General features: G+C 45.5%; 1 protein-coding gene and 1 long non-coding RNA gene across 4 annotated transcripts; one reads left to right on the plus strand and one right to left on the minus strand.

Moving 5' to 3' along the window:
* Positions 1-31532: 31532 nt before the first annotated feature.
* On the minus strand, positions 31533-36614 carry LOC120799675 (homeobox protein OTX1 B-like). Of its 2 annotated transcripts, XM_040144941.1 has the most exons (4): positions 36518-36614; positions 35718-35869; positions 32895-33058; positions 31533-32813 (listed from the first exon to the last, which is right to left on the minus strand). In XM_040144941.1, the coding sequence occupies exons 1-4, from the start codon at positions 36612-36614 to the stop codon at positions 32255-32257; spliced, it is 972 nt and encodes a 323-aa protein (XP_040000875.1). In that variant the 3' UTR covers positions 31533-32254. The 2 variants fall into 2 exon arrangements, with proteins under 2 accessions (XP_040000875.1, XP_040000874.1); XM_040144940.1 differs by having other exon boundaries at positions 31533-33058.
* A 2718-nt stretch (positions 36615-39332) lies between these two features.
* Positions 39333-58993, plus strand: LOC120800391. Of its 2 annotated transcripts, none has more exons than XR_005708975.1 (3): positions 39333-39423; positions 40613-40886; positions 58302-58993. It is a non-coding gene; the product is annotated as an uncharacterized LOC120800391 (long non-coding RNA). The 2 variants fall into 2 exon arrangements; XR_005708976.1 differs by having other exon boundaries at positions 39364-39423; positions 40715-40886; positions 58302-58992.
* Positions 58994-72089: the final 13096 nt, after the last annotated feature.

Here is a 72089-nt window from a genome sequence, read left to right on the forward strand (position 1 = left end):
CAAAGTGCTGTGGCGTGGAGCTGACATGTCACGATAGCTGCGGAGGCATGGCCGAGCCTGTTTACCACATCTCTCATTACTCCGCATTGTCTGTCCTCCCTGCCCTCCGCTTTAGCTGTCAGTCACAGACAAACGCCCGAGGAAGGGGATGACTGCGCCGCGGAATAGCTCGCACGCACGCACACACGCGTGTACAACACACGCAAGCATGTCGAGGAGTTTATGATTACTTCCTCCTCTGACGGGCACTTTGAGGACGTGATGAGCAAACCGAATTATTTTTGCAATTGACACAATTTGCGGCTACAGGAAAAAGACCCTGATGAAAATAACAGTAACGTAACCAGCAGCAAAAGCCAGCTGTGGTATTTGAAAACACGATGTTCTGCTGGTGTGTGTGTCTCCCCCAGTCAGATGATTTGACCCCTATCGAAATACACAATCCACAAGCCAACACAAAAATGCAACGGACGACTTTGTAAGGATATATATCTACTGAATATTGAATCAGAAATGCCCCAGAAGGTCGTGTCGCCTGCCACGTGAGCCACGGTAAACGCAGGCAGCGAATAACTGCTTGACGAGTCACTGAAAAGGGCAAAATGCTGCTGACTGGGTATTTTTTCACCACAGCTCCTCTACAGTTGGTATTTTCAGTGACATTACTGAAGCCAGGCGCTGTTTTGTTTAGAGGGACATGCAGCGCGGTTTCTCCTAGACAATCGAACATACGCGGCACGTTTACTCACCGAAACGCAGAGCGTATCCTTGACGCCTAACAAACGTGTTAGGCGGATTTTCCCTCCTCATAAAACACATTCCTGTGCCTCCTGATTCTTATTAAAAGTTAATAGCTCGCATTGCTACGTGTCTGGGTGCATTGCAGCCACTTGTCGATCAGTGGCATAGTGTGAAACAATGCAAGATAAACAAAACGGGGACCCACTCATAAAAACCACTCCATACTGCTTCTACGGCTCATAGACTCCACATGGCTTCCTTAACTTATCTTACGTTGATAAGCGTAGCTTTTCAGTAACTTTTCTATCAGCATTCGCACACGCGCTAAGAGCTGCGGGAGCTGAGAGGGAGAAGGTTGCTTCGTCTTCATTTGTGTCGCATCGGTAGGTGCGTATCGACACGGCCGAATCTCCGATTTTCACTTTTGCAATACAAGAGTCGGAGATTGACCCTCGTCCTATTGCGCTCACTAAGGCAAGGAAACTTGTTACATGAGAATTCAGATAACGCAGAAGTATTTTATAGTTGATGTTTTCAACTACACAAAAAAAGGGAAAAAAGGTATCGTCAGTTAAAAGGCAGCAAAACCTCTGCTATCCTACCGGCCCCCTTCAAGAGTAAAACTCAACCTCCACATTGGTTGTTTCTCATCTTATCACAGTCACTGGCAATAGACGTTTATAGAAAAATAAAATTGCAATATTTAGTCGGCGCTTTTACTGTTCTGTTCCCATTAGATTTCAAGAGTGAGACATAACCTCTAAACTATATCTACTTGCATGCCGCAGTGGGACAAAAGACATGTTCAGCAGCTGCATGTAGCCGGTCACCGCACTCATTATTGCTGTGTGGATCTGCTGCATACACACACACCTGATTTGGGGAAGTAGTTTGTTGATGAGAATATTTCCCATGATTCTGCATTGGCAGTAATTTCAGCTCTCCGTGAAGCTGTCTCTCAGCGGCTCAGGTTGTCAGGACAGAGGAGGAATGTGGGGAATGCAGTTTTCTGACCGCTGAGCTGTACATGAGCTCCGGCTTTCATCGCTCCTTCGCTGAACTTATAAGGACAAACAAGTCCTTTCGGCCGTCTGAGACGACTGTGACCATTTTCGGGCTGGGCTGGCGTCAGCGGCGTAGCTTGACGTTTGTTTGTTTTGTCTTGCGAACGAACAATGTGGGGATTATGAATATTTTCGGGACCTTGTAGCGCCACAACAACAACACAGACAGCAGAGAGGAAATGCGATTGCATCGGAGACGGTTTTTATTGGTGGCTTGGCCAATGGTGGTGTGATCCGTGGAAACAAGGGGAATTGTGGGAGCTTCTCCTGACCTCGGTATGAACCCGGTGCTGGTGATCTCACCTGCGATGGCCGGTTATCTCCTCCTCCTTGCGTGACTCTGATAGTAGAGGCAGGGGAGGGACAGGCGGCCTGATGTCTCCATGCTGCCGCCGTCTTCCTGGTCGCCCCTATAAACCCAACACCCGTCTGCCATTTTGGTGCCTCTCCAGGCAGTTACGCTGCACCTGCAGTATGTCGACCTGGAGGCGGTTGGCTTTGTTCATCTGCTCCATGACGCTGCTTTCTGCAGACCGCATCAGTCAATCTGTATCTCTGGGAGGGCGACATGCGCACGGTCGCATTCCAGCGGGGATTTGCAGAGGGGATCGGGGAAACTCATCTAAACCAAGGATTAAAACTCTGAAGCAGTTCAGATGTCCTGATAGCAACCGCTGGCTGCTTCCCTTTACTGTTGGTTTTTGTTTCATGGGAACGGCTGTCAGGGCAGCTGATGGTAACAAACACAGTCACAGTCGCTTACGTTTTCGGTATCGGGAACCTCCGCCTTAAACGCAACTCATTCATGAACTCCTCAGTGAAGCTCTGAATCCTTGTCAGAGTGCCAACACTTGGCAGCCCTTTGGGATAATTAAGACTGGTCACGCCCCAATACCCCCCCCCCACATTCACAGCACCCTCTTATCCCCATCCCCACGCTCCCTGGCAACTGTATCCGCTCCATCGCTGCTTCTTCCACTTCTCCTGCCAATCACACTTACTCCACCATCTGCCTGGAATGGCACTGATAGAAAACGCCCTAAAGTGCTGGTTCAGGGCCAGAGCCGGCTGTCTATACGCCGATTAATGGTTAATGGCGGAGACGCAGGAGCGAAAGCGTCGAGTCCTCCTCTCTCTGGAGGCCGGAGCGATGCTTCCCCTCCTCAGATTCTGACACAAAGGCTGTTTGACCTCAGATGAACACAACAATGCGAAGAATTCTCGGTCTGCCAACTCAAATCACGTCGCTGTGTCAGTCCGGGTCAGAGCACTGGAGCTCAACACCTTGACTCGAACCTTACATAAACAAAAAAACATTATTGTCTTATCCCCCTCTCTCTGCACAGATCTGTCTTAAATTATGCCTCTACATGTTCTGCCTCTGAGTCTTTTATCTGTGTTCGGTGACATGGATCACCAAGAGGACACCTTGGATCAATCAAATCCTAGCCTTCAGCGTTACAGAGTTGAGCTACACATGCAACTTGGGTGCACTTATTAGTTGCAAGTTGCGTGAAGTCCATACAGGCTTACCGTTACGTGCCGCTGATATATTGATCTACAATGCATCACGATAAAATGTACGCAAGAAATAGGGGTTGGGCAATGTGACGACGCACAGGATACGTGGTGCGAAGAGATTCGCGTTTCTCAACTGTGGGAGATTTTATTGAACCGTTTGTCCCGGCGTGTCAGATTTTGCGTGTGATGAAGCGCCTTGATTTGTCAGGTGTTTAATCTGCTGGATTTGACGAAAACATATGACTTTATCCAAAATCAGTTGCTCTACAGAAACAAAATCAGTATATCATGATGAATCTCTATACTGAGATACTGAATTACACATAACACGATGCTGCTCATCCCTACAAGACATCCTCTATAAAATAAACTAGTATTGAATGTACGGGCAGAACGATATTTCCGCCGCGTACTCGTGCACATCTTGGCTGTTCAGTATCGAGAACATGTCAGTACAGAAATGCCAAAGACGCGTCTGAGCTCATTTAGAAAGAGTGTCTCAACAGTTTGTCCACAAGGACAATACAGCATCCTGGTCTCATATCTGTTGAATAAGAAATTTAAGGCATTCTTATCCAAAATGTTGGGTAGTAACTAAGTACATTTACTCAAGTACTGTACTTTAGTACAGTCTTGAAGTACTTGTATTTTACTTGAGTCTTTCCATTTTATGCCGCTTTATATTTCAGCAGGACTCCGCTACGTTTCAGGGGGAAATATTCTACTTTCTGTTACTTTTTTTGTGACAGTTGTAGCCGCTCTTTACTTTCAGATTCAGATTTTACCAACAAAACATATCAGTTTATACAATTTTGACGCACTGCTATAGATTTAACCACACAAACAGTAGGCAACAGTAACCGTGAAGCGGTTAGAGTTGTCCCCACCTCCACCAGTTAATGTTAATGCATCAACAATAATGATCCAATGATATAAAAATATAACACTAACAGGGACCATTCTGCATAATGAGTAGATTAACTTTTGATCTTTAAGTACATTTGTTGCTAATAGTTCTGTACTTTACTGCATCTACTGTTTTTTTAGTTAACAATTACAACTTGCTCAGAAGACTTAAGACTTTCTGGTTTGAAGGACCTGCACCCAGTAGTCAGATCTAACTCTGTAGGTAAACATGTCATTGCATATTCTTGTTGCCCATTGTGTTTTGCAGCGGGTCAGTGGGAAACACCACGATGCTTCTAACAGTGTTGCCCGTCTCCACCAACTCCACCAACCACAAGCTGTAAAACCTACATTCCTGCTTCTGTCCAGCATAATCTATAACCATAACCAAATTTCTCAAAAATTGGAGCAGTTCTTTGGGAGTCTAGAAAAATGACGGGCTGGAAATGATTACTCAGCCCAAAGGAAACATAAACCGTCTCAGTTTACGCTGTAAAACACTCACTTTTGTACCGCCTATTATTTGTCCTCTGTCACCTTAGCCCAGGCTAATCCTGCCCCCGCCCCTCATCCTGTCTTCATGTCAGATTTTTGCATGACTGCTTCGCTCACCTTTCTTCTCCCCTATGGATGAACTTTTCAACCCTTCAACTCTGCCCTGGTCCTCGGGGACAGGAGGCCGAGTCCCGAAAGCGCTTCGGGTCTTTTCTGTCTGTGCGTGACCTTTTAAAGTCTGTCGTCTCACATGCGTACCGACACGCCCACGCCGTCATGTCACCTCTTGCCCGGCTGCGACTCCTGCGGCCATATTGGATACACCTAGACGCGAGGAGCGGCAGCCTGACGAGGCCACCGACAGATGTCCTCTCTTCCTCCATCACTGACGGGTCTGCACACAGAAGAAGCAGATTTCAGAGGAGTTCAGCCATCTGTTGATGGAAAATACACATTCCAGGCACGTGCACCGACAAGACATCTGTCATTCTGTGGACACTTTTATCCAAAACACTGCTCACGACTGTAGAGATATATTGATGAATCTGGGAATAGAAGCCCCTATGTAAAGACTAGCTATGTTTTATGTAAACCTCCCCCCCATAATTAAGATAAAAACCCTTCATGCATAAACATTGATATTTATATATTGACCTTTTGGTGAAGAATCAGCCTGTTTCCAAAACCTCCCAGTCAGAATTGATTTAGTGACCTGCAAAAAAACAGACATCAAGGTAAAAACTGTTTGTTCAAATTTGGTTCAGAAGTATTTTTTCAGCTGTCTACCTTACACATAACTGTCATTTCAGCAGCAACAACAGCCTGCAGGGTCAGTACTTAGTAAGACCCCTTTGGCGAGTATCACAGCTTGTAAATGGTTTTTGAAGCAGCTAAGAGTCTTTCAGTTCTCGTTTGAGGAATTTTTGCCCGTTATTCCCGCAAAAGGCTTCTAGTTCTGTGAGATTCTTGGGCTGCCTTGCATGCCCTGCTCTTTTGAAGTTTATCCACAGATTTTCGATGATGTTCAGGTTGGGGGACTTTGAGGGCCATGGCAGAGCCTTCAGCTTGTGCCTCCTGAGGTAGTCGATTGTGGATTATGAGTTGTTTATAGGATCATTATCTTCTTGTAGAAGCCTCCTCTTTTTATCTTCAGCTTTTTTTTTACATATCGTGTGATGTTTGCGCCCAGAATTTGCTGGTATTTAATTAAATCCATTCTTCCCTCCACCAGTGAAATGTTCCCCGAGCCACTGGCTGCAACACAATCCCAAAGCATGACCGATCCACCGCCGTGCCTAACAGTCAGAGAGGTGCTCTTTTCATGAAGTTCTGCATCCTTTTTTCTCCAAACACACCTTTGCCCATCGTGACCAAAAAGTTCTGTTTCAACTTCATCAGTCCACAGGGCTTGTTTTCCAAATAGCATCTGGGTTGTTAAGATTTTCCATTGCAAACCTCTGACGCAGGGAAGGTTTTTTTCTTCTGATGACTCTTCCATGAAGCTCATAAATTGTGCAGGTGTCACTGCCCACTAGAACAGTGCACCACTGCTCCAGAGTCTGCTAAATCTTCCTGAAGGTCTTTTGCAGTCAAACGGGGGTTTTGATTTGCCTTTCTAGCAATCCTCCACCTCCACGGTTCCTGTTAAATGCCATTTCTTAATTACATTACGAACTGAGGAAACAGCTACGGCTGAAATTTGCGTCGCTTTGCCTTTCCTAACTATGACTGTGAACAAGCCCCAACAAGCTGATCAAGGTCTGAGACCTCGGTAAAAGATATCTGAGAGCTCAAATCTCTTGTTGTGCCCAGATGTTTGTCTGGTGCTCCTTTCCTTCTTCTCCACTCTAAACTTGTACAAAACAAAAGCAATACGCTAGCCTGGCTTAAAATCTTGAAAAAAAAAGTTTCATCTTTAACTTTATGCCTTTTGGACATCAGTTTATCTTCTACTCACTTAACTATTCACATATAATATAGAATTTGACCAGGGGTGCCCAAACTTTTTCATGCCACTGTATATTTCAACATGAATCAGGTTCTATCTACAAATTGAAACATAGTAAGTGAAACAGTGAATATATGTAACTTAGGCAGCTTAAAGTCTTCTACTTTTAAACGTAGCCCACATTCAACCCAGATATTGAGACTTCTTTTGACCTGCAAATGACCAAATCAGCTTGGCCTGGTACAAATCCTGGTATAAATTCCTTTCAACAGAGAAAATGTGTTGCGAGGTCTTCATTGGTCCACTCAGAACCTAGCAACTGAGACCGGACCCCGGACCCAACTCCTGTCCTGTACGGGTGTTGCTCCAGGTCAGAGATCTGTGCATCACTGTGTCTAAAATGTGTAAAACCCAAGTGGATCCAAGCGGACCCTCTATGATCTATATCCTCCGATCTATTAGAGACTGGTCTTACTGTCCTAGGGTCCCATTTATAGACACAAAGTCAAAATGGAAGCAAACCTTGGATGGTGCGTTTGAAGAAGGCCTTGCAGGCCTCACAGGATGCCACTCCATAGTGACCAATTGGACCTCCATTCTTTGAAATGATTTTTATGCACGTCAGGTTCAGGCAGGTCCGGCCTTTTTGGATCAGACCCACGAGGACCTCTGTTGTGAATGTTTCTTTTGACCGTTCACTTTCTTCTGAGCATCCATGCTCGGTAGTTTCAGGGGCCAGGCACACAGGTCACCTTCACACAGTGAACCAATAACAACCTCTTGTTTGATGCATGCACATCTTTTCTGAGTATTTGCCTGTGACGAACGGCTGGATTTGGTGAAACATGAGACCTGGCATGCAGGAGTTCAGACTGTGGTGACTGAACTGCTGGACTGGACTGTAATAATACCTTTCTCAGTATCGTAGTTAAAATGGAATTACAAGCACGTGATTGGTTTCGGGATTAAGTCACTGACTATGAACTGCAACGTTTCCAGTTTGCATCCGGCCCAAGGATCTTTGTAGGACGTTATTCCCCATCTCTCTCTCTCCCCTCATTTCCTGTCTTCTCCAAACTTTGCCATCTCATAAAGGCATAAAATGACATTCGTATTACTGCCAGCTTCACCTCGAGAGCCTGGTTTGACTACCAGTTTGTTCAGAGACAAACACTTTCAGCATGTGTTGTTGATGCAGGCAATTTCACTGCTTCCTATTTGAGAGATGATGCACCAGATAATATCACCAACAGACTCATAAATATTAGTTTTAGGCTTTGTCCACCTTGATTTGGGGTAACCCCCATTTTTGTGGCCCTCTAAAAAGATTAATAACGTATCATGACACAGAACGTAGGCACACAAACCAAAACTATCCACATGGCGCGATTAAAAAAAAAAAAAAGTAAAATATTCTTTTTGTAATTTGGGCGAATTTACCCTTTAACTTTTCTTCGCGTCATCTTAAGCGATTTAAGGAGAAATGAATGAATAATTGAAACACTTCTGGCATGAACTGGTCAGGTTAAGGCTCCGTGTATCAGCAACATGAGTCCAAAAATGCCGGTATCGGCGATGAGATTTCTGCATGGTTCAAACTGCGGTTACTTTCACCTGACGTGTCACGTGTCCGCTCTCGGCGAATCTGAGGAAGTCAACAGAATCTTGGCGGTGTGTGTCGGTGGCGAGGACTGGCGCCGCTCTGTCCGCCCTACGCCACGTCGCCTCCTCGGGCTCCTCGCTTCTTTATGCCGCTTTTATTTTGCCTTTCTTCTCCGCAAGAAATGAGCCAAGGCCCCGAGGGCCTAAGACACAGAGGGAGAAGAGAAAGAGTGAAGGGCTGGTGAGGAGAAATAAGAGATAATAAGAGAAAGAGAGAAAGAGGTGTAATTTAAAACTTGGAATTAGGGTGACGCAAATTGGGGTTAGATGTCAGAAGAGCAACAACATGGCCGCCAGCGAGCGCATTTATAGTCCAAATGTTTACAGACATTTCCTGTAAGCTCTTTTTTTACAAACTGTGTTACATAAAGACATGCAGTGGGAGGAAGGTGCACGCATACACACACACACACACACACACACACACACAGGCAGCTGAACACACCTTGGTGTGTTCAGTGACAACAGTGAATTTTCAATTTGCTTTTGTCTTGCAAATTTGACAGGTTTAGTGTTTTATGGCCACTAAGAGCCAATGGATTCCACAATACTGTGTGTGTGTGTGTGTGTGTGTGTGTGTGTGTGTGTGTGTGTGTGTGTGTGTGTGTGTGTGTGTGTGTGTGTGTGTTTGTTGATCACTTAAGCAAGCTACTTTCTGTTCCATAGAAATGAAGAGTTAAACTCAGAAACAATAAAAGACACTGATCCTCGGGGGTTTTGTGCCACAGTCTTCAGTCAGGTCACATTACGCTTCACTCTTGCTGGTATTCGCTGCGTCTCTCATTCCCTTCAATTGAAACCGAACAAACTCAAGCACGTGTTCACGGTTTTGATCTCCACGCCATGACTTTTGTACAATATCAACATTGTTTAGAAGTGTACGATCCCTCCGCTCGACAAGTATTTGTTACCAACGTCAGAACCAAGACATCACGTTCTTTTACCGAGCAAATGTCCAAAAATTCTGTTTATAGGCCACCGATTTGCAATGGTAAATACTGTGCGTTTCATTTTCAGTTGTTTTGTTAAAGTGCTGAAGATTACACTCCGTGGAATTCACATGTGCTCTGCCACCTGAGCACGATTGAAACGGAAAGGAAGAGAGAAAAACAATCAGACAAGGGAAGCAGCCTCAGTGGTCAACCAATGTCCTCCCCTGTCCTGTGGAAAATATACGTTTTACTTTGATAGGATGTGAATGAGGGAGAGCAGACGCAGCCAAACCCTCAAAGGTTCTGTGTGTGACATTGACACCGGTGGCTCTTAAGTGCACGGCAGTCAGTCGACATAACGTTATGTACTTCTGAAATAGGACTTATTAGGCGGAATATGCTTATCAGCTTGCTAGCTAGTACAATATAGGCTAGTTGCATTGACTGCATCGACGTGATACGTCGGCATTAGCTAGCTAGCCAGATTTAGCGATCGCTGTTTGTCTAGATTTCACCCAGGGGCTCAGCAACGTCAGCAGAGCTAAATTTGCTGGGTGATAATGCTAACGGTTAGTGACCCAGTTGAAATATTATGAATAGGATGTGTTGCCGCGCTTCATTACTGACGTAATAGTTTCCGACACAACTCTCATTTCGCTAAATCATTGCGGTAACGTTTCGGCACCTTTTATATTGTCAAGTAACATTACTGAACTGAGTGGGTCTGGCAGAGGGTTGAGACGACGACAACCCTGAACTAACGTCAGTCATAAACAGATGATGGTGGCGGGATGAGTAACGTTGGACTGGAGATAATGCACATAAAATCTGCAAAGCAACAGGTTCTAAAGAACAGACAGAGATGGTGGCTTGTTGACATTGGCGGACGCCATTTCTAAGCTAACGTTAGCTAGTGTTGCACGCTGTTGGCGCCGTAGGGGGGCGGAAGAGGGGCATCAGGGCAAGGCACTCGTCACATGCTTTGGTCCTTTTCACAGGAATCAGTCCACAGGTTGTTATGGGCAACTGAGAAAGTCGAGGAAGGTCTCATTTTTAAAGTTACGTTAAACATTCGTTCACACGTTGGTAATAAAAAAAAGCAGTTAATACATGGAAATTGCTTCACTTTGTTACATATTGAACTTAACACAGAGTCAATGTGGTCCCAATGGTTTTACCATTTTTATGCCAAGCTTGGAGCCGCAATTACATCAAGTAAATATATCAAATTAAAACTCATTGTGAAATATCCCATAGTAGTAGTAAACCATGAATTGTCAGTCACAATCATTTCCACTCTGATGTGTTTCCTAACTTAAATATTGTATCTTGAGCTAAGTAGATAGTAAATAGAGTCATATTTAGCTCCCTGGTCTTTCCCCAAATATTGATTCGTTCAACCTCTGAGGTATTAATCATGTCTGAGAGCCACATCCTAACAGACAGCATTTTATTACTTTTCCACATTGTTAACAGATAATTTTCTCAAATGAGACTGTAATTAACAAGATCTGATAAGATTGCGATGTTTGTGAAGTTTGTCAGAAAGATTAGAAATGAAAAAATAAATTAAAAAAAGTTTGACAGTACGGTTTTATCACTGTCCGTAAGGTCTCAGACATGACATCAAATACCATACGGCAGGAGCTCATCACTGTGGGAAAGGGTGGCTTCATCCTTCTGGCACTGCTCACACATTGGTGAATATGTCAGATAGATCTGATGTAGCTCATCGTCAGAGAAGAGTAATGTATGTGTAATTTTAAATCTCATCAAACGGTGTGTTGCAGGAACAGAGCATTTGTAAAACTGCCAGTGAATACGTTTTAAGAGAAACAAAATGTAATCTGAGCCGTTTTTTTGTTTTGTTTTTTTTAATCAGCATAAGGAGGAATTTTTAAATTATATATAATCATATATGCGAAGTCGGATACTGAAAGTATCTGTGATCTCAGCGTGAGGAGAAGAAATTATGTCATGTTTCCAATCGCAACTTGCATGTGGCGAATTTGGTGAAAGGGGCGCCGGAAAAACCACTTTAGTCATAGATAGTTTAAAGTTCATCCACAGAGCATCTGTTATCAGAGTATCACATCAGTGATCACTTTACCCGAAGTAATCACTTATCACAACACTTTCACGAGTTGTCCTTTTACTCTTGTCCTTTATCGGAACTTTTGTCGTTTGCTGCAGATTTTTAACGTGAAATCACGCCTAGAGTTATCGGCCACGTCAGATGATTTCCGACAATGACGCTCAAACAATCGCGATATTTTGGACCAATTGTGGGACAAATCTCAGAGTGTGCAGCCAGCAGCATTTATTTCTCATAAATTGTTCATTTTTCTGTACGAACGATTCAAGTTTTGTTCAACATGTGCAGCAGATAGTCTGCGAGGTTGCAGACGGCAAGTCATCTGCACCAGCATACTGTAACACACGCAGTCGCTAGCACACACTCACACGCGGCGCATGTATCTGTACACGTGTGCTCTGCCGGCACAATCAGAGAACAGGTTACGAGGAAGAAATTAACCCTGTTTTAATGGAGGCCAGATGGATGGATGAAAAGAAGAGAAGAAGAAAGGAAGGGGGGGGGGTGGAGGCATGTATGATCTCACTGCTCATCCTAATGAATACATAAAGGCGTCTTTTGGAGCCCTCGGTGTCCCACCAGAGCCGGGGCATTATGGCGGCAGCGGCGGCGCGTCTTTGTTCTTCCCCGCAGACGGGCGACAGTGAAAGCAATCTGTCCTGTAGCGGAGCTGCATCCAGCAGCCGAGCGCTGATAAGGGGACCCCCTGGCCTCCCCCCTAGTGTCTGGTCCAGCGGGCTAAGCTTCGCCTTTCTAATCCCCTACAGAGGATAAAAAAAAGTGCTTTGATTATTTGCTGACCAATAAAGCCCAAACTGAGAGCAGAGGTGCCGTTTGTTTCGGGGGTTTTAGAGAAAGGTTGAGGCCTTGATTGGCACGTTTATTGGTCGGCCATTATCATTTCTGGTGATCTGTCCTGGCCACTTAATAACATCTGCAGGATCAAGTGCAAGGGGTTTGTGCTTTTTGTTCAGCTCTTTTTCCATTCCCTTTCTCTTTCTTCTCTTCTGTCGGCGTAAAAACAACTACTTAGAGAATGGAGGCACTCTGAAAGAAGTTAATCTCGCAGTGTGGAGAGGCTCGGTTCAAAGGGCTACAAGGTGCCACTCACGCTGTAGCGCCACGGCAGCTACGAGCCAGGACGGCTGGCACACTGTCCGGTCCAAAACTCAACCACAAAGGCTTAATTATGGCACACACGACCCCCCCCACCAGCCCCGCAAACCTCCCGCGCAAACCATTGACGATGCAAATGAACCACGTAGGTTTGCGCGAGATAGCACCCGCGCTTTAAGCTATGCAAAAATATTCACAATTCCAAGCTGGAGAATGAACAGAAAAATAATAAGATATGAAAAGTAGGGGGAAAAATTATTATATTTTGCTTTGCTGGCTGTATATTTAGGCTGTCTGGAGCGTGCTGGGGATTTGTTACCGTCTATCACCTTTTCCTCTCCCCCTTTCCCTGCATCATCTTCCTCTAATTAAAGTGTTTGTTGTCAACCTCAGATCCGGGGTGTGAAATCAAGTTAGCAGTTTATGTAAGAGCCGTGGTGAAAATCAAACACTTTGTTCATCAGAAAGACAGGGACTTCAATCACTCCGAGCTGGGATATATGTTCCCATTGTTGACTTAGCTATCTGCATGCTAAGCCAATTTTCTACTTAAGTCTCCCAGCTTTTAAAAAATGTTATTTGGTTCCCTATGTGGTCTTAATTCTTACCCCTCGCTGATAAGCACAGCTGCAGCAGGCCTGGAAAATATAGGCCCAATTATAGAGGACTTTAAATTCCAAATCATTCTTGGGAAAATGGAAAAAATAATTTTAATGAAAAAGTAGAGGAGGAGATCCGATGATCCGGCGGTCCGATGGTCCGAAGGTCTATTTCACAAGCCGACCCAGCCTTCAACCCCAAACGCCCCCCCCTTTTTCCCCAGAGGGACTCATCCAGCTAGGTTTAATACTTTCACCAAAAGAGCCAAGGGAAAAATGACAACGTACAAACACTGATTCTCTCCCAAGAGTCATCTGATTTCTGCAAATCTTTGAAATTTTTAAAGCAATTAAATAAACACCATGCCAGTCTGACATTAGCTGAGTTAAAGTCAGTAGCAGCAAACCAAACGCGCTTATTGGTGTGTAATGTACCTCTGCTGGAGGTCACGTTGGAGGGCATTGGCTCCTGGTTCGTACCTGTGAACAGATCTATTGTAAATGTTTGTAACAGATGTGAATAGACATAAATATTCTTTTCTGCTGAGAACGGATTGTTTCATCACCGATCCATCTGATTGATTCTGTCTTCAGTAAATATCAGCTTGTTAGTTCGCCAGCCATCTCCTCAGCCAGTCATCACTGTCATGCTGACACATCTGCCTGGCACATTTGCCAATATTTAGCTAGCGCAATATTCATAGCTAGCAGTAGCCCCCGTTTTTGCCTCGTAGGTATTAGCATTACATTTGATTTCAAGAAGACTAGCAGTCACCAGTGCTTGGAGCTAGGTGCTAACAGTAGCGTGCTAACAATCGCTGCTTCTTTAACATGGTCACAATGACAACGCTAACATGTTGATGTTTAGCAGGTGTTAGCGTCAAAGGCGTCACTCGGACTGATGAACCCACAGAGAATTCTCACCCAGCTATGCGGTTCCCCTCGGGTTTATAACAGTTTTCAGCTTCTTGTTTTTACTGGTTATGTTGAGTCTTACTGCTCTCATCGTTGTTGCTTCCAGCTGCAGCAGGCAGCTGTTTTCAGTCAACGGGCTCTAAATAAACCCAGTGTTTACTACCTGCTCTGCACCCAAACAGCAGACAAAAAAAGTCAGTGACAAGCTTGTTAAGAACGTGGAGGATTTAGCAGCTTAAAAGCCAAATGTTTTTCTCAGGACTTGGTGGAGACCAAATTGGAGCAAAAAAGAAGAGTAAATATTGGACTTGCGTTCATCAGGTAATCGTATGCCAGTGTTGTGTTTCAGCTTGTTTTTTACCAGCTGACATGAAAAGCAGTGCCCTACCTTCACTGATGGCCAAGATGGCTTGATGGCAATATGACACTGCCTTGTACTGAGGGGACATCGGGCGCAAAGCAACCTTGTAGATTTTTCGCAAACTGGCTTTAGGCTTTTCTGAATTATCTAAGGCAAAAACTGCTCCTGCAAAGAACACTTTAGAGCTCGCAATTTACTAACTTAAAACAGTGGCTCTAGGTTTTAAAATGATCTATCAGTGTTTTATAATGCTCTGTCCCTCTTTCACTAACAATCGTGTAAATATTAAGCCGTTTTCAGACATTAGTAGCTTTCACTTTAACGTTCCTTACAGCTTTATTCAGACGTAACAAGACCGCCACGGAAAGACCCATGGTACGCGCATGATATTATCTAACACACGAAACTAGAGAGTGCAGGAGGTTAAAGAGCAACATGGAGGTTATCTCAGCCAAGGGAAAGCAGCTCTCTGATCTTTGCGTCGCATCAATTTCCAGCCACTTCTTCTAAATATGTTTAGCTTGTGTTGTTATCCAGAACATCCAAAAAAAATTCCTCCGTGCAGTCAAACCTGCCGCCTCCGAATGACGTGCTGGATTAGATCGCAAGCTTCTTATGCCTCACTTCCTGTCGGGATTGGTAGGCACGTGGTATATGTAAAAACGTCCCACGTGAGGACTTCGTAAACCTGTGCGTGTCAACTCGTCATTGTGACTGCATTCATTCGGACATGTTACGTTTTGAGACTGACACGGATCTGGTACGGTCCGACCTGTAGTAAGATTGCCGTTGTGACTCTTGCAGGAAAAGTGTCCAGGGATCTTATTCAAACATAAGACCATCAGACTAACGGATAAAGCTGCGTGTCTGTAAGAGGCTTTTACTTTGCGCATTTGTGCGTTGGTTTTGGCACGACTTCCTTTCCCTCTGCTAAAACAATCAGCCTGCGGAAAGCTGAAATCCATCCAGGACACTCTTCGGAAGCTCCAGCTCAGATATTTCTGAGCCCAGCGATACCGAGTGCACAAAGTAACAGTAATTTAGCACTATCTCTGATTTCCTTTACCCAGGATGCCGTGCACACGGCACATTATTTTCACACAGCTAGTTCCTCCATTATGGCGCAAGCTGTGGTTGCTAGGAGATTTGTGATGAAACTCCAAAGCCTCTATTGATATCAGTCAGCAGTGTTATTGTCCAGCTGGGTAGAGGCCTGGCCAGGTGTTGCATCCTGTGAAGATAAATAAGCCGGCGTGGCGTGGAGAAGACCTTGGCCGGTCCGGAGACTCAGACCCCCGCCCGGCTGCAGCTGCTGCCCAGACACAGAGCCTTGGTTTTGGGGGGACAGGTGTGGGCTGATGTGGTCCGACTGAGGTGCTCCGGTGACAGCGACCTGGCAGCGACCTAACCCTGTCGTACCACCTGCCCCCCCCCCACTCCCCCCACCCCCACTCTTACTCCATCGCCACTAACCCCCATCACCTCCCCCTGCCCCCCTCCCCTCGGGGGGAAGCAGGATCTGGTCCAGAGGGATAACAGAAGAGGAAGAGAATCCAATTCCTTATCCAGCCTGGCAACTGACTTAATTCCATTTTTGGCAGCCAACAGCCAGACTACTGCTGCTGCTGCTGCTGCTGCTGCTGCTGCTGGTCCACCGCCTGCAGCCTCCCTGAGCTGAACAAAATGTGTAACTGTCTGGGAACGAGGAAGGAAAAATTGATCTCACAGGGTTTGTTTTTTTTTTTCATCTCATCAACATCAACATCTTTGTGGTTTATCCTTTATTGTGCTAATAATACAGTTTATAAATGTTCCATTGTAACATTAAACTGCTGTCAGACAGTTCATTGGACGACTGGTCCTGATGAACTAAGGAGTTTTCAAAAAGATAACGCAAGTGTCCTGCTGGAGTAGGACAGACACCAGCCGAAGGGATATTTCACAACCTGGCACCCCAAAGGTTTTTGATCATTATTTGGTTATAACTGATCTATAAAGCATCAGGTAACGACATATTAACCCATAATAAAGCCAGGAGTTGCCATTTATAAACCATTTGTAACCGTGACTTATTGAAAAGTGATGCTGAAAAACTGACCGACAAACGGACGTGAATGGACACGAAAGTAGAGAAGGAAGAACAGCTGGATGGAAGATACACGTTAAAAACAGGTGGCAAGAAGAACGGAGAGAGGTAGGAATGTCAAAATAGACTTACAAAAAAAACTTGACGTCGACTTACTTGCTTTTAACTGCAGCTTTTAGTTGAACGTTCAAATGCATTTCACTTGAAATCCAGCTGGATGTGGCAGCTCAAGAAAAAACTAATAAGTGGACCTTGAGTTAAATATTTTGTCAAACTACTAAGGTCAAGAATTGACTTTGACTCTCATTTGACAAAGTGGCACGAACGCAGCACTGATGAATTGAAGAAAGAAATATGTAAAGAAGCAGCGATGGGGGAAAAGAGAATAAATGGACAATAGGAAAGAGATGGTGCAGAAGAGAAAAGGGGGGGAAACGCTACATGAAAGTTTTCATCAGCTCACAGTTGCCAAGGTTGCGTAGGAGAAGAGGAAGAAAAGGATGAAATCACAGAAGATGGAGGGATGAAAGAAAATAAAAGAAGGAAGGGAAGGAAGCGGGAATGATTGATGTAAGTTGCATAAAAGTTGCTTAGGTTGCTATTGTTTGTCCAACAGCTATAAAATACAACAAAAATTAAATAACTGATAACACAGTTTAAAACAAGACAGACTTATGGGACGTTTACATTAGACCATATTAACTAGTATTTCGCTTGCAGTTTGAAGCTTTTCAGGTTAGTAAACACTTCCTACTCGTGCCTATGCCTCTCGCCATTTTTTAAACTTTACTATCAATGCGCTGACACCAAAGTGAAACCTAACAGCTGGGTGTCTTTATTTTGCTTCAATAGGACACCCTGCAATGACGGGTTAAGTCTGGTAGGAGAAGGGTGGAGGGGAAATGGGAAGAGGCAAAGCACCAGGGCATGGAAAGAAAAAAAACGAAAGAGCATAAATGGGAGTTAGGAGGGGAAAAAGAGGTAGAAAAGAAGGAAGGAAGAAAGGAAAGAAGGAAGGAAGGAAGGAGACACCCCTTAACTTCTCCCCCATGTCTCCCCCCACCCTCCCACCCACACATGAGCGGGAACAGCAACAGTTCCAGTCTGTTCGTCCTGTAAGAGTCGACCGCTGAGCCGGGCAGATTGAAAAGGAGGAGCTGAGGCCGCGGAGCATGAAAGAGGATAGAAGAAGACAACAGAAGGAGAGAGAATAAGAAGAAAGGGGGAATGGAGGAGGGGGGAGAGACGAGAAACAAGAGGGGAGGGTCAGTCTTCAAACGACCCCCCCCTCCCCTTCACTTAAGAGACACTTTAGGGGCAGGGGGGTCGAATTATTAACACTCCTACGGCCACTTTAAAGATGACAAAAGAGAGAGAAAAGGAAACTGATGTTTCACCCAGTCACTCACTCTCTACTTTAATTAGTCACTAAATTAACCCACCCCCCAAAACACACACACACAAACACACACGCACACACACACGCACACACACGCACACACACACGCACACACACGCACACAAACGCACACAAACGCACGCACACACACACACACACGCACAAACACAAACACACAAACACACACACACACACACACACACACACACGCACAAACACAAACACACAAACACGCACACACACACTCAGGTTTGAGTGGGTTTTTGAAAATTGATCCAAATTTTTTCTTTGATATTTTTCTGTTCAATTAGTCAGGTCAATTGGTCAGGACCACATCCACCTCATGACGTAATAGGTGGTTATGAGCCACGTTGGCGGAGGCTGCATCTGGTGCAGCTCATCCGTCGTACGGAACGACTGGCGCGTGGATTTAGTAAATGGAATTCATGCCAAGCGCTCGACGGCGGCCTTTGGATGCAAAATATTGCAAATACAAAGGCATTGACCAAACGCGGCAGTTTTCCCGTTCTGGTGTGGTCCACCGGCTCTTGAGGAAAGTAACTGTCTCTCGTTGGGGCTACATCTCTTCCTCAGACACTTGTTCATTTGGTTCTGGCCAGGTGGCGTCCAATCAGCTCTCCGAGTCGCGGTGCCGTCTGCTGGCTCTACACGGGGACTCAGTCAGAGCTGAAGACCTCCGCCACGTGCGTGCATGTTCCAACCCGCAAACATACACATGCAAGCACGAAACTGTCACATAAGAGACCGGGGTTCACATCCAGAGTCCGGTCTGTGGTTTAGGTAACAACAGCACTTTGGTTAAGGTTCGGGGAAGATGGTGGTTTTGGTTCAATGCAAATAAACAGGTTGTGTCTGAAGTCACAGTGAACTCTTTTTCTGCACTAAACCAGACCAGGATCTTCTTGAACCTGAACCAGGTGCTGTGAGAGTCTAAACAGAACCATAAACCAGTTTAATGACGCTGGAGTCACTACCAGTGGATGTTGTTGTGCAAGATCAGATAAGATGTACTCTGCGTAAAGGTTACTGCATCACATTTTTAAAAGGGGTAAAACATGCCATACGGTGATAATGATGATACATGATAAAACCATGACGTTAGAGAACATATTTAGGCTCCCAGGCGTACATGCCCTGGTATTTCAATGCATACACGCCGTTCCCAGGTGAGATCTGCACCGAAAGCAACCTGATAAACTCCAGTCAGCAGGGTTGCCAGGTCTTCGGTTTTCCCACGCAATTGGGCTACTTTTGAAGTGTTGAATTTTTTTGCGCGCTGGTTGGGTAGACCTATTCTGCATGCATATTACATGAATAGTATCCACTGGTTTACACCACAGAGCTGTAATTCATTAATGGTGATATAGTGTATCCGACTACCCAAGGCCCTTTTAGGACCTAGGTGAAAGAACTCTTTTTTAATGCTGGCGCAACTAACATTTAGGGTGTTGGTTTGTGTTCAGTTTATTAAAGTACATGTTGCAAAGAAAGAAATGCTGTTGGACTTTAAAAGCGGTGCAACTGGTTTGGCGGAGGCATACTTTGAGTTCCGGTTTTTGGGCTGGTTTTGACTGGCCATTGCGTTGGGTTTGTCACAAAGACCCGGCAACCCTGCCAGTCAAAAACTTTGCAGCCCGTGCATACAGCTGATAATTACAAATATCCACTCAGCTGGTGGTTTGTCAGGAACACCTGACTAAAACTGTTGCAGTCTGATGCAACAGTCCTGCAATAAATCCTCCTTCATGAGCGGTTCAATGTTCAGTTTTTGTTGAAACTGTTTCAGAGACGCGTTGAATCGACTGTGCGATCGTTTCCGAGGATGTAGCGTGTGGTGCTGTTGCGCTGTACTGGATTATACCCAGAGATGTTTCTGTTATTTAGCCTGCCGTCATTGATACAAATGGGCTGGACACAGTTACATTTCCTACCAAATGTATTTGCCAGTGCAGTTAGGGTTCGTATAAACATAATTTCCAGGAGAAAGGGTTGATCAGGCGAAGGAAGCTTTGGTGACACTGAGAAAACTTACGCCTGTTGTACGGCCCGGCTAGATGACATCAGTTTTAATTGTATCAATGGTCACACCGACAGAAGCCAGAAGTGTGAGATGGCATTTTAAGAATGGAGAGAAAGAGGAGGAAAAAAGAGAGAGAAGGCCTGTGTGTTGTGTGTGTGTTTTCTCTCTTCTTAATCGTCAACATTTCCCCGTTCTGAGGTCCAGATGTCGTCTCACTTTTCCAAATTGATTCCATTTAACTGAGATCTCATCTAGATTGGCTCCCAGAACTTAATTCTTTGTTTTATAATTTGCTCTTAATCGCCTTCCCTCTCTGCTAATGATAAGACTGCAGCTCTGCTTAGACTAAAGCCCTTCATTGTGAGCCCCTAAAGCTCTTAAATAAATAAGATTAGTGCATATCCCGTGTTACATTTGTGAATAAGACGAGCGCTATCAGATCTGCCGGCGAGCCGCATTATCCAAACCATTCCTGTCTGCTCTTCTTATGCCATCTGTCCATCCATCCGTCCATCCATCTATCCATCATGAATCAGTCCTTTTTCATTTCCTTGTGCGCCCTTCACTTGACCAAGACAAAATGAGTAACAGCTGTTGTTTTTGGTGCATGTTGCCAGTGTTGTCACTCCAGCAAAACTAGGCTAACTACAATCTCTTTCATTAACAGACTGGCAAAAACTGTGTATTTCAATATTTATTTATTTTTTTGGTTTGTTTTTCTTTTGCGTTCTTTTGCTAACACTCACTCAAGGACTTGTCTTTTTACCAGCTGATGGTGCTTTCCAACAATCAACATGGCTGTTTAAAGCTGCAACAGGCAGTCGTTCGTGGCCCAAATGGCAACTGTTGTAAATTTTTAAGACTCGAACGCTTTAATAATGAAGGACTGAGAGAGGAAAACAAGACATAAGAGACTACAGCCACTCTAGCGGTTCCGTGAAGCTGTGATACGCATTGTAAAGAAAATCAAACTGTTAGATAAATAAACCAAAGCAATGGATGAATTACCATTTTGTCTTGATGGTGGCACTGGATGAGAAGTCAGGGGATCCCCAGAGTTCGCAAAGACCATGTATGCCTCCACCAGATCACATGGTAATCAACCCAACATATGTTGAGACCTTTCGCCAAAATATCACCAAATATCAACCTCGAGGTGGCGCCAGACGAAATGTCGGACGATTACCAAAGTCAGTAGGATTCGTCGTTTGGAGACCATGAATGTTTGTGCAAAATGTAATGCCAATGCATGCATTAGTTATTGAGGTATTTTGGTCTGGATCCAAGTGGTGGAGTGACCAACATGACTTCGGTTTTCCTAGAGCCGTACTACCAACGTGGATAAAAAAACTGGATGTTGCATCCTCTGGATGGTGTAAATCACAATCGGACTGAACATGAAACGTATTTCCAGCTTTGTTCATGTGTATTTGACGGCTGGAGTGTTTGTACGGTCTGTGTTACTCGCCACCAACAGCCAACGTACCGACCGTAGGTTTAGCTGTTAGATAGCGAGTATTTGTGTCATAGCTCAAACTTTTCTATTAATTTTCTCCTTTTTCTCTTTGTGTCTGTACAATAATCAAGTGAATTCAAACAGACTGGGGATGAGAACAATTTTTTTTTGCTCAAGGTGAAACATTTTTAATTCATGGGGATGCTTCTTTTCCCTTCCCAGAGTTAGTTCTTGTCTGTTTGTGTCCACTCGTGTCTTAGCATTGACTTTCATATGCAATAATGCTGCTTTTAAAGTCTGCGTTCAGTCTAAATAGCTTGGATTTAAGGGTTACACTACGTGTTTCCTCATAAAAATGGAGCATTACTGCCACCAGCGGAGTTAAATGAAAAGAATGAGGAAATCGCTCCATGCACATGTGCGTGCGCATGTGTGTCCTTGTACGCATGCATGGGAATAAACAAAACATGGCTCCGTGGCGCTACTACTGTGTTCAAAAACTCCACAGGGCACCTTTAACCTTTCCTGACACAGGCAGCTTTTGACAGTGGCATTCATGTGGTTCAAGTCGTTAAACACTGTTAGGTGACTGAAAAATAATACAAACGCCACCGTGTCTCCTTTTCAAACGTGTGGGGGGGGTCGGGGGATTTTGTGTTTTCCACATTCTAATTTCTAGCTGGAACAGCCAAAGGGGAAACGACAGAACCAATTATAAAAGTAACTTTCACGTCCAATTGCAAAGTCAGGGCTCTCACGTCGGTGAGTCGTTGAAACGGAGTCCTCGCAGTTACACAGGAAACACGGTCAACATGACCCTACCAGGCACCAACCGTCTCCTGTTATATAACTGAATGTTTATGTCAGTTACAATCAGTTGTGGATGCAGGGGGGGGGGGGAGCGAGTTATTGGGCTCTGCCAGAGTCTCAACTGGAAGGAGAAAAAGTTGGAGATTGATAAAGGTGATATATAAATTTTGTGCATGTTTTAAATTCGGTCCGTTAGGCTTCTCAGCAGAGGAATGAACCCGTGGCGTCTCAGACACCGTTGATGTGACCCCAGTCTCCGTTACAGCCACTCTTTGCAATTTAGGATAATTAACCTGCTTTTGACCTAAAAATCTCACTTAGCGCAGCAGTAAAACAACTTCCCTGGAGTCTGGACTCAGTCAGAAGTGTGTCTGCCTGCTGCTTTTCTGCTCTTCAAAACCTCATTGTTTGCTTATGCCTGGCTAACTTTAATCCCAGGTTTCTTGGGTTGCGCAGGCCTGTCAGTCAAAGCGGTGACAGCAGCACCGAAGGGCACCTCAAACAGCCTGCACCCATACACAAGCACCAACTCGTTACCGAAGCGCCAGAAACAAAGTCATCCACAGGCAAACGGTGAAAACCCTCCCTGGGTGAAACTCAATTAGCAAAACGCCTCCAGAGCGATCGGATAGCGACGTAGATATTTGTGACCGAGGAGTCACTGAATCTGAACATGCTGTTTTGAGAATGAATGTCATGTAAAAGGTGGGGTCGGGTCAAACACTGTGACTGAAAATGGATCAGGATGTTAGATATTTCCCATATTTTAGCATTAATTACGTCCACGCCCAGCTAGCAGCCTTCCTCTTGCCATTGCCGCCTTACAAACTGTCGCTCAGCGGCGTAGCTTGGGACTGACGGCATGGTTCGACCGGCACTGCCCGGGCAATAGAAACGAAACGGGTACCCACGCGTAAAAACGCTGCTAACGGTCAAAAAACTCCACGGGGAATCATATTGTCCCCCGAGCACTGCCGCATGGATTGTCTAGTGTTTGATGATGATCAAGATCTCTCTACACATTAAAACAACTATCAGGCGTTTAGAAGAAGGTAACATATTCTAAGGTCGTTCAAATGCGCATATTTTTATTTACGGCTTTTTAAGCAGTAATTAAATAGTATGTTATAGTGTCGTGTTGATACTCAAGGCGAGACTGAGAGGGCAGCCTCAAGTCCGCAATCTGTTCTTGTCTCAGTGTCTCCTGCCATTTAATTCGGTCTTAGTCTCACAATGCACTGACTCGGTCCTGGACCGAACGTCTTCGGTCTGGGATTTTTCATTAGGTGTAGACTTAGAGAACAGGAACAGACTCTCGGGAACAGGAATTATGAGTTGGAGAAAAGCTGCTGCCTTAACACTCACTTAGTTAAAGCATTTTTAAATGGAAATGGCCATCGCTGCCAGTAGCAGGTTTCGTTGTCAGCGTCATTCGTTTCCAATAACAGCGCTGGGGCTGGTTTTTCTACAGCTCCTCCCTTTACAGATCGTTCATCTAAAGCGTCCTGTCATACACCAATATGGATTGTATTGGTCTTAGTTCTTCAGAAATATTGGCGGGAAAAAGTGTAAATTCTGAGCCCTGACGTTGATCCTAAACTAAACTTATTACAGTCATAGTCCAGATTTAGCTGGTCTGCCAGTTTTACATTATATTTAGCAGAAAAAAAAAATCCTCCTGTGCAGGGTCTGCATTCAGTCAGATTCCACTGGAGGTGGAATTGAATCACACCAGCGTGTTTCTATTGTTTTGTGAGAAGTCACAGATCAAATGAACGAGGCCGGTTTTTCCATTAGCGCTGAAATAGACCTGGATCACAGCTCAGCAGAAACAAATTCCTCTCTGGTACTCCAAGACTCAACTTAATGGGGATTCCCTGGGAAGCTTTTTTCTTTTTCTTTTTTTTTTCTTTTCTTTTTTCTTCCTCTGCTGCTTCTTTAAGTGTTAATCCTTGGGAAACTTCCACCCGTAGCGGCTCGTTTGAAGCGAGCCAGTGGCTATCTGGCTAAGTACGGCCCCCAGTCATCTGAATCATTAGATTAGGCTTAGGCATGGCCCCGACAAAGAGATTCCCTATCGGCGTTTGTTTCAAGGAGAGGCCCCCGCTTCAGCCAGCGCGGCCTCAGAAGTGAGAGGCACTTCTAACGCAAATACATCAAACGTTCGGACCTGAAAACAAGATGCACTCCAGGTCTGCAGGGTCTGATTTACGGTACAACCACCGGGTTATAGAAGAACCAGAGAGTGCAGGCATCTGCTGTTTACATGGTACTGAAGCACTGACTATAATCCTGAGGGCACTTTACTCTAAAAGAGCTGAGAAACAGGTTTGATCAGGTGATTGATCTTTTGTCAATATCCGATATCAACTGGTCGGCGTCATCGTGACGTACGCACGTAACGTTGTAACGTGGGTCGCAAAGGGTATAAATATTGGTTAATTGATTAATTAATGCTTATATAGTGAAAACAGAAGTAATGCAATACAGGATCAATTAAATTGTAAATAAAAAGGATGTGAGGTGGACGTCACTAAGGTCAGTGGTGGGTGGATATTGGTGGAAAAAATGTTACTGGGAGCACTGGTCCCAGGCGCTCCCGGTCGGCCCGAGTGGACGGCCCACCACCTACCGATCGCATTAACCTGTGAGCGGAGAGGAAGTGACTTACACGTCAGTCAAGCTTCCAGTGAAGAGAGGGAACCGTCAGATCTGTGCGGAGCCATGAGGAGACCGGAACCTTCCTCACGTCGACGCATTGGAACCAGCAGAAACCTCAGATTTCCGGTTTCCCGTCGTCTGAGCTCTGGCCACAGCTTCTTTCAACGGCACTCAATTCGCCGCGTCCTCTTCGTCTGCGGTGGTTTAACGGCGGCGGCTGGGGAATCGGCTCCACCAGCTGTTCCTCTCGACGAACCGATGAACTAATAATCTCACAACAGCTGCGGATAGAAACGTGCGTATTTATTGTATTTTATTCTGCCGATTTTCCTAAAATTCGGTTAATTTGTGCTAGCTAAAAAAAAAAGAGAGGTCATAGCATGTTTTCCTATGGCGGTTTGAATTTTGGTGAACCTGTTGTTAAAACATCTGGACCACCGATTGCGCATTAGTCCTTAATACATATTCAGGCCTGGTTCGTTAATGGCTCTGATTAGTTGAGTTTTGATACTTCAATACATTTATTTAACAAAAAAAAAAAAAACTAAACAACCCTGCAGTATGTGAAGTAGTTAGACTCAGCCCTGCCACCAGCTGCAACAGTAAAAGGGTGTTTACACATGAAAGCCTCAACAACCATAATCCCTTCAGATAATTTATATTATTCTGAAATGGGCCATTCTGCATGATGATTTTACTTTCAATACTAATACGAGTATATTTCGATGCCAGTGCTTTCGTACTTCTACTTAAGCACAAATGAGCGCAGCGCTTTTACACTGCGGTGGTGAGACTTTTACTTGAATAAAAGCTCTGAGCGCTTCTTCCACCCCGGGACAAACCACAACATAAAACGAAAACCGTATTTCACAGAAACATTTGTATCACGGTCAAGTGTCACAAAGACACACGTGCGATCAGTTTCCTCACTCACCCACATTCAAACAATCAAAGTGATTTGCGCAGGTACTCTTATTCTTCATTCAAAGGGTTATGGAATACGTGTGTGTGTGTGTGTGGTGGGTTTCTTCACTAGAAATATAACAATTTAAAGTCCCATTACGCCACGAGTACGGGTTTAGAAGTTTTTTTTTAACCCTGATTAGAAGATTCTGAGGGAAACACTGAAAACTGCATTTTTGGCATCAATATAATAAAAGTAAGACACAAGATATTTTTGTCTGCAAACTCAGACATGAGACATCAGAAGTGATGTTGCCTTTAAAACTGGTCAAAACCAAAACCAAAAACAAAACCCCCCATTATTTATTATGTGAAACTGAAGAGAACAGACAAGCAAATGCCAGTAAAAGTACCAAAGAGAAGGAGCTGAAAGCCCTGACACTGCTCGGATGATCACATGCCTTGTAAGCTGAAAGTGTGAAAGTCGGACAGAAGTTTGGAAAACACAAACTTTTATTCCAATACAGCCTAAAAGTTGCTGGCATTTGAACCGAAATCACTTCAAAGAGTCTGGTTTTGTCTCGTGCAGCATCTAATCTTCCCCCTTTGAAGACAAACGAATTGTTTTTCCCGTCGCTGACAGCCCTGATAGGAATATTCATGTTGGTGGTGTTTGTGTGTGTGTGTGTGTGTGGGGGGGGGGGGGGGTCTCTACATTGGCTTCTTAAACAGCCGAGGAGCCATTTTGTGCAGAAGGAGTCCCGGACATGTCAGAGCTGTTGACAGTCTGTGCTCGGGATTAGTGGGCCAGCGGCAAGGCAATCCCTAATCCCTCACTGTATCGTAATCTATTTACCCGCCGTGCTAAACGGATTTCCATATGAAACTATACACACAGAGATGCTGGAAGTGTTCAAAATCGTAACTCATCATTTGGCATTTTACCCACTTTTTCCACTGCATACTTTTTTTTTCTTCTAACTTCTGCCGATGCACCGCTGCTGCGCCGGTTTGACTCGCAGGACGGAGTGAAGATGAGGATGTGTCCATGTAAAAAAACAAAATGATCGATGGCTCAGACACTTAAACTACAGAAGTTACTGTGGTCTGTGTTTAAACCATGTTAAGCCTCATGTCAAATTTTGGAAAGAAAAACCACCCTGTTATTTCTCCGAATGACACCGTGGACCAGAGAAACTGCTGTGGCTTGACTCTTTTTAAAAGCCAGCGTTGATTGAGGAGAGCTCAGCCTCTCTTTTCGAGGACGTCATTTTATTTATTACTTTAAGGGCAACAACACACGTGACATCCTGATGCAGGTCAGGATCCACCGCTGTCCCGTTTCCCGGCATTACAGCACGTCTTCCACATTGACTACAGCTTCTATCCGTATAAATGCTGCGTCACGTCCAATTGCGGTCCACCTGCCTGGCACTGATTCCCCCGGCTTTTAAGTCACAAAGAAGATTACCCTCTGTCTGGCAAATCTCTATCCATGTCCAGGTGCCCTCCAGCAGTCATTCAGCTCTTCCAGATCAGGGTATGACTGCTCTAGAACACCTGACTGGTATGGACTAGTTCCTGATAAACCTGATAACTTTTTGCAGGGTTTGATTCAAATAAAAAAGGTACTAGCTTATAATAAGATCCGCGGTTAGTTGATAGCTTGAAATAAACTCACTGGCCGTGTGTGTGTGTGTGTGTGTGTGTGTGTGTGTGTGTGTGTGTGTGTGTGTGTAAATATTGTGTGTAACATCAGTGTGGGGTCACACGAGCCACTTAGCCTGGTGTGACTACAAACAACATTACGTAACAGAAGTTGCAGCCAATCGCAAAGTCATTATCTGTCTGCGATTGCATCGTATTTATCGAACAGGTGTAGAAATGGATAGATAAATAATCCTTGCCAAATCCACGGTCCTGGACTGTAGTTGGCAGACCTAGAATTTGGTTTACCGGAGCCTTGCTCGTAGGTGGCAACCCGACTCCGCGGCGAAGACTGAGATGCCGCTGAAACGGTGCACGGACGGGAGCTTTATTTCTCTCCGGTGGCAGCGAACACGATGCACGACCTTTCACTTTATGGCCGACTAGAGCAACAAAGCCTCGCAGACCTCGTCACTCAGGCGGGTCACCCACGAGGCCACAGGGGGAGGCCGGGCCGGTAAAACAGCGCACGGCATCCGAAAACCCCTGAACTCACAGTGGGGTCGTCAAGTTTGAGCTCTGCCCTGACTCTGATGTCAGCTGGACCCAGCGGCGTGAAGGGTGGACGGGCAACTAGCCCGTTGGCTAACAACATACAACGTGTGAATCAGACAGCGTTGGTTTTGGAGGGTTTATTTTTTTCCACTGCTGATAGAGTTTTGCCAGAAGTTTCCATCCATTTTTGGTGTGGGTGCAAAGCTAAGCTAAACATGTGCTGGGGCTCACTCCGTGCTGGACAAAAACTGATCCCCTGACTCTGTGTTCGACAGCAGTGTTCCTTAAATGCACCTCTAACCAGCAGACCCACCTGACTTTTACTTGTCCCTCTGTCTTTCTAGACCCAACCAAGAGTCTTTCAAAAACTGTTTCATTCTCCGGCGCTGTGGAACTTATTTTGGCGATCACTGTGGTTAAAATGGCAAATTCACCGCAAAGAAAACGCCAGAGAACTGTTAACACGTATGTCAACTGCAGGATCAAAATCTTCGTCAAAACTTGCCGTTTTCAGTGTGGGGGTCGCTGGCTCCGAAGCGGGAGAGGAGCCGAATGCTGCGTGGGACACACGGCCAATGGCAGCCCACGTCCGGTGAGTCCGCCCACAGTTTTCGGTCCCGAAACGGCCTCTGTGCTCCGAAGGCCTCTTTCCACCTCCATCTCAGCCGTCGAAGTCTATGCAAACTTCCAGGCTCCTGTCACGGTTCAGTTCAGTCAGCGGGTCCACGTGAAGGCAAGGAAGCCGCTTTCGTTCACTGCTGCCGACTCCTCTGCGAATCATTTATTCAGAGATCACAGAGCTGCTTCTTCGGGAGCACCCGAGAGGACACTTTGATGTCCTCCGAAGCGCGGTCTCGTCAGGAAAACTGAGGTGATCCCCTGAGAAGTCAGAGTGTTTTTTTTTTTTCTCAGCGGCCTTCTGGAAGACTAAAAAGCCAAAAAGCCGAGTCACTTTGTCACTACAAAGGCGAGGAATAGAAGTTCACGCTCCCGGGGAGAGGCCGGCGGGATAATAAGACATCCAGAACAGCTGTTCAGAGAGGGGCATCCTTTCTCTAAAATAAGCAGCGGAGATTGCCTGAACATGGCCTGGAGATTAGTTTGTCCTAGTGCGGTAAATCCTGGCTCGCGCTTGCGGGAGGCAGCAGTGCACGCTGGTAAAGCCCAGCAGGACGCGGGGCGGGCAAACACACGGCGTGGACGCCGTGTTTACCGAGAACTGTTTGTCCAGCTGCCGGAGTGACGCCGCGAGGAAGCGGGACGGCTGTTAATTAAAATCGTGATTCGTCCCTTTTTTCCTCGGATCAAATGAGTTGTACATTACCGTCGACACAGCCAAACAAACAGCGGGGATGCCAGTGTACATGTTTGCTAACCTGCCGGGCTGCGAGTCCACCTCCGCGGGGGGAGGGAGGGGTTTGATTATTGACACGCTGTTTGGATATTCCTCTGGGTGCCACAGATAATGTTGATACTGCCGCCACGTTCTGGGAGCCACAGCGTGTTTTCTACAGCTGATTGTTCTTAAAAAAAGATGTAGTTTTCTTGTAATTTAAAAGCCCAATCACAATGTTTGATCTTCATATTCATATACATACCTGAAGCATTTAAGTTGGAAACTTGTCATTTTGCCTGTTTTTTAATCGAGCTTGATTAAAAAATATGGTAAAAACTATACATGTATTGATATCTAGGATCTTGATAACGGCCGGTTCGAGGGCTGCGTTAAGTCTTTCTAAGTTTGGGTCCCAGTTTCGTGTTTCTACAAGCACAACAAACCTCTGTTGTGAACCGGGTCGCAGGCTTTTGCTTGAAGTTCCAAACATCCGCGTAAGGAGACACCTTCCACCTTCTTCGGGATAAAATCCACGAACCCACATCTTGCGACGCCGATACCAGCTGGGACAGGTGTTTCAGATCATCACATAGAAATAGAGAGGGGCCATTAATAAGCAAGACCCAGACCCCAGGGCAGAGCAGAAGTTGCTCACGTGAATGATTTTTTTTTTTTCTAACACTCGTTTGTAACGGGGCAGCTGATCAGAAAAGGCTCCGATGGGTCACTTTGGAGAGTAATGACAAAACGGGTTGGGGGGGTGTTTGGGATGACGTGTGGACGCAAGAAAAGCTGAAAATCCTCACGTTTCAGAAGCTGCAACCATCAAAGGTTTGGTATTTTGAACTGGATTCATTATTTAATCATTAATTCGGTTTTCTAACTGTTCTGCTGACCGAATAATCGATTTAAACACCAAATCCTTTCAGCTCTAATATGCTTCCTGTGAAATCGACTTTACACCATTGGGACCTGCTCTGCTCCCTCAGCACAACCACTACTCTGCCCTTGAGCAAGGCCCTTGAAGGTCCAATCAAACCAGAAAGTTGCACAGCTCCCCCGTTCTATGTTGTTGTCAGTGTCGGTTTGATTTCGCCAAAAGATGTATTGTATCGTGAACCTGGCTGTGACGCGCGGCTAATAAGCTACGCTAGCTTCCCCCATTACTTACGTTCCGTCAAATGTTGGCGTCGTCGAGGGCGTTTGCTACAGAGTTGTGAGGCAGGAGGAGTTACTTCATGCGCCTCTGGTTCCAGAAGTCATTTTTCCCACAGACAACGTTAGCGACTCACAGATGGAGCTTTTCTACGGCTCCAGTCGGCGTGATAGTCTCCCGGTTCAGTCGTCAGTCGAGATGCGTAACAACTCTGTTAAAAACGATCAGGGGATTCGATAAAAGGTCAAAGGTGCATTTCAGCAGGGAAACATCCAATCAGTGAGCTTAAAATTCAGTCATGTGAGCCACTAACGGCGAAAAACTGAAAACAATCTGCAGCTGAAATCATTCGCTGTTAAATTCGGAGTCAGTTTCGACAGAAATCGGCGGCTATGGCTCCGAAGTTTCGCGTTTCGCATTCACGTCTCTGACTGGCTTCTTCTCCACAGCAGTGGTGCCCGAGGAACATAAAGAATCACCCCTGGACCCAGCTGCCGCTCTCACTTCGGTCACGCATGTCAAAATTCACCGTAGGTCGAGCTTGTTGCCACAGATTCACAGATTTACTTTGCCTCCGCGGAGGAAGCCACTGGTTGTGGCCGTTGGGTGAAAATGAACTCGTTTCGCCGCAAGAAGTTTGTTAAACCTCAGTGAGACTGAGCATTTACTCCCTCGGCTGCCAACACATCCAAGAGATCGGACTGTGTTGAAACGGGGCAGCATCCAGGTGTCAATGTGTGTAACTGTCTCTGTGTGTGTGTGTGTGTGTGTGTCCGTGTGTGTGTGTGTGTGTGTGTGTGTCCGTGTGTGTGTGTGTGTGTGTGTGCGTGCGTGCGTGCGAGCAGCGTTATGACAATGAAAGATCTCGGTGAAACTTCCCTGAATAAACCAAGGCTGAAAAACAACATTCATTTATTTATGAGTCAAAGGGAAACGAAACCTGCAGCTGAACGCTGCCGTTGATTGATGAGTGATAATTAAAACAGTTGTTGATGTGGCCCAGCTCACACTTTTAAACCAGTTCAGTATAATTAGTTTCATAAGTAGGGATAAATCTCTTGTTGGAAACTGCTCTGTTGACACGACGTGGCTCATTGTCGCAATGAAAAGACGTATCTTTGGACCGCTCATGTTTAAACAAGACTTTATTATAAAGACACGAATGTACATCTTTCAAATTTCAATGGAATACTGACATTGCGTGTCTAATTCACATTTTTATTTTCTCTCCTCTGCAAAGAACAAATAGCAAAATCTATCACCTTATAAACAAGTGCTGCAATTCAGTCTCCAAAATACAACACCCACAGTCTGGACGACAAGTTTCTGAACAAGATTCAAGTTGGAAATCAGATAGAAATGAACATCAGCAACCTGGAAATCATAGCAGCATCCTGTTTTTGCAAAAAGGTATTTAGAAAAGCCCACTCAAGAGTCGAATTCATGATTTTATTTTCAGATATCTCAGCCGGAATTGATGTTTTTGTTTTTTCTTTGAAGCAAAAATCTCCACCGAGTCGAAAATTCACCGATTGATCACTGAGACGATCCCAGGCTGCGCAATCTGGCAGGTTCCGCTGACATCTTTACTATCAAAGGCCTTCAAAAGCTGTAAATGGGTTTAGTTTTTCTCGAGTTCTGGAGTAGAAAAATAATCCCGGTCCAACCGATCCGCTGACGACGCCAGAGCCAAACCCCCGAGGCCTTCTGCTCAGGCCCCAGATATCTGTGCATCGTTTCAGTTTGCTCACAAATAAACTTTTTAAAAGTGTCTCTACTATCAGTTTGAAGGATCTTCAAAAATAAACCACCAACAACAAAAAGCATAGAAGAAGAGAAACACAGAGAGTCACAGCACTTGGAAACGCCACGAGGCCTGGTCTTTGTAGTCCAAACAGTCGGGGGCGTTGAAGTTGAGTTTCCAGGCCGACGCTGCCGTCTGCTCTTTGTAATCCAGACAGTCCGTGGAGTTGAAGGCGAGGCCGGGCGCGCTGTACGGCTGGTGGTGGTGCGTCGGGTGGTGGTGATGGTGGTGGTGCCCCGACGTCTGGCCGATGTGGTGGTGCGGGTGTCCCGACATGGAGCTGCCGGTCATGGGGCTGAGCTGGTGCGGGTGGTGCGGGTGGTGGTGGGAGTGCATGGGCGCCAGGTACGAGCCGCACTCCACGCCGCCGAAGTAGGACCCCGACGCGGAGGCCGGGTAGCCCTGGCCGTACGCCGCCGCCGTTTGGCTGTAAGACACCGGGTAGGAGGGCGTCCCCCCGGCGGCGGAGGACGACACGGAGCGCTGCATGCAGGAGGCGCTGGTGGGGGCGGCGGGGTCGGGCAGCGCGGCTGGGGCCGGGGCCGGGGAGATGGGCGCCGGGCTCCAGATGGACGACACCGGGGCGGTGACGGAGGTAGAGGTGCTGATCAGACCGGGACCGCCGAGACCGGAGGAGACGGAGGAGGAGGAAGAGGAGGAGGACGAAGCGGAGGAGGCGGAGGACGAGGAGCTGGACACCGCCGGCGGGGTGAACTGGCCGCTGCTCTCCGACCCGGTGCTCTCTCTGGTAGGAGACGACTTCTTCTTCATCGGTTTCACCTTGGCGCTGCTGCTGCTGCTGCTCTGCTGCTGCTGCCGACATTTGGCTCGTCTGTTCTTAAACCAGACCTGAGCAAGGGGGAGAGGTCAAGAGGTCACCATCGCGTCAGAAACCCAAAGCACCGCGCAACCCGACCGAGCGGGGACCGGGCACGCTCTGCCCTCGCGTCTCAACGCTACCCTCTCACGTGGTCCCGCTGGGGAGCTGTGGCTCTGACCTTTCACCTTTACTGCTGGACTCTGTAAGGAGCAGCAGTTGGTTCCACTTGCTCCGGACAGAGTTGCTAAATGACTGGTGCCAAAAAAAAAAAAAGGAAGAAAGAAACAGCTCAATGTGTAGAACTGGAAGTTTCCAGTTCTCTGCCTCTACCGAGGCGAATTGAATTTAGCTCGTGGTGTTCGCAGCAATAAAAGAAAGAAAAACCCAGAGAGATTTGGATAATTCAACAGCCAGACATCATTTTCAGAAAACAGTGCCCCCGTCAATCCGCAGACTTCGCTGTGAGCCCAAGAGACTAGGTCCAGGAGGACACTCTGTGTCTGGAGAGAGATGCTGTCTCTGGTTTATTTGTTGGAGGGCCAGAGAGAAAGCTCAGAGGCTCCATGCATGGCCAGATGCAAGTAGAGCTAAGTCAGAAATGTTTCGTTGTGTCTCGGCGAACCGACCCTTGAAATCTCGTCGCGTTCTACTGGCAAGCCGCCGTCTTTGTTGGAGGCCGAGACCTGCCGCAACCTGCTCGGTAACCTTTCCTCAATGAAATATTGATGAGAGCTACATGGTGAAATACTCACCAGACTAAAGGATTCATGTTACCAGTAACAGGAGGCTGCTTATCTGTGCCGAAGTCAAATGTTTTAACGTGTTTGGGTGAAGCAAGGTGCCCCTCGCGCAGACTCAGCCAGGGTGGCTTTTCAAAGTAAAGTAAGCAGAGCAGTGACCAAAAACTCCACCTTACGGAGTTACGGACAAAATATCTTAAACCTATAAAATAATGTGGGTTTTTTCCTTCTTTTTTTTGGGGGGGGGTCCTAGGACACCATCTACCTTGCCCGCTGTTTAAAAATGTTACTGATCATCTGCTTTTCATGATGAAATGTTCCATTTTTTTTTAGTTTCAGCAGGTACAATGATGGAAAAAAAAAAAAAAGTGTTCAGGGCTTTTATCCTTCGATCCCCGAGAAAGTCTCTGTGTAAAAACGAGTTTTTTTTGTCAATAAGCCAAAGTAACTAATCCCACCATGACACTGTCTGCATTTACAGCCTTAAGGCTTCAGTCACCTTTTCTATGATGAGGAAATTCATGTTTTTATGTTTTTTTTCATTTGTAGAAAATGTACAGAATTTGTAGTAAATGGCCACAAGAGCATTTTGATTAGTATACGTCGATTAAAAAAAATAAAGATAAATAAAAAAAAGCAATTATGTAATTACTAATAGCAGCACTAGTGGCAGAAGGCCTGTCGTAGCAGCTTTAAAAAACAAAACAGAGACATGCCTCTACACAAATCCCAACACCTACTGATGGTGCTGATACCTGCGTCTGTCACAGGTAAATCGGCAAGTGCTCTGGGGGCAGGAGCAGCCTGTCAGCGGCGGCGGCAGGGAGCAGGGAGCAGGGAGGCAGCAGCCACAACCGCAGCTCTCAGCCCAGCAGAGGGCTGCCGAAGCCGGGGACGGAAAACCTCCCACAGCCCAGCCACATTCTCCCCGAGACTCAAGACTTGTCTCTGCTTGTCTCGACTTCATCCTACTTGATCGATAATAATTTAGACTCCTTTTCTCTTTTTGGGACACTCACATTGAGGCTGATCCCGCAGAGGCCTGAGTTGGGCAGAGAGGACCAGAGAGTCCAAACTCAGTCGTATTATTTTATTTTATTTTATTTTATTTTTTTGTGGCCCGTTGTCAGATGTTACAGTCAAACGCGGAACCGGATCAGCTGAGAGGAAACTTTGGCCCAGCTGGCTTCCTGGCCCGACTTCCACACTAAATTTCCTTCGAAACTTTCTGGCAGCTTTCGCCTCATTGTCTCGCGTCTTTTTAGAGGACGTGACTATAAAATAAAACAAAACCCAAAGCAGATGCGACTGGACGGATGTTCGGTCAAACTTGGGCTTAATTACGGAGATTTTTCATGGTTTACAATAAACGGCCCCCTTTTCCCCTCGCAAACGCCCCTGGCCGACTTCCTGACCTGCACCCTGGACTCCGGCAGGTTGATCTTCAGCGCCACCTCCTCCCGCATGAAGATGTCCGGGTAGCGCGTCTTGGCGAACAGCGACTCCAGAATGTCCAGCTGTGTCCGGGTGAAGGTGGTCCGCTCCCGGCGCTGCTTCCGCGGGTTGGCTGAAAGAAAACGAGCCCACGTCCGTCATTGGGAAAACTCTGCCCGAGACCCGCGCAACGCCATGTCAGAGACCGATAACTTCACACCTAAATTCTTGTCTTTTCCGACTCACGTTTCACACTGTTTGTTGGAACTGGTTTTTCCGCAGCCGGGGATCAAACACTTACACACCCTGAAATTCATTTGATACAGCCGCGTTTTACCATCACGGGCTTTACACATTTCAGAATAAAGCTGTAGAAAAAACAAAAACAAAACCCAAAGCAGATGCGACTGGACGGATATTCGGTCAAACTTGGGCTTAATTACGGAGATTTTTCATGGTTCACAATAAACGGCCCCCTTTTCCCCTCGCAAACGCCCCTGGCCGACTTCCTGACCTGCACCCTGGACTCCGGCAGGTTGATCTTCAGCGCCACCTCCTCCCGCATGAAGATGTCCGGGTAGCGCGTCTTGGCGAACAGCGACTCCAGAATGTCCAGCTGTGTCCGGGTGAAGGTGGTCCGCTCCCGGCGCTGCTTCCGCGGGTTGGCTGAAAGAAAACGAGCCCACGTCCGTCATTGGGAAAACTCTGCCCGAGACCCGCGCAACGCCATGTCAGAGACCGATAACTTCACACCTAAGTTCTTGTCTTTTCCGACTCACGTTTCACACTGTTTGTTGGAACTGGTTTTTCCGCAGCCGGGGATCAAACACTTACACACCCTGAAATTCATTTGATACAGCCGCGTTTTACCATCACGGGCTTTACACATTTCAGAATAAAGCTGTAGAAAAAAAAACAAAAAACAAAACTTCACCTGCGGTCCCTGAACGCACCAGGGGCACAGACTTACCCTCAGTTTTGACTCGAGAGAAATTCAACGACACGATCGTCTCCCACCTGAGTCTAACTCCACCATCTTTTCCACCTTATGATAAAAGTTTTCTTCCCCTTTAAGACTTCGGAATAAATAAGAACATGTTTGGGTTTTTTTTTTGTGTGTTTTTTAACCGTCCGGGCAACGGCGGCCACAGGGGGTGACACGCTTTAGAAATGTCCCAGTAAGACTAGAGAAATATCACAGGATAATAATTAAATGAAATGAGACTAAAGTCACCACGGTGCTGAAAATAAATCTCTATGGAAACATCATCTAAAATGATAACATCGTAAGGACGCCTCGGCGCTGATCCGTACCGGGGTACCCCACGGACGGGTGCAGCAGGTCCATGGCGGCTCCGCTCAGGCCCAGTCCGTTCATCCCGTACGGGGCCTGTTTGAGATAAGACATCATGCTAGAAGCACGAAGTGGGGGGAGGGGGGATGGGGGGAACGGGAGGGGGGGGGTGAGAGACCGGAGTCTGGACGGGCAGGTCAGGCGCAGGGCTCCCGGTGTTCAGGCGTCAAGTTCGGCCCCTGCAAGAGGCAGAAAGCCCGGTGAGTCTGGGCCAAACCAAACCCCACAAAACCCCACAGAAACAGGCTGGAAGGAAACCACTCAATGACCGAAACTCCGGTGCTATCGAAGCCTCCTGCAGCCTCATAACACAAACACACATCCACTGATGCGGGCCTATAAAATCTTTCCTATCAGTACGTTTTAATTCCGCGTATCATCGGACGTGAAACCACGCCGGTGCCGGGGATCATTTAATGGCCGGACACTCGGCTGAACTTACCGACCTCTCGTTTACCGGATCCCACGAAATACCCCGACGAACGCGCTTCGTTTCGCGCTCACGTCGCGAAGGCCGATAAAAGACGCCACGGGAACGAGATACGCACAGAAAACGGTCCAGCTGCGTCTGGATCGAACCAGCGGACCCGGTGGACCGATTCCTAGAGCGCCGAGAATGTGGTTTCACGACACGGAACGAGAAGGGCCTCGGTGTTGTTGGGTTGTTTTTTTAACCACATGTGAGAGGAAACGAAATCTGGTCCAAGACGAGGGAACAGCATTTTATTTTTTTGGGGGGACAGCTTGTGGAACTGAACCGGACGAATTTGCGGAGCTCAGATTCCGAGGAGGCCTCGGGGAAGCCTGATCCCGGACTGGATCTCGAGAGGGCCGAAGCAAGCGTGACACCGGCTCCTTCACTTTGGCTGCCAGGGCCAAAGATAAACCTTTTTAAAGGGTGGGAAATGTCACCGAGCTCCCCGGGTACGTTTGAGGGAGGCGGCGGAACGGGACCGCGGCCGCTCCGCGTGGGACACTCGTCCCCTCCGCCAGGACGCATCCTGCCTGTTATCACCCGGATCTTCGTTACACTTTTAATTAATTCAATAGCTCACAATTAAATCGACCTGTGGAGACACACGTTTAAATTACAGGCCACTCCGGACTTTTCTCTGCTCCAGTACAGTACCGGATTTATTCCCTCACACAGAGACACGGACTTTTTCTGAGTTTAAAATTAGCCCCGAAATTAATTACACTTTACTGTGGCTTCACTATTATTATTACTATTATTTTACCTCTGGTTTTATATTCTTCAATATTTTCCAGTGTTTTTTCGCTACAATTAGAATTTTGATTAGTCTTTATTTTGTTTTGTTTCATTTGCACTAATTTGATTAATATTCCCGCGCTGACACGTAGACTTTTTTATTTTTGCCATGTCCTTTTATTTATATATATATAATAATAGGACATAAATGTTGTTTATTGACATCGTGAAACATGTAAAGAAAAAACGGCTATAATACTGATTTTTCTAAAGACAGAAAGAGATTTTGTTTTTGCCCCCGACTTTGATTTTGCCTGATGTTTTCGTCTTTTGTGCGGAGCTTCACACGTGAGCCGCAGCTTTGACAAAACTGCCGTTATTGTGAACTTGCAGAACCGGTGCGGGACGACGTGTTTAGATAAGGATTTCCATAATCCACCGGGGTCCGTTTAGCAGGTAAATGCTCAAATTTCGGACTGATGGCGGCTTTTTTTTCTGCTGTGAAAGGAGCCGCGGGCCTCCCGACGGACCTGAACCGGGGCGTCAAGGCTCCTAATGAAAGCCGGACTTATTTCCATAACCGCAGGAAGGAGCCGAATCACGCAAATGCAAATGCGTCGAAAAAACTGTGTGCAAATGAACTCCATTACAATTTAGATTAGATCTACGGGGCGACAATTAGCAGAGCGGCTCTTATCGGCGCGCTGAGCGGACGGGAGGAAAAAAAAAAAAAAGGAGAAGGGACCGGTCCATCTAATTAATAAAGTCGAGCAAAAGCTTTTAATGCCGTCGATTCGCGCAGGTGACGGTCCGTCGCTGTTGTCATTAAATTCAGAGACAAAGCAAATTGTTTTATAGGATTTTATTTGAACGCGCAGCGTATTTTCTATTTTCGATTTAACATATAGTTTATTTTATTTTAGGATTTTTTTTTTTCAGTTAAAAAAAACAAACAAAACAAAACAAAACAAAACAAAAAACAAACTTCCCAAACTAGTCCCGATGAAAAGTTGATGATCAAATATGAAAGACGTGGACCTGAATATTATCCGGTGCAAAACAAAAGCAGCTGGTACTAAAAACAAGCCCGAGAAATAAAATGACAGATCAAATAAAAACGGGCTACAGTCGGTCGGGGATCTCACCTTCTTCAGGCTCCTTCAAAGAGAAATAAAAATAGAAAAACAAAATAAAAAAATCCGGTTAAATGTCAAAGCGGGGAGATCCAGAGTTTGAGAAATATCCACATGGAGGAGAGGTGACCGCTTTCCGCTCCGCGTGCAGCTCACACCTGGTCGCGAGCTGCAAAACGGAACATTTCGCCGCCGAAAAATGAGAGAAACTAAAAAAAAGTACCCGCGTCGTCTGAGTCGCTCTCTGTCGCTTTCTCTCTCTTTCGGTCCGGCCGCTGTTGACGGACGGAGATTGACGCTCGTCTCCGAGGCCCGCGCCTCTATGAGTCGAGAAAGCACGCGGGTCTGAGCCCTCCGAGCCAATCGCGGCGCTCCCCGGCCTCGCGGGGGCGACGCGGGCGGCCAATGGGACCGGGAGCTCGGCCCCGAAACGCCCGCCCACTCCCGAGCGTCGCGCGTACCACGTGACGCGAGTGAAAAGTTTGGGTCGGGAAGTTGGAGGAGAACCGTCCGGTCCCTGCCGGTACGTCCCGGAAGGTCTCGACCCACACGCTAGTTTTAGGGGCGACATGGCGACGTTAAAAGGGGAGTTGCCTACATTTTATTACCGCGGTAGCTGAGCCGCACGTCTCTGCATTTAGCCGCTGAACCAGTAAAATGGCAGATTCGAGTGTTTTTCCGCCGCTTCGACCGAACCGTAGGTTAGCTTAAATCGGTTAGCGCGAACCGGCGAGTGGCCGTCTGATGCCGCCACCGGGCCCAGAAATGTTCCCCCCGAGTGTTTTGTCATTGCAACGAGCACTTCCAACCTGCCACAGAGGCTGCAGATTATATTTAGTTTCCTAAAGATCGTAGCGAAGATGTTTTCGCTAAAACTTTTCATCCCCGATTCCTACTCAGTTTAAAAAAAAAAAAAACAAGAAAAAAAAAAAAAATAAATATTGGGACAAAGAAACTTGTGTTGCAGCAGCTGAGTAATGATGCTGTCATGAATTATTGGACTTAAATGACCTTTAACTGAAATCAACACGTTGCCTTTAGCTGATCATAGGTAGGAACTGTGCTGTACTGTGGAAAAGTAAACCCCCATTATAAAGAGGCTTAATGGCCTAACCTAGATAGAATAATAATTGTCTAATGAGACATAGATACTTTCAAAATTAGACTTGCATATTTAAAAATACTTTTATCAGATCGAACCCTAAATTAACAAGCAGGAAAAATAAATGAAGTGTCTCATAGGTAAACAAATAAATTCCTTCCCTACAATCATTAATTAAAATCATCAGGAACTACCAGCTGAGAAATCTAACATGATGGTGGGCTTCTTAGGAATCGAAGATAATCATATAATCAATAGGAAAAAAAATGTCATCTTGTTCAGATAAATTAATAAGAATAAGATGGAAATCTTTGTTGCCTCGTTTCCTCTGTGTGTCCTCCGAAATTGGCTGCTGCCGACGGCAACAAAGCCAGTGATTGATCACAAGTATCAAGATATCAAATGGACGGAGTCATTGTTGTTGTGAGGGTTTTTGGGGTCTAATCCCAAATTGCAGGAGTATTTTCTTAATACTAAGCCCGTAAATCCAGGGATCAGGCAGCCTAAAGAGGTGTGTGTGTGTGTGTGTGTGGTGCTGGAGGTGGTGGGGGTTAAGTTTGGAGAGGCTTCTCGTCTGTGCTTATTAAAAGCATGATGCATAAAATCCCAGGTCGTCAGAAAGCATGCAGGAGGCTCGGGCCGGGCTGCTGCAGGCTTTCCACTTCCACAAAAAAAAAAAAAAAAAAAAACACACACCAAACCTGCCGTGCAGACTCAGAGCGGGAGAGAAAAACCCTCCAGATCAGCTGACAACAGTGAGTTTGGCTGCAGCCGGAGGGAAAAGTGCAGCTCAGCAGGAAGGTGAAGATGGGACAGAGGAAAACACATGGACCAGGACAACACTGCAAAATAGACTTCACTGTCTGACAGGACTGATCCATCAGGTAAGGAAAACTAAAACTTTACCTTACTCCCGTTAATTATTAAGTGTTTGTGGTTAAAATGAATACATATTTAAAAAACTTATTAAAAGTTTTTTTTTTTTAAAGGCAACACTGTCTCCATTAGGTGTAAAAGGTGGAATTAATGTGTGTGTCATGTATGAGCTGATGTAAGTTCAAGTGAAACACTGAAACTATTCCTCCAGGGTGTGTTAGTGGAAAAATTGTAGAAAAATGTCGCTGCGAGAGTTTGAAATAGTTTTGGTTGTCTCAATAAGTTTAGATCTTTGTGGTGACTTCTCGTTTTTTATTTAAAAAAAAAACAAAAAACGTTGGGAGTGTGTTGGTGATTGTGCTGCTCTGTTTGTAAAAGGCTTTTAAAAACAAATGGCAGATTGTTGAGCTGATTTCAGATATTCATAGATTAGCTGGGAGATTTTTTTTTTGCTGTACATGAATTAAACATTATTAGAAGTGACAGTGTCATGTTGATGGAGCCGACTGAAGCTGAATTATCAGACGGTAAAACTGTGATTTATGGAAATTTGTCAAAAGAAAAACTGGTATGAGTGTGTTTTCAAAGGCCACAGTGTATCAGTGACTTTTAGAGTGAAAATAAATCAGTCTCTGGGCTGAATTCGGATATTGTAAGTGTGCATGGAGGCAAAATGGAGGATTTAAGAGCTTTTCTCAGTGACATTAGGTGACAGGCTGGTGACGTAGAGATGGAAATAAGACTGCATGTGATTATGTAACACCTCTACACTGAGTTACCTGTTCCACACGCTGCAGGGAAATTCCAGACTAAACTAAAAACACAGCACCACCTGATGTTAATTTACTGATTTATTTTTTTTTTTAATAATCTATATAATTTGAAATATAATTGTTTTAAAAAAAAGTTGCAGTGCAGTTTTTTAATATAGCGTTAACCTCACGAGACATAATAATCTGTGGTTGTGTTAATTATAAAAGGTTCTGACTGTCAGTTTTCCTGTTTTACATCTTTCTAATCTTAACTTTTCCTCTGGGCAAAGAAATACATTTAAAAAATGTAATAATTTTAATTATCTTTGCCAGGAGGATCTTGGTAAAAAAAAATTTTCTGTAATTAAATGAAAAACTATAAGTAGTATTAAAACATAATTTAAAAAAAAAAAAAACATCCTCATTTTATGCCAGTAAATGAAAAAAATTCCTCCCAGCCCACTGATGATGTGAAACGTGTTGAGTTTCAAAAAACGTCAGCAGTGAGCACATTTGGTTTATCTTTAATAAAAAAAAGAAAGATCCATCAAATCAGTTTGATTAAAAGAAAATAATTTTTTTTTTTCTCTGTTGTCTCCTCTTCACCTTCCTCCTTGTTAAATGTAAATCTCGCCGATTATCTCTGTGGTCAGTGCGTTGAAGGGGGGGACTTGTGGTTAATTGGGATAAGAACTCAAACTATGAGCCAGTAAACTCTACGCCTCACGAGTTTACGTCCACTGATCATGTTTAGTGCCACTGCAGGAAGTGGCGTGTGCTTTAGCAAAGCGGAACCTAAGCTGAAGCGTACACCCTAGGTGCCATGTTGCCGAATTTTTAAAAGCTGGGCACAGAATCGAGGCTTTTGCAAAACTGTCCAATATGCACGTGAAACTATTCACAGGCTGTTATCATAACCGCGCTGTACGAGGATATTGGGTGTCGTCCCACCCGCTTCTTTATCTTGCATGTTGTTGTTCTCTGCTCACAGGTGTACACACGTCAAGTCAGTTTTATTTAAATAGTCCAAAATCAAGTCACATGTTTGCCTCAAAGGGCTGTACTCATGAGAACTAACCTCTTCGTGAGGTGCAGAGTTGTGCTGGATCAACATCACAAACAAGACAGCTTTTTATTGTCAGTGGTTGTGCCAACGCTGCAGGGAGTGCAGGGAGCTATGGGTAATGCCACCTGGAGCCATGAGGACTACAGATCTTCACTCTTTGTATATTAATCTACATATATGTTTAAATTACTTCACATTTACTCTGCTAGAAGTTGGCCGTCCACCGTGAGACACCCAAACAGTTGAAAATCCAAACACCACATTAAAAGCATTTTTAATATATCCAAGTGCACAATATCAGGGCTGAGGCTTACAGGTCTTGACTGAAGAAAACCAGGCTTGTTAGATTGATTGATGTTTGCTTAAATTAAAATCTAATGATCGCGTGGACGAATCCAAAAACCAAATCCAAAATAAATCCTTACAGGACATCTGGGTGTTGCTGTTGGTTGGAAAACGGAAATGCAGACTGTACCACTTGCTGTGTTACAGGGGATTTTCGGGGGTTTTTCCGTGAGGGAGTTTCAGTTTTGTAGAACTTGAGCGCAGAGAGCAGTAAAACAGTAGGTTATTTGTATACAAACAGGAGAGGTTGTGTACCTTCGGGCTAAGTGAAATATCAAGACTTTAAATGAACCGGATCCGCCGTAGACCTGCAGGAGTGCCGGGTATTCACAGCATGCGGACGGAGGCACTGAGAGTGAAGTCTCTCTCTGCACTGGCATTTATGGAGCGAATCGTACAGTCACCCGACCCAGCTGCCGCGTTCTTTCTGCATTCAGCATCTCGGCGATTAAGAACTCGGTGGAGCAGACGGAGCAGATAACAGCAGCTGCTGTCGTCTCACCTGGCTGCTACACAGCTGCACGAGAGGAAAAATAACTTCAACATAAAACTGGAGCACCAATCAAACAAACACTTTTAGGGAGCAGAGGTTCACTGGAGGCAGAAAATAAATCAAGTGAGCAAAAACATCAGAACACCACCATCTCTAAGTAACGTTATTCAGAATTTCAAGGAAATTAATAATGCGTAAGAGAGGAGCAAGCTAATATGTTGTGAGATTTGTCCTATAATCTATACATCTGATTGGCAGTATACAATTTTGCTGTTTAAACAAATTGAATAAAGTTTCTCGCAAACACGACACTGGGTTTAAAAACGTTAGTGGGTTTTTTCAGTGTCATTATAGCTCAGGTTTGACAAATGTTATCACGGGGACCAAAAATAAAATTTTAACTCAAGGTCCACTTACCAGCTTTTTCCGTAGCTTGGACAGTGTTCAAGAGCCGATGGGGTCCACTCAGCAATACAGAACAACCACCAGCTGTGCTGATAAAGACCACAAGCTGCCTTAAAAAGCTCTGTAGGAGGCTGGTGGAGGCTGGTAGGTGGACTTGAGTTGAGATTCTCTGCTGTAACACAATCCAACTGCGCCCGACAATTTTTTGTACGTTTCGGAAACCAAAAATGCAACAATCCTGGCCACTTTGTGCAGCGATCGGCCAGCTGTACGGAGGTGTGGTCATTGTTCCCATTCGTACGATTCATTCATCCCATTGAGGCCACAAAGAAGAGCCTGGGGAGGCAGTGGGATAGATACAAACAGCAGCCTCCAATATGAGGCATCATGCTCACTTCAGAAGCTTATTCAGTAACAGTTATACAGATTTTTGCAAGATGCCTCTTATTAAAATGAAAAATGTCCTACAGATTTTGTTGGTGAATGGAGCACTCGCTTGTGAGAAAATGTGAATTTTTTGCTTGAAGCCTCAGTTTCCTTTTTTTTTTTTGTGAAATTGTGTTTTGTTTTGTTTTTTTAAATTGAGATTTAAACAAAAATATACTGGGATGGGGTTGCAAGTTCATCAATAGCTGCCGGGCGGTTTAAAATGTTTCTGGATGTCTTGGACTGATCGGAGGCCGTGGGGCCTGCAAATATCCGCCAGGGTATGGACTCTGTTACTGCTCCAGTTTTAGTAGTTGTGTGCTCCCTTTCTCAGCACCTAAAGATCTCTGGGGATAAAAAACAAAACAAGCTTAAAACCTCTACTTTCCAGAGTCAAGAAAGAAATGGGGGGAATTTGTCCTCTTAACTTCAACTGGTCATTAATACTGTGAAGCCTCTCAGTATAATTTTGCTGAAAAGTTCTGCAGAATTATACCCAACTTGTGCCCTCAGTCTCCCATATTTCATAATGATCATAATCTCTGTATTTACTTTATTTATAATGATAGTAATAATAATAATATTAATAATAATAATAATTGCTTTATCCCATCAAGTTTTAAATCTCTGTGGATTTAACCTGGAGTTTTTTTTTAATGTGAGCAAATAGGGTGAGGGACTTCTCAGTTGGTGTATTTTTACAGCACTAGTTATGAAACCCACTTGTGCCTCAGCCGTCAACTGCAACAGCTGCTCTGATTGACAGACTGACAGACCCCGGAGGAGCCGCATCAGAAACAGGAAATGAGAAACGACTCATCATTCAGCGTCAAGTACAGTATGGACAGCGGCGAGTACTCAGAGACACAGCGAAGAGCGCTGAGAGAGGAGTATGTAGCTGTCAATCACAGGCCCCGTGGTCCCGCCCCTCTCATTAAGAGGGCAAACAATGAAAGGAAGGAGGGTGGTGGTGGTGGAAGGGGGGGAATCAGACACCAGAGCCACAAAACCAACTGACCCCATCCAGTACCCATCACCCCCTGAAACACAGAGGTGTATGTGTGTGTGTGTGTGTGTGTGGAGGGAATTACTTAGATGTATGTGTATGTGGGGGGAAGATGTGGTGTGGGGGGGGTAACTTCCAATCCTTTTAGGATTATGCCCCCCCCCCCTCACTCTGGCTCTGTTCTTCGCTCTTTCACTCTGCTGCCCCTCGGGCAATCACGTTAAAACTTGCATGGCCAGCGCTCATTCAGATATCTCTAACAATGCGTAGCAGTGGTAACCATGTGAGCGCTGGCAAGGCACGCAGGAATGCACAGACTCTGTTCCCCGTCACCCTCCCTATGCTAAAAAAAATAAAAAATTAAAATATTGAAGGCGATAAAGCATTTCCCAGATGTCTCGGAGGAAAATGGCTGTGTTAAAAGCAGTGCTTTAAAAAAAAAACGTAAACAAAAATCACATGAGAAAACTCAAATGAGTATTAAAAAAGAACACGTGATCATTGAACAAATGTAAAATTTTTACCTTTTCACTGTGAGGTGGAGTTTCGACGCATGAAACAAGTATTTTCAGTCGCGTCAAAAAACATGCATGACCTGATCTCGAATGTGAGTTTCCGCATGTGAAAACAGGAATTTAAAGGATGTATGGGCAATTATTTACAGTAGCCTCAGCAGCAGCAGAGGAGGTTAGTGTTCCTGACTGTTGTCCAGTGAAATGGCCTGACAATTATGACGTGCATTGCCATGAAATTTGCAGCTACACATTCCTGGTTCCCCAACAATGAATCTTAATGACTCTGATGATCCTCTGACTTTTTATCTAGCTCCACCAGCACGTCTAAATTTCCACCTCTGAAATTTCATACAGCCTCTGCTATACTTTAAACTTAATGCTATCACATCACATGCTAACCTGCGTAGCTGAACTGGCTTGGCACAGCGTTGGCCCAAATATGTATGCCAGGTTGTGGCATTTGTGCGATTGTCATGAGTTGGTCCAAATACACTAATCCGATTCTGGGTGCCGACACTGACCCAGAATTACCCCGAATGCAACTAACTGGAGATGATTCTCAGCCTAAGTTTTTTCAAACTCTTTCCTGATAATCAGACTGAATTGTCATTTTGTTTCACTTCATATTCGGTCCTAAATAATTATCTGAATAATCCATTTTCTGTTTGTTTGCGACTCCATGTTGAATCAGTATTTAGCTTTTTTCTGACAACAGCCGTGTCAGTCTAATCCATGCTTGTCGCCATTTGCGTGGTAATTTTTCTTTTACCAGTTTCCTTGTTCTGGCGTAGGAAGATGACGTCCCAAATTTTTAATTCCACCTCCAAAGCTCTCATTCGCTTCGTTGTTTTCCACCTGGGGAAACAGGCGTCAATGAGCACAGCACCGGGCCTGTGTGAATCTCTGAAAATGCTGGAGATGTGGACCCTAACTCAGAGGTCTGGAACCACTGCCTGATAATCAGACTTGCAAAATCCTGGCAACCGTATGAGCCAGAGTCAGGTTTGCTGGTGCTAGGTGCACCAGAGGTCAGCCAAAATCAACCCAGCTTTTCTGGCATTACACTCAGTACACAGCTGATTTTGAAAATACAGAGCATGTTTATGCCACCATCAGGCCAAAACCAACATTTTTGGCCCCATTTGTGGTAAGGATCTCAGAATAGCCGAATTGTATCTCAATTTTGTATTTGTTTTATTTTCTTTTTCAATACAACATGATTGATGATTCTCTCAAAGTACCTAAATGAGGTGTTCTGTTTACCTGCTCACCAGTAGGTAATGAGAAATCACATTTCTGAGATCCACAATGCACCGAATACAGAAAAAGATGTAGCTACACTATATCAAACACTTTTCATGCTTGTTTGTTGCCCTTAAAAGTATCATATAAACTTTACCAGACAAAATCACGCTTTACAGAAAAGTGGGAGAAAGTGCTTGGATACAATGACAATGACAGAGAAAGAGTGGTGTTTCTTCCTAGGACATCTTTGACTTAACTCGAGTGGGCGAGCCTGCCCAGAGGGAGTAGACGTAGATGATGTTTAAAACAGAATCCAATTTCTGTCAGAATGAGTTTATTCAGACTTTTGGGGATTTTTTTTAAATCATGATTGGGCTCCTATTCTGATCATTTCAAAAACGAAAGGTTCATTTTAAATACAGCTGCTGATGTTGGTTATGTAAGAAGTGAAGCTTTCTCCGCTGTACCAGTAACCGTACATCCCTTTTGATGAGCACCTCGGCTAAATGTCTTTAAATTTGAATGCACGCCTTCCAAACGGCTCCTGATCTTGTTCTGAGCCGCGGAGGAGCAGAGGGCAGAAACCAAAGCTCCCTCCCTGCCCCTCAGTGTGCAAGAGGGAGGGAATTGCCATCCTGCCTTATCTCCAGGTCCAGTCTACTACAGTTTGCTCCGTCATCAGAGCCGGCCATTTGATAGGATTCTGGCACTGCAGCTAATCAATCTGCAGCACAGAGCTGCCAGAAGACCTGTAACAAAGCTCAAAGACCCTCACAAATGGCCTAGTCCTGGGGATAAGCCCCTGCACAGGATTACATATTGATTTTGAACGTCTAAAAAAGCTTATCATATAAAACCGCCACAGACTACAAAAGTAGCGGAGTCTATGCATGAATTTGTCTTTTAGAGATGAGCATCAACTTTCAAATACAGAGACCCCGAGCATGAACCAAAACAGAAATAAATGGTGGAGAAATCAATGGCAGGGATGAGGCACGGTGGCACATTGTTAACTGGGGAATCACAACTCAGCCTCGCTCCTTTGTGGAGGGGGGATGGGGGTTGCTTCATGTTTGCTTCTTGGTATTGTGTTGATTTATTTATTTTTATTCTTGAAATTCTTTTCACATAGCTTGATTTTTTTTTTTTTTTTTGGTAGAAATTGGTTGTTTTAATATGTTTCAAATGCTTTAAATGGTCAAATTCCTTCTTAAGCATTTTTTTTTTTTTGTCATTTTCTAATCCCTTTTTCTTTAGTGTCTGTGAAATAACTGTGCTGCCATTTGGACGGGACTGTCTCAAAAATGAGATTTAGATCTCAAATTAGACAAAGGTCAACCAGAAAATGAAGCAAACCTTAGTAAGATCTTTATGTCTTTTTACAAGTAGCATTTTTGGCCATGCCACCACTTTGGTTGAGACTGAAACGTCCCAACAAATATTCAAAGGATTCCGATTCAGTTTAGTACAGATATTCCAGGTCACCAGAGGATGAATCCTAATGAATTCGAAGACCCCCCAGCTTTTTACCTAGCTCCACCAGCAGGCTTTAGTTTCACTTTGTCCAATAGTTTAGGGTCAGAATGCTTCTACAACATGTTGTTCATCGACATCTGAAGACAAAAGTCTTTATACTGCATTCAAACTATTAAACTTGATAACCTGATAATACTAGTGACTTTATTAATGTCTGGGGGGTAAAAAGAAGTCTCATCTTCTGTGCAGTAACTGCAGAAGTTGTATGTTCTGACACACTAGAAATCCCCACCGTATCTGACCTTATCTACCATATAATTTTATTTCTGTTTAGAGCACAGTTGAGGGACTTTCAGTTTTAGGTTGCACATTAAAGCTAAAGGTGGAAAAAGTGTTTATGCTTAGCTAATGTGGAAAAGTTGGCATGAAAAAAAAAAAAAAAGATATAATAATTGCTGACTGAACATATTTTTTTTATATACCTTTACATTGTAGAACGTGGCCTTTGTTGCATGTCAGCATCAATGAAATGCCACAACGTAGTAAAGCTGCTGGTGTGCAGTTAATTATGAAATCTGGTCACATCCTCTTGAATATATTCACATTAAGGTAGTTGATGATAAACTCACTGATTTCCATTTTAATTTTAAGCTAAAATTTCAAATTTTAGGAAATTCACTGAAAACCTTTTAATTGAAACATGACGAGTGCTTTCTTGACAGATGGAGGAGCTGGACAGGTCACATAGCTGCTGATGGATACAAACTGGTTCCTGCAAGGAACTCATACTGGAGACTTTTTGAGATATGGGACGATGCCTTTACCTGCTTGTCCACCTTGTCTTTTCTGACAGCCTGAACATTAACTGATAAAATGTCCCGCAGAGGGACAGCCGGTGCCTCCAAAAAAACCCGTTCAGATTCCATCACTTTACACTTCAGGCTGACAGGAAAACTTTTTCGGGAGAAGTTTGAGGACTTGTTTGACACCCCCCCCCTCAAAAACATACACACACACACAAACCACCCTGAAAAGAAACAGTGAAGAGGAAACAAAACCTGCATGTCCTTGATACAAGAGGTAGTGCCGAATACAGCCGCTTCCCCTCCATCAATAATCTGCACTTAATAATCAGGAGATTAACTGATATCAGGTGTGCAGATGACTGGCGGCTGTAAACAACTAAGGATGATGGGAGGAGGAAGGGTGAACAGCAGAGAGTCCCCTAAGCAAAGCGCAGCTCAGCCCACCCCCCCACCCACCCTCCCTCCAAACATAAAACTAATTAGAATTGATTTATTATGGATCAGGTACCTTATCAGGTGAGAGAGGGAATTACCATGGTGAGCCAAAGGGCTGCAGCAGGTCTCTGCTGAATGGTAAAATCAATCTGAGTTGACTGCACCTGCATCCCAAGGAGAATACAACAAAAAAAGAAAACCTGCTTTTTCACAGACTCATAATTATGTACTAATTCACATTTTTACATGTGAATTTCATTCAGTAAAGGTTAATGTACCTCCGAATCTAGCTGAGGACTTAATGCGCCGCATTTTAATAACCAGAAGAAACCTTGCATCAGTGAGTGGAGCACCTGATGCCTTCCTCTCAAGAAACCCACAGCTCTTCTCCACCCCACCCCCCACTCGTCTTTAGCCTCTTGTTTTTCGGTGGCTGGCGACAGTTTTGCAGCTTCTTTTCTCTCCGTGGGCAACTTCGAAAACTTCATCAATATGTTAATGACTTAATCTTTAAACACTTAAAGAAACCATTAATAAACATTGATTTGAACACTTGCCACCAGTGACTCGCATTAATCCAGTGCAAACAACTGATACACAAACTGCAATGGAGGGCAATTTGTGGAGGATTACCAATAGAAAATGGACGTGAGAGACATTGATCATGCTTTCTGTCGTTTCAGGGATGAAACAAGGCTGATTCACGTCGTCAGAAGATGAGTCACCCTTTTCTTATTCTGTTGTTGTTGAGGTCAAAGTGCTTTTCAAAAGGAAAACCTCCTAAAACAGAAATCATATTATTTAAGAATTCATGGACACTGCCAAAGTTTAGGCTTGGTTCTATAAAGTTCAAAGAGTAAACAGTAATTAAATGCTATTTCATCCCTGTGATCTACACTAGTCTGTCCCAAAGGTAGAAACGAGCACGAACGCCGTGAGCTGTGCCACAACAAAACAAAGAAGGTAAAAATAGACGGACAAATTGTGCAATGCAGTCAGTCACCGCTACCTCAGTCGACCCGTTCAATGAAGAAAAATCTTTGTCTTTTTGTCTTTTGACTTCACAGACTAGAGGCTTTGAAGTTTATTTGTTACATCAAGGTTAATGTTAGCTTATTTCTGCAAGTTTTGTATCCGTCCGGTCACGTTCAGCCAGCAGAGAAGCTTTGGTGGGGGTTGCTAGCAGCTGTTCATTTAGCGTGCTTCAAGACAATAACAGAAAATAGTCGATTTTAGAGTTCTTATTTCTATTGGTCAAAGTGCTTGTTGCAAGTTTTGTGGCCATTTTTCTGTTGCTATTTGGCATGGATATAACTAGGTAGTTAGCTACCTAGTTACAGCTAGCTGGGAGCATGATGTTTCCAGTCTTAATCCTACGTACAAAGCTCTGATTGGCTTGGTTGTTTTCCAAGGGGGTAAAGAACCAACTAAGCACACCAGATATATCTGAATTGCTAAAAAAAGTTAGAGATGTGAGCAGCACCTTGTTTGCTGACTTGCCAGGAGGCACAGGTTCGGGTCCAGGTCCAGGGCATGTCTGTGTTAGCTCAGTTTAAACACAGATGGGAAAGTTTTAAACTTTCCAAAAATCCTTTTAAAAACATTTAAAAATGCTGGTGTTGTGTTGGGGACTGGGCAAAAAACACTTGAGTTAAGATGCCCACTTTTATCTTGAACTTTTATGTTGTTTTCATGCATCGCCATGAGCATATTTGACACTAACAAAGATAAAACCGCAGGAATTTTTAATCGGCATTATTAATTACAGGTTAACATCTGCAACCCTCGATCACATCCCTCTTTTATACTTTAAACAACGCAAGAGATCAGAGAGACAGTACAAAGTGGCAGAATGACGCTATCAAGCTAATGCAATTCAAGATGTTAACCTCCATTCAACTTAAAGGTAGAAAGAAGAAGACAGAAAAAAGACTTGAAGTATGTCTGTAATGATCTGGCTTTACTGTGTGCAGGCGAACTTTTTCAGAGAATTTTATGAAAATGCTTGATTGTCTTAATATTGTGTATTAAAGTAGACAAAGTATATAGGGGTCACTTCTAGAGATAATTAAAACTAAAATATCTGCGTTTTCATAAACAATCTCGCAGGAATGTGTGCAAGCAGGGACAGAAAAATTAGTCTGATTGACTAAAGAATTTGGTTTATAACTCGGTGACTGGCAGCACCGGGCCTTCAGCCAAATCATCATTAAGCAGAAAACACAAGTGACTGAAGACAGTACCCACAGAAATACAAAGATCAGGATTCTCTTTGTTGGGTTACAGATTCGATTACATACCTCGCTTGAGCCTGTGAAGTCGGGCAGACGCTGCCGGACACGTTAATATACACAGGAGAATGCTTCAACACACAGTTTTCTTCGGAACAATGAAGTAGATCTGAGGGCAGACTGCAGGAGTGTTATGTTAAACACTTAAGGACTGTTTAAGAAAATCAACTGCAGAACAACATAGACGGTTTGAAGCCTGGAGTTCAGGTTTACTGCTCACCACAAAGGTAGCCAGTTGACATTGTGTCAGTCCAAAATCTGTAAGATTACACCCGTGCTGGGTGGATTCAACACCTCAAGATTTACATCCTCTGCCATCATTCAGTGCCAATGGAAGCAGTGTGTCCTTTATGTGGTGAGGCAGAAACGAGAAAAGAGTTTGTGTCCCGTTACAGATGTTATCCTTTTTAACTAACCGTAACCATGACCATTCCCTAAGCTTAACTAAGTGTTTTAGTTGCGTTAGTTGTTGTAGTTGAGAAAGCAGCAACCACCATGGCTGACCGAGGTGGGCTGAGGGAGCTTTAAATCAAGCAAACACCCTCCCAGACATACTACTCTTTAAGCCTTTAGCTGGTATCTCCTTATTGGTGCAGTGATTCTGAAAGTCACAGTTGTTGCAAGATCTAAAAGTAGCTTTCTTTGTGTGGAAAACTTTCTGAATGAAATTAAATGCAGTCTGACACCACAACTAAATGTAATAATTATGCTCCTGGAGTCATAACGAAATTGAATATTTCGAAATGCAGTATTTTATAGTTATTTTAATATTATCATTTTGAAGCCAAATATTCCAAGCACAATGTGTTTCTTCTCAGATTTTCCTCCTGTCAGTTGTAGATGCCTCTGAAACTGCATTTAGACCGTTATGGGACACTACACTACAGTGTTATGGCAGGTTTTACACACTGTCTGTGTATCAAATTGATGTGGATGCGGTATGAAGCTTTCAGGCTAAAATTCTGCCTGTAGACAGAAAGGTGAGATAAATTCCTAAATCGCCAACATTATAAGATGCAAAAGTAAAACTAATGCAAAAACCGGAGCAACAAACAAAGATCTGACAAAAAAAATCTTAACTCGAGGTCCAATAAGTAGCTTTTCCAGAGCTTTCATCCTCAGTCTTCCTCAGGAGATGGAATTTGCTCAGTGTGCTAAGAAAACTGTAAAATAAAGAATGAACTTTCACGCTCAACAAATCAAACATTTTTTTCAAAATTTATAAATTCACCTTAAAATCAGTGACAGCCAGTTGCCTCTTTTAACTGGCGGTATGACCCTTAAGCACATTACATTTAAGTAACAAAAAATAATTTTTAAAATAATGTTTTTCAGATGTATCGTATTTTATTAAATTCCTGTCCCCGCAAAGACCCTGTAAGACACAACAGTGCTCGGTAAAGTAATAAAGAGGCGAGCAAGGGGAAACAAAGACTGGAGTTTTTATGGAACAAAACAGGAACGGGCAACTGGCCAAGAGATTTGGGCCGCTCGGCTCTGGGGCCGGTCAGCTCGGCCCCTTGAATCACGACCATGAGGTACAAACCCAAAAGCCAAGACAGACAGCAAGGCGCTGATTTTTTGCGGAGCCTCCGGATTTGTTCCCCAAAGGTCTTTGTGCTTGTCGGAGTGAACGAAGCCTCCATAACCAAATAAGATTAAGATCACAATCTGAGCCAGTGCTACATTAAAAAGATAAGGCTAATCAGAGTGGCCCGCTCTCTCAACACCGTTACCTCTCATCATCCGCTGATTAAAAACAGGACATTTTCTGAATAAAGGAAGAGGAGCGTATTTGTCTCTCTTCTTTTTTCTTGTTCCGTTTTTGTAATCAAGTACATGTTTTAGACTTCCAAGGGATATTTATCAGTTACGTTACTGCATTTCTACATAGGAAACAGCTCCAAAATTGTTATTTAGTGCCATAATTATATTTACTCACATCCAGATTGTCCTAAGAGCGTTTTCGTTACCTGCTCAAATAAATATCTCGGGGATAACACCTTTCGTACAAAGCTAAAATCTCCCAGAAGCCCCACAGACATGGAATTAAAGCCCTTGTTGTGTTGTTGTAGTACATTTTTTCCTGTTTGCTTTAGATAACAAATCTTTGGTTGACCCCGAGGGTTAGGGGAGCATTACAAATTAATCCCAGTTTTAATAAGTCTGTCTTAAGCCTGGGATCTTTACTCGAAAAGAAAGAAAGAAAAGGGGGAGGGAGAGAAGAAAGGGATCGGAGAGGAAAAGAAATATATTAAACCCTGTGATCACAGGCAGCTTTTCTTGTTTGTTATCCCTCCGTTTTACCTTTAATCCAATACTTGCTAATCCAATTTGTCTTTCGTGCTCCGACCCTAACTTCTCCTCATCTTACGGCTTTCTCTTAAATATGCCTGAGCCTCCAGAGTCACTGACCGCTCCTCATTTCACAGTTCTGCTGGAGCAAAGTGTGGATTCTGGGATATATCTTAAGTTTAGGGTTTTATAACGAAAAAAAAAAGAGGAAATTGGTGCATGTTGGCTACTCATGACGCGAGTATTAAAAGTAAGAGGTTGTTTTAGACAAGTTGTAGCTTCAGCCTGAATATGCATGAAGAGCCATAATCAGATCTTGGGCAGTCACCCACTGAAGGGGAATATTGGGGAACACAAAGGGATTGATTTAATTACTTGGAGTGGGCCTGTGCTTTGGAGCCGCCTTGTTAGGAGAGAGTGAAAAGGCTGGCAGTATCCTTGTGCTATTTTTGTGAGGGGGGTTTGGAGGGGGTAAAGGGGGGTGGAAGGGGGTGCAGTTGCAGATGGTGGGGGTACGGAGGTAGTCTAGCTTCTTAAGTCACCAAAACTAATCCTGAGTATAAAGCTCTCCTGATTGAAAGGACCTGCATTGATTGCAAAAAATGAACATAGTGCATTCTCTGTTTAACGTCAATCTGGCCAACATTCATCCCACTCAATCACCTTCTCTCTGAGGTGGTGATGTATAACATGCTATCTTTCTCTTATTTAAAACATAAAAAAGCTAATTTAAAGCCTTTTCATTGGTATTTTTGCCTGGGGATTGTGCTAAACCTGCCAGAAACATTTTCGATTGGCTGAGTGTGACGAGATTTGTTGAATATCTGAGTGACCAAGGGAGATGCTGCTTTGTTGCAGCAAATAACAAGTCATTCAGTCTCATAAATCTTTCTTAAAAGAAGAAAACGATTCTGCCTGCTACGTCATTCCACTTGTTCCCTTTTAATGAAAGAAAATAAGTTGATTCGTAAGGGAAGGCCGGTTACAATTTAGACTTTTTTCATTGCCTCTGATTGCTTCAAAAACCCCATGTAAGAAGCCTGTCGAATATGCAACTTCCTACGCAAACGCTCACTGCACAGTTAACACAACAAGGTAAATTAATTACAGACATGCGTACATATTGTCTTTATTCAAGGACCATTATCTGCAAGTTTTATCTCTCTGCTGCTCCCCTCTGCGGCGTTTGTCTTCGTCAGAAAACAATGAAAGATTCGAGGGCCTATAGAGGAAAACAAAGCACTTGAAATATTTTTGAAGGGGGCGTAGATGTGAGACTCCAAAGCAGAGCTCACCTGATAGACCCCTGAGAGGTGTTTTCATCAAAAGGCCCCTTTCTACCACATAGGCTCAGACAATGAGCCCAGCAGAGTGGACTCTAGTGCCTTGTGCTCAACAGGCACCGGTGACAACGAAGCCCTTAATCATCTCATGACAAAAGCCAAAAGGCATCATCCTATTGAGCGGTGTGCTTCGCCGCTAATATGAGCTACTGCCCAGGAACCTTTCATAGGGCGCTGTGCTATTAAAGTGCTTCTGAACCAGCCAGCGGGAACCTAGGCCCATTCACCTTTCATCTGGGAGCCTGTTGTTTGGTGGCTATAGTGGAGGCCTGCTCAAGATGTTAGTGATCTCATTACAGCGCTTGTGAGAAACAGCCTCCAAATTTGAGCATCTCCCTTCCCTTTCTCTTCCCTCCTTTTCAATTTCTCAACCCATGATTCTTCTTGCGTCAAAGGCTTCGCCCTTGCTTGGCCATAAATTGATTATTACTTCAGGTTCGCAAATATGCCATTTTCCTGAAAAGTTTACTCATCCACACCCCCTGTAGCACTCTCTTTCTTATCTTTTCTTTTCGGGGAGGTGTACTGAATGGGCGGCCAGGTTGAAAAGCGAAGAGGCCCCCGGCATCACAAAAAAACGTTCAGATTTCTCATTTAGTTGTCTTTATGCTGCAAGCGCCATGTGGTCCTTGAAGGTGTTGAAAACATGGGAAGCACCGGAGGGATCAGAGCAATCTCATTAGCATTCGCTCAGAATTGGAGTGGCCCGGCTGTATGGCGAGGCCGAGTTTTCTGTCGGGACCGAGACGGCAGCCTGTGCCGCTGCGCCCTCCGCCTCTTTGTGCCTTTGTGTTCTTTCAAGATTTTTTTGTCATGTCGGGCTGCTTTCCGAGGCGGGACGTTGCCAAGAGTATCATGGGAAAAGACAATACCATCACTATCTTGGACTGTGTCAGCAGCTGGACAAGTTCAGAATAAAAGTGAAACATGAAGTCATGTTAGGTGTGTATTCTCAACTAAAACGTACTGTGAAATTTGAACATTACTCCCGAAACAGGAACCAAGCGTTGCTAGCGTAACAAATTAGTTTCTGCTGACAACAAAATAGATCTTTGCTACCGTAACTGAACCCAATGGTTCCCAGCAAAGTATTGGGTTTGGTTGGGCTCATACAAATTTAGACCGTTTCTTTACTTTTGGCCCGATTTGGGTTTGTAACTTATTACAAAATGTATCTGTCTCTACATTGTCTGACTTTGTTCGTGTGCATGCGTCCATTTGTTGCAAGTAGATACGCTATGCCCAAGAGTAGGGGATAGTCATTGCGTTGCTTTAGCCTGGAGCTGGTAATGAATGAAATAAAGTAAAAACAACAGAAAGCAAAAATGTTGCTTTGCGTCTCAGATCGGTTATGGTTATCAAATTTGGGGCCGTGTAGATTTCTTACCATAACTTACAATAAAACGAACTGAATTTTAATGAAATTATTCGGTGAACTGCACCACTGCTGTTTTGTTATGGTGCAAACCGTGTTTCGGTCTAGTCAGCGTGGTTTTCTGTATAGCACAAGTTGACAGCTCAGCAGACCTTTGTCAAAGCAGACATTTGGACTTATCAAACACTCATGTAACTCATAATATTAACTATGACTGCATACCCTTTAGTTGTGCTACTTCCAACAGGATGGTTTTGAGGTTTTGTGAATGCTGACTCACTGGGCATCATTAATGTTGTTAGATGAACCTGCTTTTCATGTTCTGTCCACTGTGCTTTATTCATACAACAGAATTTTAGGCACATTGCAGTTTATTCAAATTTGCTATTTTTAGTAAGTTAACTGACAATGTAAATAGCTAAAAAAGTGGAACAAAGAACAGACTCTGGTCTGTGGCCTTCATATTGTTATATTGCGAATTTGGAAGGCTAGCTAGGTTAGCTAGCTTGCCTCGATGTAGCTGTATGCTACAAGGCTAGTAACAACTTAGGTAGGCAGAACTCTTTAGCCCCAGAGAAAGGCCTAAGTTCATATTTACAGTTAGTAATTAGAGATATTCAAGTTTAGGTACAGGTTTGGCTCACATATTACTGTCTACCATATTTGCTCTTGGATCAGCGAGGCTAACTAGCTAAATTCGGGTAGCAGAATCTTTCGTCAAGAGGCCTAAATCCTCAATTCTCCCAAAAAAGAAAGAGATAAATTTATTCTAGTACTGAGTGTCTGCATTTTATTCAGCCAAATATATTGTGTTTGAATTTATCCAGTCCTCCATGACTTTTAGAACCCTATTCTGACTACCCTAAACTAAAGCAAACCCAGCTAACTTGCAATGACAGCTTGTTTAAAGATAATCGCAGGGTGCTAGGCTTCAAAATAGTGGCCTCTGCTTCATTCAAATGTTTTCTAGTTTATCTCAACCAGAGAATTTTTCCTTCACGTCAGCCATCCAGGAAATGTTTCATTAAACTACAACCTGCACTTTCATTCACAAGGATAATTTCAAAAGAAAAATAAAAGCTATACCTGTATTTGTTAAAAAGGTTGGCTGAAGGACCTGCTGATGGATTTATGTTTTCATTCCTCCAGGGAGGGTTGCCTGAGCACTGTAGGTCTGTTTTCAGCTCCAGCTCTACCTCGGTTACCCACAGTGACACCATGGACCAGCCACAGCCTTCAAGGTCACCTCCACGGGAGCTGCCGAGCAATGGGACACCACCATCACTGCCTCTTCTCTCCATCATCTCCCAGTCGGGAAGGTTTTGTGAGAATTTTTTTAGACATTCATATTTTCACATGTCCAGTTCAGCTGCAGTAATGATTTGTTTAATTCATTACAAACCGTGCAAATGTTACCCGACCTTTTTCTGGTAGAATACGGGACTCTATAGGCCAACATTAAGGGGCTAACTGATGTAGCGAGATGTGTAATGGTTGTAGTTCTCAGTGGAAGGGTTTATCTGCTAAATCCCAGCAGTTGGCCCTGCTATCGTGGACATTGACCCTAAATAATGTCAACAGCTCATTTCCACCAGAGCTGGGCCCATGTGCTTGTGTGTGTGTGTTGGGGATAGGGAGGCGTATATAAGCTGCTGGTGGTGCAGCTCAAAAGCAGGTTGATGTGACTGATACAAGGCCATTTCTGCTCCACTCACCACATTACGTCGGACAAAGCAGCGGCTCAAGATTTGATTTGAAGATGCTGAGTCAAGGAATTTTTTTCTGTTAATCTGAGTTAAATCTTCATGTATCTTACACCTGTTACTAATGTTTAAACTTTATTGTGTTTAATAAAAATCAAAGCACATTTGAAGATGTTCATATTTTTAAAAAAAAAAACATGAAAGAAATGGGAAAATGAAGCAGTTTTAACAGAAATGACCTCAGCAAAAAAAAAAAAAAAAAAAATACAACACTTTATTAATCTGATGCTACTTCGGGGCATGAAGATTCGTAGAAATGTAATCATCATCCAAACTTCTTTTCACAGACAGAGGTAATAAGAAAATGATTTGGCAACTATTTTGATAATTGATTATTTGTTTGGTAGTTTTTAAAACTGAATGACGGGAACAACAGGCAGTAAGAAGCCAATCACCTTGGGTTCTGGTACAACAAAATAGTTGTAGTTGAGAAATAATTGCTAAAGCCCTACTTGACATGGACGTATGTGGTGAATATAGTGACTTTAAAATTTGAGCCGATTCGTAAGGTTGGACAAGTTGCAATGGCCGCATGTTGTGTCTTTGCTCTCAGTGCCGCCACTCGTCTCGAATCTGACGTTCTGTGTTTGTTTACACATTGGACTACTGGTTTTTGTCCTTTTCTTTTTCTCTGAACTATTAAACAAAGTCAATTAGTGAATCATTCCATCGATTTTTATTTTATTTATTTATTTTTTGCTAATTTGGTGAAAATGCTTGGTTGTGGCTTCTCTACCTCAGCGCCCGCCCAGATTAAAGTCAGGCGTCAGAGGGAGTGTGAGCCGAGTACAGGAGAGTGAGCAAATCCAAAACACTTCAAAATTTGTCATTAGTGTGGCGCTACATTCTTTCATTACCGAGTTTATCGGAGCAACCAGCCATAAGGCGCAGGTTCATGCACCCTTGAGCACAAAGACTCAAGTTGTTCTACATTTACAGAATCATTTAACTTCTTTAATTATTCTTTAAATTACAATTGCAAATAAAGGCGCTGCCCGCGGCGGTTATGCATGGCCTGCAAAAAGAGCAACATTTTTAATGATTACTTTTCACATCGTACCAAACTAATCTCCCATGGACAAGAAATGAATGAAAAAGGGAAGATTTTCTCTGCCATTCTACTTTAATGGAGGGTGCATCAGTCATCAGGCACAGTGACTGTTCTGGACCAGATGTTGCAGAACTAACCAACAATTGGGCTGAAAATAGAAAAGGAGCAGGGGCGGGGAGGTTGGAATAAATTAATTGCTAATTTCTCAGTCTTTGATGGAATTAGGCTCACTTCTTTCCCCCTATGTGCTGTGTGAATGTCCATGCGTTAAACGTTTTTTCTTCTCTCGCCACCCCCTCTCCCCTCTTTGCTTTCCTGACGGTTAAGGGCCACCCAGAGGAGGGTGAGTGATGCAAAACCGAGGAGTAATCCCTCTGTTTATTTCGGCTTCGAGGCTCGGCCCCAACCTCTGCCTCTATTATCCTGAGGATTTAAGGCAAACTTTCATTTATTGGCCAGCCTCCATTCTCTATCCCGGCTCCTGAGCTCAGGATACCCCCTCCCCGAGCCTCTGTCCAAATGTGAGCGGATTTGCATAGAGCAACAATGCATGTTGCCGGGGCAGTGGCCAGTCAGTGGTGGGACAGGCCTGCTCAGAAGCGCAGTTTGCTCAGGCAGCACAGGGCCAAAGAAGAATGTGGCCTTCGGGGGGAAGGAGCAGCACCTGCGTGGCGTGGCAGCCAGGCCTCGCCACGCCGCCGAAAACGGCAGATGTACCGCAATCTGGACGCTGGCTCCTTTTTTTCCTCATTCACACAAATGAGCAAACGGGGCAGGAAGCACTCGGCCAAAAAATTCACAAATGGGCTCTGACAGAAGGGTGGAGCCTCCGGAGATCCGAGCTCACCTGCTAAACTGGTTTACCTGCCGTTGACCAGTCATTTTCAGTCCTGGAGACAAAAAAAAGACGCTCACTCCTGAAAGGAGGCTGACATTTTGACAATAAAGATTTCAACAACTGCAGCCGATACATTCTAATAACCATTCAGTGTTTAAAGTCCGGCAGAATGATCGCTGGATGAATTGATTAAGGGTGTAAGTCAATGTTTTTGTTACGAGGAAAGCGCCAAACATTTGCTGTTTCTGTGAGGCTTCAGTGTTTTCAGTATAATCAATACATTTGGGTTTTGGACTGTTGGTGTGACAAAACAAGAAATCCGAGGACATCAACGTGGACCCTGGGAAATTGTGATTTCCCATTTTTCACCCTTTTTTTTCAACCTTTTATTAACCAAACCAAAACGATATCAAGCAAATCAATATCGATCAATAATAAGGATAATTATGATAGCTGCAGCCCCACTTTCTAAATAATTTTAGTTATTATAATTATTAAAATGTGAACCAACGACAACACAATTAGTCTGAATGTGACAAATATGATACCTCATTTTATGTATAATAACCTTGAACTGAACTGAACTTCATATTATTTCCTTATTCAGTTTAATGTAGACCAGGGTCCAAAAGTCTACTATTAAAGACTACAACAAAGACTGGAGCTGAGGGCCACAGACTGGGTGGAGAAGTCAGAAAGCGTTGCGCTGGTTCTGATCTTCTCTTGTGATTTGTTGACAGTGAGAAAAAATGTAGACTATTCATGATCTTGCATGACGACATACATGGGAAAGTCCACGTCTTTGGCCCAGTAATCTGCACGCCGCAGAGCTGGAGCTCATTTCGCCGCATTTTGATGGCCCTGTCGCTGTTTGTGTGAGAGTGTGCGCGTGGAGCTGGTCACCATATGTTCCTCGGGCCCCCGTGCATGAGACCGTTGACTCGGTGGTGCTCAGGATGAGTGTTGACAGAGGAGTGGGTGGGGGGGGGCAATGTAAAGCAGCGGCCTGCGGGGAGCTGAGAGCTTCTTCAGCTACAGGTAAATAAGACCACCCACCCCCACATCCACAACAACAGACCTTATCTCCGCCCGCCACAGACGCTGCTTCCCTCCTCTCTGCACACCAGCGGACCCTCAGATGGGAGATAAAACCGGGAGAGGTGGGATAAATAAAGAGCAATCTGCGCTTTACCTCAAACTCGAGGGTCGATTCCTCACGTAATATCAGCCTCCTTTCCTCCGGAGGGAACCTGAGCAGTAAAAGATTAAATATCTGTTGCTGATTATTTGTAGTTGATATATGTTCAGATGTTTTTCCTTTTTTTTTTTTAAAAGAATCTCTTTTCCAGTCACTTGATGGGAAATGACCACAAGCCTCAAGCCAAATACTTGTATCTGTTGCCTGAGGCTGGTAATTTAAACCCAATTGTTCAAAAATAAAAACATGTAAAATGACTTGTGAGTTCAAACCACATGTGATCTTCCGACAAATTTTGATTTTAACGAACAATTTTCTTCATTTTTTTTTTTTTCCTCTTCTGATGTCAGGACAGTTTGAAACCCTCAGATGTTGAAGGATAATTCTGGTTTAAGGTAACCTGGATCTTATTTTGGTAATTTGGTCCATCATTTCTATTGATAATAACATTAAAATACAAAGCACAAAGAGCACTAAAGAATTCAGATGGGATAAAAATACATCTAGGTTACAAATGAGCCAAATGTTTTTCTAGAAGATGTAAACCGTTTTATTTTGCTGGTCAAACTGAAACGTTGATAATGATCCCTCATAGCACACAGCTACAGTGAGTACAGCAGGTCAGTGCTGAGGCCGGGAGCGGGTCTGTTAACTGACGGTTGTTTACAGCTTGGGCGGCCATTTCTTTCTCCTCCTCTTGGCCTTCATCTTATGTCACCAGTTTTCCAGCTTCCAGCAGGTCACTTTGGTCAGAGCAGACGTTGTCGTAGCCGATGGACTGAAACGAAGGACGGTGATTTAACTACGAAAATGCTTAAGGGCACAATCTGTAAATTTGTAGCTGCCCCTTTCCCCTTTCCGTTCATGGGTTAAGGTTTATTGATTCTCATGTTTTGTTTTTCCCACAAGTTTCCCAGGTGATGTGTAAACTTGCAAACATTCAAAGAGAAATTCTGAATTCTGAATTCTTTTCTTTCCTTCGGTCGGTCATCAGGTAACCATCCTTCCTCTCAAGCTTCTCTTCCCACTTAGAAATCAGACTGGAAACTCGGAGTCTGTGCCGTATTTATGGAACGGCAGGTTATTGCAGCTCTTCGTCGCTGCAAACACAAAGGAGCTTCAGTGAAATTTACGATTTTTAAAATTAGCAATATTACATATGACACGTCATGCGTACGAAACCGCGTGTTCATCGCACGTGAAACGTTTTAAAATGTAACAAACCGCACGTGTTTGTAGACAAATGATCGCGGGTGAAGTAGGGATTCATGTGTGATGTCAAAATTACGTTTTTACACCTAGTGCCACAAATTTTACATGTGAAATATCTGAAAATCACTTGTGCCAATATCATGTGAATTTATTGCATGAAAAAAAAAAAACCCAAAAGCCACATGTGCCGATATGTGGATTTGAATGTGATCCTGGGAAAAAATATTATTTTTTTTTTATGATGTTTTGTATGGGAATGTAACAACCAAAGAAGGAAGGAAAATCCAATCCCTTTAAGGTGACGGGTTTTATTCTAAAAAAAGGTTGAGCTGACTTCAGTCTAGGTCGATAAAATTCCGGTTTTTAAAGATCGAAGCATCCAAATTTTAAAGCCACTTAGCGATGAGCTTAATAAGGCATTTCTCCCAAAAGGACACCTGGAAATCTGTTTTTGTATTTATTTACTAGGTCTTTCTGCCCATCCTCCAGTCGCTGTTTTCCTACCGAACTGATGAGAGCGGCTTTAAGAGGAGCTGTGAATTTGTTGTGTTTGAGGAGGCGGACCGGCTGATAGCACCCACACAGCAGATATTGTCCTAATATCTGTTGACAGTCAGCTCTTCACTGCATAATTGGCTCCACCTCCCCCATTAGCAGCGGCTCTGTTTGGCTCCCCAGGGCATGTGTTAGAACAAATTTGAGGAGTGTCATATTGCACGCATTTCAACGGGGCCAACAGGGTTAGACTCACATTAGCGTAATGAATCAATCTGCTCGGCTAATGGCTGAACTAACTCCATTAGGACACGGAGGCGTCGGAGGAGATCAGGATTCCTGCCGGGAGGAGGAAGCTCGGATCATATAAAATTAATAGAGAACTCAATAAATACATCCAAATAAAATAATTATTTAAAAAAAACAGGGAGATTTTACGTTTAAAGGCCTCCTTTTTTATCCGGTGAAGAATTACAGGCACAATGAACGGAAAGTGACTTTAGATTTCACAATAAAAGCCTTGAAAGATGAAAAATGTGCAATTTCTGGCATTTTTACGTCAAATTCTTTTTTTGTTTTTGTTTTTGTTTTTTTTGTTTTCGGTTTTACTGTCTGGAAAACAACGCATTCTCAGTGGTTACTTCCTGATGACCAGTAATAATGTGTTTCGTGTTTTTTGGTTTTTTTGGTTTTTGTGTGTGTTTTTGACCTGGTGGCTGAATGTATCAACATGGACGAATGCAGACTAGTGAAACTCTGTTTTATGAGCTTTGCTAAAACAGGAAATACATGCAATTACAGAGGAAGAGGAAGGCGAAGAAAAAACAAAGAAATTCATCAACTCCGATGAATAAAAGTGGAGAGAGCCAATAAAAATGAGGAAAAATAACCAAAGAATCCTCCCGATGAGATCCTTTTCCCGTTTAATCCAGCCAGCAGTTTGTCAGATGCATCACAATTCCTGGCATGTGGATGTTTTGAAACCAAGAGGCATTAAAGACAAAAGGAAATAACAACTACTTAAGTAAAGGGACGGCCTCTTTAGCACGTGAATGGAGGCAGATTATTGGGAGACATTCAGCGGGTGCTAATTAACTGATATGAGCATCTGAATGGAGCCTGTAACAGGCTGCTGACGAGCAGCTGATAACCACCTGCTGATCCATCAGGCTGAAAAAACACAACACAACCACTCACAGGTGATCGGTTCATGCCATCAGTTATCGGCTTGGAGGAGAATCCTACAACGAAGGTATTTTTTTGATACTAATTTATACACAGATCTGTCGTCTCTGTGAACGTTTGATTTATTGAGAGGGAATTAACGGACTGTTTTTGATACATAAATGATGCCGTGGCAGTATCACGATGTTTGTAATGTGGTCGTACAAGAAAGAAAGAAAGAAAGCGGAATTAGATCCTCATGAATTTCAGAATCATCCACTGTTACCCCAGGAGCCGATCAATCACCACTTTACTGTCATCCGCCTCTGATCAGTGTTAATAGGTTCATCAATACAAGTGGATTGGTACGTGAGCTGATCAATACACACACACTCACACACACACAGACCGCTGAACTTCACTCGGCTGCTAAACAGGAACTTTCCCCAGTGAGACGTCTGACAGGCTTGGTGTTATGTGGAGTTCTAGCTCTTCACTGAAGCTCTATGACGTTTACACGCAGTGAAATACTGAATCCATCCAGTAGAAATATTCTCCCTGCCTTCCCCCCAGATCCAGACTGGCATATTTGGTGTCCACGAAAGCGTGAAAGATCTCCGCTGCAATTAAAACAAATGACTTTGTGGGTTCAAACACAGATTTTTTACGAACACGACGAGTTCGTACTGACAGAACCGGTAGTTGGGTTTAAGGTGTTTTGATTCAGCTGGTGAAAACGCGATGAAGAAAATCGGACCTAAAACCAGCCGTGGCCTTCGAGGACACTTGGCCGGAGAACCTGTCATTATTTGGGATATTTGCTTTGGGTCGACTGTTTGTTTTTTTTTAAAAAGGTCCCATATTTCACACTTTCCCTGTGTTTTATTTGAAGCTTTGATATCCATGAGAACACATCTCCTCTCTCATGCCTTCCTCTGGCGCTCTAGCAAGAACACGGCGTTATGTGTCCGCTCTGAGCCTCTCTTCTGATTGGCTGACTGTTTTCACAGGGCGAGGCCAACCGCAGGTAACGGATGGTTGCCTACTACTGAAGATGCGTCAGTCGGCGCCGAAATGTGCCGAACGGACAACAGTCAAATTCGGACTCAAATGCTTCGGTACATAAAAAACAAAGGGAACTTTAGCCTCTGGTCTCTAACATTAGCGTCCCGTGCGATGATCTACTGGCTTCCTGTCATCCAGCGCTTGTGCAGCGTTTCCTGGACACTTTTCTGTCTTGTAACTTGCTAGTTCAGCGGTGGAATGACCGCTCGCTGTTGTGTTGTTAATGAAGTCAAAACAACACCGAAAAGGTTGGACAGTGGGTCCAGGTGGGCCGTGCAGGGCGGGGAGTTCATAGATGTGACATCCCAAAATGACTCGAGTCCCGACGGCCCGTTTTAAGGCCGAGTTTCTTTCGGCTTTCTGTTGTCTATTGGAATGGAAATGGAAAGACTACGTCTGCGCAAACCCGTTACACGTGATGGATCTGAGAGAATTTGGGGACCTTTCTTGGCACAGTGTCCTGTGACCTGGATCAGGGACTGATGTGTCAAACACAAATAAAAAACAGGGAACACGTCTTTTCTCTAACAATAACAAAAGGAAGCAGCGAGCTTCAGCGTCTCCACCGTCAGTCACATCCGAATATCAAGTTCCTTTTTATTCTGAAACCCCAAACAGCATCCGACCAAACAACACCACCACCTGCCCCTCGAATTTGCTAACTCCACCCCTCCTCCCAGCCTCCCCCCCCCCTCCCTCCCTGCCCCCATCCCACCAAATCAAAACCAAACGAATGCCTTTTTTTATCTGCAGATTCTCAGACAATGCCTGGAGGATCCCGTAGCCTAATCTCCCCCAATCCCTCCCGTCCCCTTTATCCCACTGTTAAAGAATGTTTGAAAGGGCGACACTGAAAACTCCAAAAAAAAAAAAAAAGGAAAAAAAAAAAGAGGAGAGACCAATGGGGGTTGGAGGGGGGGTTGGTAACATCTGGGATGGTATATGGGCCTGGAGGGGGGGGGGCAACAACACACATAACCCAGATTACGTTTTTTATTGATTAAAAATTAAAATGGAAGATATGACTTTGATCCGGTTTGAATTTTGGCTCCTTTGAGAAGTCCCAACTTTTTAACGGTCGTTTTGTTTGGTACGTTACTGCCGTTTAGATGAGAATCAACGTATGGGTGTGAATAAAAATCCATTTGCTTTCTTTCCAATTTCGCTTCAGAGTTGAACACGTAAACACAATTTTTTAAAGACGTACAACGTCCGCGTTAACGCCACATCCTTACTTAGCATTCCTGAGGAGGATAAAAGCATTGAATACATAGTTTATAAGACATTAGTATTAGCAGATTTAAGGACATTTTAAGTGTTTATTAATGTATGGTAATAATTTTGCTAGGTTTTCGTTTATTTTCTGTTTATACGCCAGTATCCAGTTATGGGTTCCCACAGGAGGAGCGAGAGTTGTTGACAGAAAACATTTCATACAACTAATGTCTAATAAACCATTTATTAAACATTTATTTACCGTCAATAAAATAAAGTCTGAGAATTACATAATCTTTTTTACAACCTCAGAGCAGGTGTATTTAGTGAACGTGAATGTAAAAATGTTGCTCTAGGTTTTCGCAGCTGTTTATCTGCGCCACTTCACATCTAAACAGGCCCGAAGAATCTTCTCCCTGAGTCACTCCTGATTAGAAAAACAAAGAAGATTATAAAGAGTCAAGGTTGGTAAAATAACAAAGTTGCTGTGTCAGTGCGGCACTTGAGCGTCACACAGGCCCACTCAGAATTTGGAAGGGGTATTATGTTTAAAACACTTTATTCCTCCCTTCCCTGTGAAAGATTATACTAGTTATCCCATCAAAGTTGAGTAAAAACGCCATTCTTGTGTCTTTAAGCTCTTGCATAGGAGGTCAATAAGACTCTGCCTCTGCTTACAAGGCTGGGCCGGGTGTAATCTCACCGAAGTTACATTAATTAAATGGTAAGCTCCTTTAGCAATACGTTCCTAAAAGAACTTGGCTGATAATATACTTAAAGCGTTTGCGGGCTGTTTGTTTCAAAGCCAGCAGACGTTTAGCCATGCGGCGCACGTACGGCGGCTTAAAACCTTCGGCTGGAGCCACAATGAGCGAGCGGCGGCTGGCAGCAGAAGTGAAATTCAACTTATCAAAGGAAAACATATTTGTCTCGGTGCGCTCGGTTTACACACCACCACTCGCAGTTCGGTCCCGAAAACTTCGGTCGGGATTTTCAGGTTTGAATCTGCAGGGCTGGTGGACTGAGCAAGTTTTTGATCCAGATTTAAAAAAACCGGGCCGGCAGGGAAATGCAGTTATACAAGTGTGAGGAAATCATGGGAAGTTTTTTATGGCACCTTTAGAAGTAATCTCTTTAAATGTGACATGTGAGGGTTCTCTGAGATCATCTGCACGAATTCAAACGCAGCACGAACGGTTGAGGTGAATCGTCCTCCACCGGAAAAGACTTAACTGTCACTGCTCATCTAATCTCCACCCACAATAAAACCTCAAAACAATAAGCTCCGACCTGAACTTTGGCGACAAGATCCACCCTCCGTCCTCTTAAGAAGAATGATGCCGGTGAGACGCCTACAGGCCACAGCGCACTTGGAAGACAAACGCCGAAATAAGAATCCGAGTCTTAGTGCGTGTATATAAAAAAACTACACGGCTCAGTGTTTCATCCTGGTAGAAGCAGGTTAGCAGCAGTTGTCTGGTTCGCTTGTGTCTGGAAGAACCGAGACCGGTGAAGCTTTATTCGTACTGTGGTTCTCCGTGGTCTTGTGTTGTTTTCCTCCAACCAGACCTGCCTGTAGTTCCTTTTCCATTCTCTTTTAAATTCATCCCCTTCGTCTCTTCTCTTTGACATTTTGCGGAAAGACTTTTGCTGGGGTCATAAACTTCTGTTGCTTCACACAAATGCTCTGATGTGCTGGTGGAAGTTTTCACCTCTGTGATATAAAGTAAACGGCCATAAAGTGTATTGCCGTAGATTTTAAAATACTGCCGCGGGTTTATAAAAACCACCTCCGACGTGCTGCTGAGCCGTCCGCACGTCTCGGACGTGTTGGGACAGGTCCACTTACTGGGCTCCAGAGTCAAAACTGAACCTGGACAGCAGCGTCCGGGTTTTATGCTCCACATATCCGGAACAAACTCCCCCAGGTCTGCTTAAACTCTCAGGTCTTAACACTTTCTCTTTCTCTTTTTTTTGCCACTTCCTCTATTAAATATGAAACGATTCATTCAGAGCTTTCGCTGCTCGGTAAATCTTCTTCTCCCATTTAATCTCTTTTATTCGTTGTTAACTTTTTTGCTTTCTATTTCATTTGACTCTTTAAATGGTTATTATTACTCTGCCCTCTGTTTCTTTCACATCTTGTCTTAACTTTGAGTAACTCCGGCCCCTCCGGCCCCTCCGGCCCCTCCGGCCCCTCCGGCCCCTCCGGCCCCTCCGGCCCCTCCGGCCCCTCCGGCCCCTCCGGCCCCTCCGGCCCCTCCGGCCCCTCCGGCCCCTCCGGCCCCTCCGGCCCCTCCGGCCCCTCCGGCCCCTCCGGCCCCTCCGGCCCCTCCGGCCCCTCCGGCCCCTCCGGCCCCTCCGGCCCCTCCGGCCCCTCCGGCCCCTCCGGCCCCTCCGGCCCCTCCGGCCCCTCCGGCCCCTCCGGCCCCTCCGGCCCCTCCGGCCCCTCCGGCCCCTCCGGCCCCTCCGGCCCCTCCGGCCCCTCCGGCCCCTCCGGCCCCTCCGGCCCCTCCGGCCCCTCCGGCCCCTCCGGCCCCTCCGGCCCCTCCGGCCCCTCCGGCCCCTCCGGCCCCTCCGGCCCCTCCGGCCCCTCCGGCCCCTCCGGCCCCTCCGGCCCCTCCGGCCCCTCCGGCCCCTCCGGCCCCTCCGGCCCCTCCGGCCCCTCCGGCCCCTCCGGCCCCTCCGGCCCCTCCGGCCCCTCCGGCCCCTCCGGCCCCTCCGGCCCCTCCGGCCCCTCCGGCCCCTCCGGCCCCTCCGGCCCCTCCGGCCCCTCCGGCCCCTCCGGCCCCTCCGGCCCCTCCGGCCCCTCCGGCCCCTCCGGCCCCTCCGGCCCCTCCGGCCCCTCCGGCCCCTCCGGCCCCTCCGGCCCCTCCGGCCCCTCCGGCCCCTCCGGCCCCTCCGGCCCCTCCGGCCCCTCCGGCCCCTCCGGCCCCTCCGGCCCCTCCGGCCCCTCCGGCCCCTCCGGCCCCTCCGGCCCCTCCGGCCCCTCCGGCCCCTCCGGCCCCTCCGGCCCCTCCGGCCCCTCCGGCCCCTCCGGCCCCTCCGGCCCCTCCGGCCCCTCCGGCCCCTCCGGCCCCTCCGGCCCCTCCGGCCCCTCCGGCCCCTCCGGCCCCTCCGGCCCCTCCGGCCCCTCCGGCCCCTCCGGCCCCTCCGGCCCCTCCGGCCCCTCCGGCCCCTCCGGCCCCTCCGGCCCCTCCGGCCCCTCCGGCCCCTCCGGCCCCTCCGGCCCCTCCGGCCCCTCCGGCCCCTCCGGCCCCTCCGGCCCCTCCGGCCCCTCCGGCCCCTCCGGCCCCTCCGGCCCCTCCGGCCCCTCCGGCCCCTCCGGCCCCTCCGGCCCCTCCGGCCCCTCCGGCCCCTCCGGCCCCTCCGGCCCCTCCGGCCCCTCCGGCCCCTCCGGCCCCTCCGGCCCCTCCGGCCCCTCCGGCCCCTCCGGCCCCTCCGGCCCCTCCGGCCCCTCCGGCCCCTCCGGCCCCTCCGGCCCCTCCGGCCCCTCCGGCCCCTCCGGCCCCTCCGGCCCCTCCGGCCCCTCCGGCCCCTCCGGCCCCTCCGGCCCCTCCGGCCCCTCCGGCCCCTCCGGCCCCTCCGGCCCCTCCGGCCCCTCCGGCCCCTCCGGCCCCTCCGGCCCCTCCGGCCCCTCCGGCCCCTCCGGCCCCTCCGGCCCCTCCGGCCCCTCCGGCCCCTCCGGCCCCTCCGGCCCCTCCGGCCCCTCCGGCCCCTCCGGCCCCTCCGGCCCCTCCGGCCCCTCCGGCCCCTCCGGCCCCTCCGGCCCCTCCGGCCCCTCCGGCCCCTCCGGCCCCTCCGGCCCCTCCGGCCCCTCCGGCCCCTCCGGCCCCTCCGGCCCCTCCGGCCCCTCCGGCCCCTCCGGCCCCTCCGGCCCCTCCGGCCCCTCCGGCCCCTCCGGCCCCTCCGGCCCCTCCGGCCCCTCCGGCCCCTCCGGCCCCTCCGGCCCCTCCGGCCCCTCCGGCCCCTCCGGCCCCTCCGGCCCCTCCGGCCCCTCCGGCCCCTCCGGCCCCTCCGGCCCCTCCGGCCCCTCCGGCCCCTCCGGCCCCTCCGGCCCCTCCGGCCCCTCCGGCCCCTCCGGCCCCTCCGGCCCCTCCGGCCCCTCCGGCCCCTCCGGCCCCTCCGGCCCCTCCGGCCCCTCCGGCCCCTCCGGCCCCTCCGGCCCCTCCGGCCCCTCCGGCCCCTCCGGCCCCTCCGGCCCCTCCCCTCCAATTAAGCATCCACATTAGCATATATATGATATCAGTGGTAAACATCACCCGGCTGGTAATTCACAAACGCTCCTGGATAATAGGAGGGTTGAACACCTATTAACCCCGGGCCGGCAGCAGAGAGGCAGGCTGGGAAATTCCCCAACCTTCTCCCCGAGGAGCTCCGACATGAGAGCAGTGAGGAGGAGGCCACGAAAGGCTTTGATGATCATGGAGAGACTGTTGATGGAGGAAGTGAGGTGATGTCACTCGGCTAAACTGTGTTAGCCGTGTGTGTGTGTGTGTGTGTTGCTGAGGCAATCTTCTGAAACCTTGCTGCCATCGTGGAGCCAGAAAAATTAGACTTTGCAAATGCAAAAGGACAAAAAAAGGAGTGACTGTGATAGGCTGACACGGCTGTCAATCAAGCTACCCCAGCGGCTCCGCTCATGTTTATTGATCCCATTAAACCGAGGCTTTCTGGGACAATCGCGGGAGAGCGTGAACCTTTAGTAGAGCACAGAGACTCTGGAGGGACCGTCGTCCCGAGAAGGTCGACGGCATCGAGACAGACGTTCACGTTCAAGCGCCAAAGAGCTGCAGCAGCCGCGGTAGCGATGGTTATGATATGGCGTCGGTCGATATCATAGAGTGACAGAGTTTGTGCAGGGTGGATGGATCCGACTTTAATACAGGACAGACTGCTTTTTAAAATCGAGACCCCGACTGGTCCATGACCACGC

The sequence above is a fragment of the Xiphias gladius genome, chromosome 15 (assembly GCF_016859285.1).
Source record: "Xiphias gladius isolate SHS-SW01 ecotype Sanya breed wild chromosome 15, ASM1685928v1, whole genome shotgun sequence".
Taxonomy (NCBI): Eukaryota; Metazoa; Chordata; class Actinopteri; order Istiophoriformes; family Xiphiidae; genus Xiphias; species Xiphias gladius.

What these genes read in the sequence shown, in the direction of transcription:
- LOC120799675 (XM_040144940.1), bottom strand. Translation starts at nt 36,614, where the DNA reads ATGATGTCTTATCTCAAACAGGCCCCGTACGGGATGAACGGACTGGGC. An exon ending in CCCGTCCGTGGGGTACCCCG is followed by an intron (nt 35,870 to 36,517) that starts GTACGGATCAGC and finishes GTTTTCTTTCAG; the next exon opens with CCAACCCGCGGAAGCAGCGC. An exon ending in TGCCGGAGTCCAGGGTGCAG is followed by an intron (nt 33,059 to 35,717) that starts GTCAGGAAGTCG and finishes CCCCTTGCTCAG; the next exon opens with GTCTGGTTTAAGAACAGACG.